General features: G+C 64.1%; 5 protein-coding genes across 5 annotated transcripts; 3 read left to right on the top strand and 2 right to left on the bottom strand.

The window, feature by feature from the left end:
* The first annotated feature begins 6,055 nt into the window (after positions 1-6,055).
* NR2C2AP (nuclear receptor 2C2 associated protein) lies at positions 6,056-8,121 on the top strand. The gene is made up of 5 exons (XM_059832005.1): positions 6,056-6,538; positions 6,711-6,801; positions 6,913-7,018; positions 7,364-7,431; positions 7,745-8,121. Exons 1-5 carry the CDS (start codon positions 6,384-6,386, stop codon positions 7,859-7,861), a joined length of 537 nt encoding a protein of 178 aa, XP_059687988.1. The 5' UTR covers positions 6,056-6,383; the 3' UTR covers positions 7,862-8,121.
* Positions 8,122-8,580: 459 nt separating this feature from the next.
* Positions 8,581-13,895, bottom strand: RFXANK (regulatory factor X associated ankyrin containing protein). Its single transcript, XM_059831997.1, has 10 exons — positions 13,799-13,895; positions 13,144-13,358; positions 12,846-12,923; positions 12,071-12,151; positions 11,642-11,707; positions 11,368-11,468; positions 10,224-10,349; positions 9,642-9,708; positions 9,324-9,404; positions 8,581-8,954 (listed from the first exon to the last, which is right to left on the bottom strand). The coding sequence occupies exons 2-10, from the start codon at positions 13,349-13,351 to the stop codon at positions 8,896-8,898; spliced, it is 867 nt and encodes a 288-aa protein (XP_059687980.1). The 5' UTR covers positions 13,352-13,358; positions 13,799-13,895; the 3' UTR covers positions 8,581-8,895.
* Positions 13,896-14,736: 841 nt separating this feature from the next.
* BORCS8 (BLOC-1 related complex subunit 8) lies at positions 14,737-23,127 on the top strand. Its single transcript, XM_059832012.1, has 5 exons — positions 14,737-14,773; positions 16,557-16,669; positions 21,027-21,091; positions 21,523-21,630; positions 22,558-23,127. Exons 1-5 carry the CDS (start codon positions 14,737-14,739, stop codon positions 22,598-22,600), a joined length of 366 nt encoding a protein of 121 aa, XP_059687995.1. The 3' UTR covers positions 22,601-23,127.
* Positions 23,128-24,652: 1,525 nt separating this feature from the next.
* TMEM221 (transmembrane protein 221) lies at positions 24,653-29,324 on the bottom strand. The gene is made up of 3 exons (XM_059831998.1): positions 29,023-29,324; positions 25,446-25,531; positions 24,653-25,170 (listed from the first exon to the last, which is right to left on the bottom strand). The coding sequence occupies exons 1-3, from the start codon at positions 29,322-29,324 to the stop codon at positions 24,653-24,655; spliced, it is 906 nt and encodes a 301-aa protein (XP_059687981.1).
* An 11,545-nt stretch (positions 29,325-40,869) lies between these two features.
* MEF2B (myocyte enhancer factor 2B) lies at positions 40,870-44,578 on the top strand. The gene is made up of 8 exons (XM_059831982.1): positions 40,870-40,923; positions 41,118-41,321; positions 41,397-41,525; positions 41,616-41,778; positions 42,742-42,887; positions 43,478-43,589; positions 43,687-43,777; positions 44,266-44,578. Exons 1-8 carry the CDS (start codon positions 40,870-40,872, stop codon positions 44,576-44,578), a joined length of 1,212 nt encoding a protein of 403 aa, XP_059687965.1.
* Positions 44,579-66,384: the final 21,806 nt, after the last annotated feature.

The raw sequence follows: 66,384 nt of genomic DNA on the forward strand, positions 1-66,384 counted from the left end.
TCTCCCCCCGCCCGCCTCCCCGTGCCGGCAGCTGCTCCGCGCCCGGGGACCGCAGCCCGCGGCAGGGCGGCGGTGGGGACCAGCTCCTCCACCAGCACCAGTTTGGAGCCCCAGTGTCCCCCTGGCTCGTCCCTCCAGCTGGGAGGTGACTTCATGGGGTCCCCCCACCTCCTGGCCCAGCCTGGAGCCCCAACATCCCGCCGTGCCCATCCCTCCATCCGGCTGGGAGAGCCAGCTCCACCTGGCACGGGGAGAGGTCCCCATGTCCCCATCCTTGCCCGATTCGGGGTCCCTTCCACACCCCCAGCCCCATGTCCAGCCCATCCTTGCGGCATCACCCTGGGAGCACCGACGGCTCTGCCCCGAGCTGCTCCCACGAGACAGCACCCGCCGTCATCGGGTCACCGCTGCGCCCCGTGTCCCCAGCCCCACCGGGGACAGGCCGGGTGGCCCCCGGGGCAGCAGTGGTCGGGGTGACTCCATCCCTCAGTCCCGCTCACTCGGCTCTGGCCCCGTTGGGTTTTGCACCAGCGTCTGCCGGGGCGAGCAGGGACCCGACCGTCTTTTTGAGGCGGAAGGCTGGGTTTCTGGTGAAATCCTGCAGCAGTGTTGCCGTGACGACCCTCCTGCAGTTTCCATCCAGAGATGTTTTCCTTTGTTGTGACAGGGACGCGGGGAGGCGGCCGCCGGCGATTGGGGTGCGCAGCGGCGAGGGCGAGGGGCTCCTGCAGCGAGGGGCTGGGACCCACCGCTGCCCCCAGGGAGACCTGGCAGGGCTCCGGCTCCGGCGTGGGGCTAGGGGGGTCCCCACGGCTCCAGCACAGCCCTGGCTTGGCCCCGGCCACCCAAGGGACAGCAGAGGGGCCGGGAGCCACATGTGACATGAGCTTGATAGGTCTCAGCCGGGTCTCACTCCCATCAAGAGCCACAACAGAGAGGTGATGTGGCCAGCCCGCAGCGTGGGGACAGGCGTGGGGACACCTTAGGGTCCCGAAGGGGATGGAGGGGTTGGCCCTGTGAGAACAGGTGGCAAAGCCCCCTTGTCACCCCGATGACAGAGCCAGTCTGGGGGGCGGCGAGGCCAGGAGCCTCCCGAACTCCGGTGCTGCCCGGTTTGGCAGCCGGGGCCGCAGTGCCGTGACCGGCGTGCTGAGCAGCACCACCGCTGCCATCCCATGGGTGCTGAGCACCAGGGGCAGGGGTGCCAGGGACCCTCCCTGCATGGCAAGGGGCCCCCCAGCTCCCCGCAACTGGAGCACGGCCTCGTGCCCCAGTCCCCACATTGCCTGGGGTGCGCGGGGGGACCCCGTCCCGCGCCCCGCGGAGCCGCTTGTTATTCCGCTCAGGTCCACCGGCGGCTAATGAAGCCCGTTCCAGGAGAGCTGCCACATTCATCGGGAGAGCGGCTTATTAATGAGGCCTCTGCCACCGCAGCTGGGGCCAGCGCTCGGGGCACTGGCACGGGGACAGGCAGCGGGAGGGCGGACGGACGGACGGGCAGACGGAGGGATGGATGGACTGCTCCATGGCTTGGCGAGCTGGTGCCTGTCCTGGCCGAGATGCTGGTCGGAAGCTGGGGCTGGAGCAGGGCAGGATGCTCCGACCTGGGGTCCGCTCGGAGGGGACGGGCTGAGACCCGGTGCCATGGACCCGCTTCCACGCTGCCCCCGACCCCTCGCCCGCGGCTCCTCGCCCCCCGCTGCGGCTTGTCTCTGCTTTCGGCCAGGGCCAAACCCGCCCCGCGGCACAACCGGGCACGGTGGCGAGGGCACGGAGGGGTCCGGGCTGGGGGCTGCGGCGTCCCCCCCAGGGATGTGGGGACCCTGCCCTGGCCAGGCCCAACTTCCCTCCAACCCCGCCGGCAGGATGCATTGATTTTATTTTCTGTTTCCATGGCAACTGCCTCCTTCCCTTCCCCCTTCCGGCAGCCGGACCCGCTCCTTCACCCTCCGGCAGCACCCAGCCCCACCAGCACCCACCCTCCACCGGGGACATGGGGGACACAAGCTGTCACCCAGCACGGCCCCCTCCTCCAGGGACCCTCCTGGGTGGCAATGCCACCAGCTCAGCATCCACGGGCAGCAGGGTCCAGCCCTGCACCCCGGTGCCCACCGCGACACCGGTGGGTGATTTTGGGGGAGCAGCTGGCAGGGCTGGCACAGGACTGGGAGCGGGCGCGGATGACAGCAACCCCGGTCACCCCCTTTCTGACACCGGCAATAATTAGCAGCAGGGCCGGCAGGACACTGCGCTGGTTCATTAGCCGGGGCGGTAATTGCCCCCCTGACACTGCCCACGCGGGGACGCCGAGCAGCATCTCCCGTTAGCAGAGCCAAGCTCATTAACGGCACGTCCTACCCCGGCACCTGCTCACGGCTGATGTGCCGCATCTCCGGCACCCGCCGCACGGCAGCACCGGCGGAGAGGACGTGGGCACCGCAGTGGCCAGGCCACGAGCCCGGTGCCCTCACCCCTTTGGGAGGAAACGCCGGTTTGCAGCTTAAAATAAGGGCTAAAATAAGATAATCATACTTATATCCTTTGACTCAACCCCTTCCAGAGGGACGCACCCGTTGCCGCCCTGCACAGCTCCTTCCCGGCACGGAGATGCCACCGCATTGTTATTTAGCATTAATTACCGGCTGTGCCAAATCCTGCCCTTCCCAGCCCCCCCGGCCCCCCGGGACCCCTGGCCCCTCTGCGCAGGCAGGGGGAATAAAGGCAGAGGCGCATCCCGGAGAACAGGCAGGGCCCTGTGCCGGGCGGAGAGGCCGTGGCGTTGAATAGCGCCTGTGCCGCATTCACCGGTAATCTCCAGTGTTTACACGGAAGTGGAAATCAATCGCCACAAGTAATTAACAGCGAAGGGCACAACACCCGCTTCTTCTTCGGAAGCAGCTCCCGGCGCCAGCCGGGGTTGCTCAGCAAAACTCACATGCTGGCACCCGCCGCACAAAAGGCACCGGCACCCGCTTCCTGCGTCGCCAGCACGAGGTGGTCGCGCCGGCACAGGGCCAGCATCCCGGCGGCTCACGGGTGGGAGCTCGTGCCCGGTGGGAGCGGGGGGTCTGGATCCGTGCCGGCGCCTGGTTTGGCACCAGCCTTGCTATTAGCTCTTGGATAAAATGCAAAGGCCCCCCCGGCGGGCGGCTGAGTGCCGGGCTGGACGGCAGCCGGGAGCCACCACCGCCGCCAAGCTGCTCCCGGCGCAGCCCGGCGCGAAACAGCTGCATTTACCACCCGCCTCGTTCCTCGAGAGCGAAGAGGGTGAGGAAGATGCCGAGGCCGAAGAGCCCCAGGGCTGGAGCACTGTTCGCCAGTTCCCCCCAGGCGGGCAGGGCTGGAGGGGCCGGGGGTCACCGGGGCGAGGGGGGACAGTGCCGGCAGGCGCAGGCTGGAGGTGACGCGGGCAGCGGTGGCACGTGGCAGACCGGTCCCCGAAGTGCGATGAGCCGAGGGGCAATGAAGGCTCCTGCGGTTTTTGACCCAATTTCTCAGGCGAAACTCGGAGGGGGGAGAAGGGGAGGAAGAAGGAGGAAGACGGAGCCCATCGCGCGTGTGCTGGTGTGTGTCACCACATGCGTGTGCGTGCACCGGCACACACGTGTGTGCTCATCGACATGCGTGTGCAGGCATGACCGCCGCCCCAGCCGGGGGGCCGAGCCCCCAGAGCCGTGCTGCGAGGGGGAGGTGACGGCTGTGCAGCACTCGGCTGAGTTTATTTTTGCTTGTGGCGCGGCCGCCGTGCCCCGCGCAGGCAGCCCAGCACCCGGGGAGGTTTGGGAGGGCTGCAGAGCGCCGCTGTGCCATTGCCTTGCGTTGCCTCCCCCAGCAAGGTGGCCACGGTGGCCGGCTGGGGACGTGGGACCACCGTGGGGTGGAGGGTTGGCAACCTCGCCAAGCACCGGGGCACATCCGCAAAGACCCCGGGCGGTGGGCAAGCGCAGCGGCACCATGTGCCTGCGAAGGACAGTTTTAAGCAGATGCTGTGTTATATGGGGGCGGGGGGGCGATTTCTCCCTGCCCGGCTGCTCCAGGCTCCCCGCGGCTCCCTCGCAGGCTGGGGGGGCAGCTCAGCTCTGCCTGGCCCGGGGGGGCCTGTGGGAGAGGTGGCCCTGCGCGCTGGCTGGGAGGCAGCAGGGAGGGCTTGGATTTCCCCGTGCTTCGTGCTGGTGACTTGCATCGGTGCGGGGACACTGGGGTTTGCGGGGATGCTCCAGCGTGCAGGGATGCCAGAACATGCAGGGATGACCAAGTGTGCAGGGATGCTGGAGCATGCAGGGATGCTGGGCTGTGCAGGGATGCGGGAGCGTGCAGGGATGTGGGAGCATGCAGGGATGCAGGATGTGCAGGCATGCGGGGATGTGCAGGGATGCTGGAGCATGCAGGGATGCGGGGATATGCAGGGATGCAGGGCCGTGCAGGGATGCAGGGCCAGGTGGGGATGCTGAAGCATGCAGGGATGGATGCGGGGATGTGCAGGGATGCGGGAGCATGCAGGGATGTGGGGATGTGCAGGGATGCGGGGATGTGCAGGGATGCTGCAGCATGCAGGGATGCGGGGATATGCAGGGATGCAGGGCCATGCAAGGATGCGGGGCCACGTAGGGATGCTGGAGCATGCAGGGATGGATGCGGGGATGTGCAGGGATGCTGGAGCATGCAGGAATGTAGGGATGTGGAGGGATGTTGGGCCATGCAAGGATGCTGGAGCATGCAGGGATGCGGGGATATGCAGGGATGCGGGGATGTGCAGGGATGCTGGATGCGGGGATGTGCAGGGATGCTGCAGCATGCAGGGATGCGGTGATGTGCAGGGACGTGGGGATGTGCAGGGGTGTGGGGCCGTGCAGGGATGCGGGAGCATGCAGGGGTGCTGGAGCATGCAGGGATGCTGGGTTATGCAGGGATGCTGGAGTGTGCAGGGATGTGGGGCCGTGCAGGGGTGCGGGGCCATGTAGGGATGCTGGAGCATGCAGGGATGGATGCGGGGATGTGCAGGGATGCTGGAGCATGCAGGAATGCAGGGATGTGGAGGGATGTTGGGCCATGCAAGGATGCTGGAGCATGCAGGGATGAGGGGATATGCAGGGATGCGGGGATATGCAGGGATGCGGGGATGTGCAGGGATGCTGGATGCGGGGATGTGCAGAGATGCGGGAGCATGCAGGGGTGCTGGAGCATGCAGGGATGCGGGGACGTGCAGGGATGCGGGGACGTGCAGGGATGCTGGATGCAGGGATGTGCAGGGATGCTGGAGCATGCAGGGATGGATGCGGGGCCGTGCAGGGGTGCGGGGCCGTGCAGGGCTCCCGCACACCCCGCACTGGGGCTCTCTCCCCGCAGCCTCTCGCCGCTGCTCTTCCCAGCCGCGCTCCACCACCGCCACCTGCAGAGCCGGCCCGGGAGGGCACCCGGCCGCCCCCCGCCAGGGCCCGGGGGGGCCCCCGCAGCCGGGGGGGGTGAGGCACGGGGGGGACGGCACCCACCAAGGCGCTGCGCCGGGGGTGCTGCCTGGGGTGCCCGGGGCGTTGCGTGTCCCCGCCGAGGCGGGGCTGCGGGGGGGGGCCGGGCGCTCCCGCACCCCCGGGTCCCGGCGGCGGGGAGGGCGGAGCGGTGCGGGGGGGGCGGAGCGGTGCGGGGGGGCGTTCCCCGCCCGGGGAAGCAGTTGCGCCGCTTCCTGCGCCGGGCGGGCGGTGGGTGCGCGGCGGCCGGAGGGGACGGGGATGGGCGCGGGGCGCGGGGGGGGCGGCTGCGGGCGCGGGGCTGGGGGTGCCCGGTGCTGCGGGGGGGTCCCCGGTGCTGTGGGGGGTCCCCATTGCTGCTCGGATGCTTCTAATGCTGCTGGGCGTCCCCGGTGCTCTCCCGGGGTCCCCAATGGTGCTCGGGGGTCCCCAGTGCTGCCGGAGTGCCCCCAGTGCTGCTCAGCGGTCCCCAATGCTGCTCGGGGTGTCCCCAGTGCTGCTCAAGGATCCCCAATACTGCTCGGGGGTCCCCAATGCTGTCAGAGTGCTCCCAGTGCTGCTCAGCGGTCCCCAATGCTGCTCGGGGTGTCCCCAGTGCTGCTCAAGGATCCCCAATACTGCTCGGGGGTCCCCAATGCTGCCGGAGTGCCCCCAGTGCTGTCCAGGGGTCCCCAATGGTGCTCGGGGTGTCCTCGGTGCTGCTCAAGGATTCCCCAGTGCTGCTCAGGGGTCCCCAATGCTGCTCGGGGTGTCCCCAGTGCTGTTCAAGGATCCCCAATACTGCTCGGGGGTCCCCAATGCTGCCGGAGTGCCCCCAGTGCTGCCAGGGTGTCCCCAGTGCTGTCCAGGGGTCCCCAATGCTGCTCGGGGTGTCCCCAGTGCTGCTCAAGGATCCCCAGTGCTGCTCGGGGGTCCCCAATGCTGCTCGGGGTGCCCCCAGTGCTGCCCAGGTGTCCCCAGTACTGCAGGGTGTCCCCATTTTTGCCCCTCGCTGTCCCCATCTCTCCCCAGGCAGTGTGGGCGCAGGCAGCGATGCCCGTGGAGCCCCTGATCTGTGCCGACACGGCCGCGCGGTGAGTCCCAGCCCCCCGAGGGGACAGCGGGCAGTGGGGTGCTGCGGCCACCACCCCCAGGCAGGTCCCTCCTGGGTGCCACGCGCTGTCCCCTGGCCCTGCGGGGGACTGGTGTCCCAACACTAACGCTGTCCCCATCGTGTTCCTGGGACGGTGGCGCGTGTCCCTGCAGGGTGAGCTCCGTGCTCAACCGGGACGTGAAGCAGTTTGGGAAGAAGCACATGTTCGATGCGAGCGAGGAGACATGCTGGAACTCGGACCAGGTGGGGGGACGAGGATGAGGGAAGCCGGAGGGGTGGGACGGGAGCCGTGCACACGGTGAACACCCTGTTTTCCCCGCCGTGACGGAGCCCCGGTGTCATTCCTGCCTTCAGGGCATGTGCCAGTGGGTCGCCCTGGATTTTCCCCGCACAGTCAAGGTCTCGCAGCTCCACATCCAGTTCCAGGGGGGATTCTCCAGCCGGCTGTGCACGCTGGAAGGTGAGGAGCTCGAATGGGGGCATGGGGGTCCCCCTGCCTCAGTTTACCCACACCTGGTTCCCGCAGCTGTTTGTTGCGAGGCCCAGAGGTATTAGTTAGCCATTCCCAAAACCCGAGAGGGGCTGAGGCGGTGGGCTGGAGCAGAGAGGGGTGGACAGTGAGGATCTGGGGTTCTCCGGGACACTTTGGGTGCAGATGGGAACCTGGTCCATTAGATGGACCACTGCTGCCAGCCGTGCAGCAGACCCAAAGCAGGGAGGATTTTTGGGGAGGCCGTGGCAGCCGGCGGAGGCTTCCCCGGCACTTGAGCCTTCGTGCAGCTGCCTCCACCTTCACCCTCCGCAGGCTGCAGAGCAGGCGAAGAACTGGTGAAAATATCTGAGCTGTACCCCGAGGACATCAACGCCATGCAGATATCCTTTGCCGCGTTGCGCGCTGGGTCGAACGGCTTGGCGGGTGGGTTCAGAGCCACCCGCGGCTGTGGAGGGGCAGGGGGGCAATGGCAGAGCCGCGATTTAAACGACAGACCTACAACTTAAACGACAGACCTGTGGGTGCCTGTTGGCACTTTGCTACCGCTAAAGCAACTCGGTGGAGCTGGAGCAAATCCAGACATCGCCGGCCACGGTACACTGGGGTGCGAGCCCCACGTGGGCCCCCTCAGAGCAGGTCTCCCACGTGTCGTGGCATCCCCCTGCCTATTTTTCTCCTTTACGGGCCCCGCACAGATTCCAGCTGGAGGAGACGGTGCTGGATAAGCTGAAGATCACCTTTGAGAACAGCACGGACTTCTTCGGGAGGATCGTGGTGTACCACCTCGGGGTGCTGGGGGAGAGGCTCTAGGGCAGCGGCGAGGGATGGCATGGGGGGCCGCTCCCCCATCGCCTGCGTTCCCCCACAGGGGCTCTGCGGCATCGCAGGAAAGGGGACAGTAAACCCTGCGAGCGGGAGCGGGGACATGCTGCCCCCAATTGCACCCCAAGGTGCTGAGAGGGACCGCTGCCCCACGGGATGGCAGTGACAGAGGGACACTATGCAGAGATCCACGTGCTGGACTTCCGAGCCTTTGGTGGGACACATCCTGTGGAACCGGCCGAATAAATGGCGTCCCTGCTCCTTTCTGGCTGCTCCTTGGGCAAGTGGCACCCCAGGACTGAGCCCTCCGGGCTTTGCCATGGCCATGCCAGTGAGTGGCTTCAGCAGGAGAGAGAAGTGCCACCTCCCTGTGCTGCGGGCTCTGGCTGTCTCTCACCTTTGCTAACCACCCCTGAACTTCTTGGAGCGGCTGTTTGCAGCCTCACAGGGCTCCAGCTCGGGCTCGCAGCGTGCCGGCTGTCGGCCGGGGCCATGCCGTGTTCCCTGGCTGGCAGGGTGATGCTTCCTGCGGGGTTTTGCTCCTGCCTATGGATATAGGAATACCAGGGCACTGGGAGGGTGCAGGCCTTGAAGAGGTCGGTTGGCCCAGTTCCCCTCGCAGTTCCCCAGTAGCTGGTGCTGGGATGGGGGACTTGGCAGCTGTGACAGGCTGAGGCAATGGACAGGGCTCCACACGGCTGCTTTAGAGTTTACTTCCAATAATGCAATACCAGAATGCACACACGCACGAAGCAGCCGAGCCCTGACAGGGCAGAAATGCAGCTGCCCTGAGGAATGAGTGTCCCCGGGTGCAAGGCGCTGTGGCCGTGCCACCATCCAGGAGAGGCATAGATCCACCGAGGGCAGGCAATTCCTGGCTTCCTCTGCGTGCTCCTTGCTCGAGGCATTGCGCCGCTGCCCATTTCGGGATGGCTGGGTGAGGCCGCGTTGGTCCCAGAGGAGAGCCTTGCGTCGGCCAGGAGAAGCGCTGGTGCTGCAGCAGTGCAGCGCGAGCCGCCGCGTCACTCCAGCTCCTTTTTCTGAAATAGCTTGAGGATGTGATTTTCGATAACCTGTTGGACTAACAGAGGGAAGAGAAAATGAAACCCAGGGAAGCCAAGCCTGTGAGAAGCCAGTACCACTGTGGGCAGGAGCTGGTCACCATTTTGCTCCTGTTTTCCAGTGGGAGGCTGGAAAACCCCTTTCTCCAGGGGCCTGTCCCCATCTTCCCTGTCCCAGCCCTATATCCAGCACAGTTCTGGTCTGGACGGGGAACAAGGGGAACAAGACCCGTCTTGACTTCTCTGGCTCGGTTTCTCTGTGTGCAGAGCGGGGAGCTGTGGTGGAAGGTCAAAAAAAACCCTGAGCAAGGCTGGAAGCTGGGAATTGCCTGGAGGCTTTTCGGGGAGGGAAGGCAGGGCTCCCTGCCAGGCACGGAGGGGACACTTGCCTTTCTTGTGTCCCAGGGCCACGGCCAGATCCATCGGGGTGTAGCCAGAATCTGCCTCCGTCGTCAGGTCGGCGCCACGAGCTGCAAGCAGGCAGTGGAGATCAGGGCGCGGCGCTCCCCTGCCGATGCAGCGTCCCCTCTGGGTCAGGCACAGGGCGAGGGGACCCCCAAAAGGTGCCCGTCCTGGCTGGGCAGCCCCCCGTGACACCCCCAGGCTGCTCAGTTTCTCCCCCCAGGCGTGTCACGCTCTGTCCCCAAGGCGGTTACCAACGAGCAGCGATTCGAGGCCAAGGACTAAGCGCAGATCTTCCCCGTTACCTAGTAGGGCCTCGACGCACTTGACGTGATTGCCGCGCACGGCGTAGAGCAGAGGAGTGCCGCCGTTCTGCAGGGAAAGGGAAGGAGCTGTGTCATTGCTGGCCTCACACGGGGCCGTGCTCACGCAGCTCGTGCTTCTCCTGAGCGGTAGGTCCCCGACCCGCTGGGATCCCCTTTCCGCCCTCTCCCAGCTCCGGACTGGGTGTTTTCTCACAGAGCAGCTCTGCGCAGGTTTAGCTCTGTATGCAATACAGTAACTTTTAAATTGTGTAATTTCAAAGACAACCTTAAGTTCCGAGCGCTGTTTCCTTGTGGCTGGTAACATCACCAGTGTGAGCAACTGAGGAAACCATTTAAAATTATTATCCAGATTAATTTCTCGAAACAACCGCATGAGCAGGCAAATGAGCGCTGCGAGCCTGGGAAGCAGCAAGGAGAAAAGCATTACTGCTAACTCAGCCCAGAATGATGTGAACTCGCTGCTGGTTTTTAAAATGAGCTTTGCGGAGCCCTGTGCGGGGCTTGGTGTCGCTCCCAGCGCTGGCATGGTCCCCGCAGCAGCCTGCGCCCGGCAGCACTCACCCAGTCGTAGGTGTTGATGTCCACGTTCCTCTCCAGCAACATGATGACGATATCGGTGTAGCCGCCCATGCTGGCCAGGGACAGGGCGCTCTCCCGCTCCTTCGCCAGCGCGTGGGGGTCAGCGCCCTGGGGACGGCACAGGCGTTAGCCCCAAGGCCGGCTGAGACCTGGGGCACTCAGCACAGCCAGGGGGTTGTGGGGTACCCCAGCGGGGGGCTGATCATGGAGCCAGACCCCGACAGCCTCACGGGGCAGAGACAGCTCACGCGTTCCCAGTGACCTCTCCTTACCAAAGTCCTTAGCGGGCATATTTTAATCATCATCAAACATCTCAGGTGAGGACTTAAAAGCCCTTCTCCAGTGTCGGTAAACTAAGCCTGACGGTTGCTGTTACTCAGTCCTTTTCCCCATCACTAGTAACAGTGTCACCGGCCCTCTCTAGATGTCTGTACAGTATCCACCATCTCTTTCATTACTGATGTACCTAGAAAACCTCCCCGTCCTCCAAGCCCTGCCAGCCATGGAGCTTTCCTGGACTTCATTATAGCCTTTATCAATGTATCACCTCCTTTATTTTGGGTTCTCTTTGTCTCTCTGGTAATGCATTGCAATTTTGCTGCTAATACAGTAACAGAGCCAGAGTTTGGCCAGTGCTTATGTGGCGTGAGTGCTCGCTGGTCATTGGACACATGTGGATGTGGGACTGAGCTTTGGGGAGCAGCTTGATCCAGAGTGCAGGAGGATCCGGTTCCTGCTCACCTCCAGACAGTCCTCGACTGCAAGCCCAGCACTCGAGGACGATGCAGCAATGAGTTCATTAACTGCAACGATACCTCAGTGAGCACATTTGCTGGCAGATTACAGGACCCAAGTGATAAGCCTGATCTCAAATTACCAATAAGGAGATATTTAATTACAAACAGTTATTGCTAGCTGTGAGATAAGGCTCTTCATGCTCCTGACTTAGCTCACAGCCCGATGGGGAGTAGCATCTGACAGCGGCTGAGACATTAGCTCTGCAAATGTTTGGTGCCATGGGAAAGATTGGCTGAGATGGTACCAGGACGGTGCTGGAGAATTTGGCAGCCACCGGGATTGGAGATGGGAAGTCTCCTGTTAACGAGGTGCGTGAGCGTGGCCTTACCCATTCCAGCAGGTGACGGACTGTTTCAATCTCTCCGAAGGCAGCAGCCCAGATCAGCGGCGTGAAACCTCTCTCATCACGTTTATTTACCAAGTTCTCGCCTGCACAAACATGGATGAGACATCGTAAATAGGAAAGGTAAAGCCCCCTCTGCTCCCTGTCCCCCCAGTAAACCCAAGAAAGGCTGTGAAACGAAGCCAAGGGTTTATCAAACGTCGTGCTATGACCTGGCAAGACTGTGATCTGGGGTGAGAACTCAAAGGAAGAGACGTACCTTTCCGAAGGTGCTCTTTCAGCTGGCTGAGCTCTCCTTGGGCAGCAAGCTGGTGGATGGACAATGCTGGGGGACAGAAAGAATTCACCCATCAGGACAAACTTTCCCCAGCTCAGCACCCACCGTCTGTAGGTGGGTCCCTGCAAGTCTGGGGTGGCGGTGACTGGACAGCCCCTGTCTGAGCCCCAGAAAACCCGATGGGTAACTAACACCCTTCTGCCGTACAGCGGTGGGGAGAGCCAGCCCCGGCGAGTGCTGAGAGCAACAGCACTGCAGGGAGCAGCCTGAGAGACAGCCCCGGTGGACACTGAACAGTGTGGCAGCAGGAGATGGAGGGAGGCTTCAGTCCCACTGTCCCTCTGCTCCCTCTACACCCTGTATGCGTCCACAGTCTGGGATGCACAGCCTGCTCTGCCCGGCGGTACTCACTGTCCAGCGTGGCTGGGAGGGCCGAGACCTCATTGCCTCGCTGCCTGTTCGTCAGCGTGTTCGAGTGCTTCAGGGGGAAGCCTGTTCCAGAGAGAGGAGAGAGTCAGGGCACGTCTCCTCCGTGCACGGGGAGTAACTACACTGACTTGAGGCCAAGAGCTTCATGAAAGCTCAGGTCTCATGCGGCTTAGCTGAAGCTGTTCCCTCCTGTCCCCAGCAAAAAAGAAATTATTCCCTTGCAAGTAAAGAGCCTGGAGACTGAGGTTTGACCAGTGTGCAGGGACCAACAGCTGAGCAGGGAGGATAAAACAGCCCGAACAGCTGCCCAAGGAGGGGCACGGTCCATCTGGGGCACTGCGGGAGGCAGGGATCTGGCATTAATGGCATAATTGCACACGATATACTGCAGAGGACAGCCTGGGGGATGCACTCAAGTTCATCCTTATATTTCCTACCCTTGAAGAGCTCCACTTGGAAATCTCAATGTGTTTTCAACAAGCAATTCATTGTCTAATTAGGAAAATATATGGAAAGAGTTTGCTATTTCTTGTTCCACTGCATGGAGCTGCAGCGACCTCTCATTGCTGGCACGAGTCATCAGCAGGGTCTGGGTTTGGACTTGGCCTTGCCACATTATGGGAGGGACTGGCAGCGGTAAAAGACTTTTTTTCTAGCCGCCTTTGTGGGATGAGAGACCCAGATGACCCCTCCCACGCCTGTCTCCCACTGGGGCTGCGCCTGAGCATCTGTGAGCACCAGGCTCTGCAACACTCACTGTCAAGGGCCAAGAGCTCTGTGCTCCTCTGCCGGTCCATCGAGGCAGCCGAGGGCTTCGGGAGAGTGTCTGCTCCACCTGCGAAACCAGGGTGGCCGTTAGGGACCTCGGTGCCACTTATTGGGGAGCAGGCGGGGCTCCGCACATGGCACAAGACCCAACCGACATGGCAAGCACCCCATGTGCACCCCGACCCCAGGGCGGAGGGCACGCTGATCCCAGTTTATGGGGGGACAGACGCTGCAGGACTCCGGGTCCTCATCTCAGCTCCCACCACCCCGTTATCCCCAGCACTCACCATCCCCGTGGTCCAAGTGTGGCATGTTTTGGTTCGGCCGCAGATGCGCCGGGGGAGCACCGCTGTCCCCCGTGTCCCTGGTCCCAGCCAGCTCCTCTGCGGCTGCTGCTCCTTCAGCTCCGTTTTCACCCTCTTTCAGGAGGTCCTGGGTTTCCCTGTCATTCGGGGGGGTCTCCACAAGACAAACAACTGCTTCTTCACCTTCCATGGGGCAGCTGCCACACAACAATGTGTTAGGAAGGGAAAAAAAGCGGGGACATCTCCTGGGAAGAAAAGGGTAGTGGGGGGGAGGCTGCTGAGTCCCCGAGCACCAAGCGCTTGCAGCGACTAAACTCCTTGATGCCGGCAGTGTAGTTTGGGGTCCCGCTTGCCCTCTCCGGCCAGACTCCCCGCACCGCCGGTGGACAAAAGCTCCTGTCAGCGGAGCGTTACAAAGCTGCACGGAGACTGTCTACAAACCGCTCGTCCGAGCATGGCCGCCTTCCCACTCGCAACAGGGCCGAGCCAGTGCGGGTTGGAGGGAAGCCCCTTCTCCCCAGCCACCCCACTGCCGTCTCCGGCCATCCCTGCCCGCCTCGCCGTCCCCGGGCTGGCCAGTGGGGCCCGTCCCGGCTCAGGCCAGGCCGCCGTTCCCCAGCGAGGAGTCTGGGCTCACCCCCGGCATCCTCCGGCACAGGGGCCCCTCGTTCCCGCGTCCTGCCCCAGCACTTCCCCTTCCTCCGGCTTCAGCCAGGCCGGCCTGGCAGGGCCGAGCTGGGGGGCCGCCTGAGGGAAGCGGGGGACACAGTGGGGGCCCCGTCCAGCTCCACCTGCCCGCTGACGGCATGGAGGCCGGGCAAGGCGGAAAGCCTGGCGTTAAAGCGACAGTCCCTTTCGTGGGATGGTGACGGGGTGGCGGTGGCCATGGGGCAGCAGGTCGCCACTGACCTGGGGGGGAAACCCTCCCAGATTTGTCCCTCGTCCCACATGGGCCCCCCCCCATCCCGCTCCCGCTGGAGGAGAGCAGCTCCGGCCACCCAGGCCCTGGGGGTGGGAGCGCTTCGGCTCCACAGGCCCACGGCGCCATGGCGGGGCTGTGAGGGGACAAGTGTCCACTGGGGAGGGGTCCACGGGGGGGGACCCCAGGGCCTCCCGGCCTGGCAAGGTGCCCAGTGACATCCCCACTCCCCTTACAGCACCGGGGGGCCCGGGGGGGGGGCGGTGGGCGCCCGAGGCCTTCACCCGCCCGAGGCCTCCACACACAGACCGCGGGGAGGGGGGGGGCAGCGATGAGGAAAGGGGCGATCGTGGTGTTTTAACGCACCCCGCAGGTGCTGGGCTGGCTCGGGGCAGCGGGCATACAGTGGTCCGGCCCGGGAAAGGCCGCCCCGGGGCACCTCCGACGCCCGCCCGCGGCGTGGGCCCGGCCCCGGGGTTGGGGGAGAGCCCGAGGGGAGCACTCGGCCGGAGGGGGGGGGCTGTGTGGGGGGTGAGGCGGAACGGTGGCGCTGGGGGGATGTTTCCAGCCGGGGCTGTTTGCGGGGCGCCGCGGCGGTTTCCGGCCGGGGCGGTTTTGGCGGGCGCCAGCGGAAGCGGAAGCGGCGGCGGGGCGGGATGGAGGAGCCCGAGATGCAGCTGAAGGTGAAGAAAGGTGGGAGCGGGCCGGGGGCGGCGGGGAGCGGGGGCTCGGCAGGGCTCGGCAGCCGCGGGGTTGGTTGCGGCAGGGCTTTGCGGCTGTGAGTTGGCCGGTGGCGGCAGGACCCGGTGGTTCGTGACAGGGCTCGGGGACGACGGGGCTCTGCAGCGACGGCAGAAGTCGCGACAGGCCCCAGCGGGTCGTGAGGCGGAAAGGCGCGACGGGTGGATGGTGACAGGGTGTCGCAGGGGGTGGCAGGGCCCTGCTGTCACAGCAGGGCCCAAAAGGCACCGCGGGGTTAGTCACGATGGAGAGCTGGAGGTCGTGACAGGGCGGGGGGGACGTGCCCCCACAGGGCCCCGCAGTTCGGGGCGGGCAGAGCTGGCGGGACCCCTGCGAGCCCCCCCGGCCCCTGGGAGCCTGGTCCTGCCGGGGGGAGCTGCCTTGTGTCCCCCTCTCCCGCTTCATCCCCTCTTTACCTGCCCTGCTGCGGGGGTCTGCTGAATAACTCGTGTCAGCAGGGGAGACAGACAGACAGACAGCAGCCGTGTCTGTCCCGGCTGGGTATAATTATAAAGTTTTGCATTTATTCCCACTTGCATTCAGAAGGCTCGGCGTGTCTGCTGGCGTAACGGAACTTGCGGTATCCGAGCAGTTGTCACTGAAACAAAAGCTCTGAAGGGAGGAGGAGAGAATCATTTTCCTCAAAATAGAAAATTATGCAGAACTGAAAGGTGTTCTGCTTCAGCCTGGTGAAAACCCTCCCTGATTCACCCCCACGCACCCCTGCTACGAACAATGAAGCAATCTCTGATTCTTGTGTCTCTTAACTATTAGGAGTTGTCAGCATTTTCCTTGCAAACCCGCAGGGAGAGAGAGATCAGAGCTGTGATGTAGCTGTGCAAACCACCAGCTGAGAAGGTGTTTCTGCGTGGAGGGTGGCCCGGGCAGAGGTTGGGCCAGGATAAGTGGGGTGGAGAAGGGGGAAGCGGCTCAGCAGGCAGCTCGGAACAGCACTGAAGCTTCCTGAGCCCTGGTCTGCGGCCACTGCATCTCCTCCATGGACATTTTTAGGATGTCACCTGGGGAGGCGTCTGGAGGGGAGCAACAGAAGGACCCCGCCGCGGGGGGTGGCTGGGACGCAGGAGAGCTCAAGGCCCTGAGCAGAGCTGAACCTGAACGGCCGGTAACGAGACAGGGAGCCTCCAGACCAGGAGGTGCTGGCATTCCCAGTCAGATGGTGCGGCTGCAGGCACAGGAACGGGAGCCAGGCCGCTGCTGGGCTCTGCTCATCTCCTGTCCTCCTCCAAATTGGTCAGAAAGGGCCCAGTGACGGTCATAACCCAAGTGGTCCCTGAAACCAGAACAACCAGAGCTCGTAGGGGACCGCGGAGGCAGTGGCATCCCAGGCTGGTTTGTCTGCAGCTGGAGCACAGCTCATCGCTGGCTGCAGATGCTGTTGTGGGGAGAGTGGAAGCAGAAGTGCCTATTTAGCGGGATTTTGCTTTCACATCCTTGTTAACAGACTGGTTATCCACAATACGTGGGGTTTTGCTCTCTCCTCCGGCGCGTTGTCACTTTGGAAATCTCGGACCTTTTGCCAGAAAGGCTCCTGCGGGTGCTGAAGCTGGCGTGGGAGGGTGCAGCGAGTGCTCTCTGAACCTCCCCAGCCCACACATCTATGCAGGTGTCGGAGACCATGTTAGGGACAGGACCAGCGCTCCAGGGCACCCTTTCCAACCCTGCCTTCCCCCCCATTGCTCCCCGCTTTCCATGACTGTTGTTTTTCTTGTTGCAGTTACGGACAAATTCACGGAGAGCATGTATGTCCTGGCCAACGAGCCCTCCGTGGCACTGTACCGGTTGCAGGAGCATGTGCGGAGATCCCTTCCAGAGCTCGCACAGCACAAGGTGAGTGGCGCTTTGCTTTGGGCTCCAGAGCTGCAACACAGTCGGGCACAAGCTGTTTTCCTGACTTGGCACATCGTCCCTGTTTCACCTCCCTGGGGGGGAGCGGGAAGGAGGGAGGAAATCAGCCATCAGGATGTGAGGTGGGACCCCGGCTTGGTCTGAACTGGAGGGGGTGAGGGGACCTGCAAATTTACCTGCAGACCTGAGGAAAAAAAATACTTGAGAGTCCAACCGTGAACCTGTGCTTGCACAGCTGGACTTGTGCATGGAGACAAAGAAAAATGAGTAGTCTGTCTTGTATGGGGAGAAGGGAGATGTTAAATCTTATTACCCCCGCCTATGCTGTGAGGTTTTTATTTCCTACATAAAACAAGGGGGAGGGTGAGAGGAGGGAAGGGGGAGCGTGGAGAAACAAGTGCAAAGAGCCCACATGAGGCAAAGCAGGATAATGAATCGCATCTCACAGCTGTGTTCCTGCTTTCCTCCAGAGCACGGAGCACAGACACTTTAATGCCAGCCTTGTTGTCCTTCTCCCTCTTCTGCCAGTCATGATTCATTAGGAGTGATGTCTCATGAATAGATTACTGCTTCATGTCTATGCTAATGCACTGTCAGGCCCCATTTTTCACCTTTGCTTTACAGCCCTGGTTTCCAAATTAACCTGGATTGTGACACTTTATTATTCAATTATTTATTAACGTTTTGTATACGTGTCTGTGTGCAATGGTAGGTATATAGAGATGTATATGTATGTATAGCACATGCTGATGCAATTGCATCACTGGCATGTGGGAGACAGGTTTGTAATATTATTCCTGAGCTGTCACTTGCTTTCATTTAATCAAGATAGTCCCAATTTCAGGGAATGTGTCCCGAACAAAAGGAAATTGAGCAAATTGTATGACAAGTCATGCAGAGGGAAGAGATCAGTTTCCATCACTGAACGGTACGTAACGGGGATGAGGGCAAGGGGCAGCGCAAAAGCGCTAATGGAAGTGACAGCCGAGTGAAGGCGCTGGACGCAGGGTGTGTTGTTAGGCAGCAGGGTTTATGCCGGGCAAGATCTCTGAAAACCTTCGGTTCTCTCATTTTCCCTGCTCGGCATGCTCATTGCAGTTATCCACAGTGTTCTGCGACCTCTCTGGCTCAGCTAAGTTAACTTCCTAGCTGCAGCCATCCCAGAGAATTCTCTTTTGTAGCCAAAATTGCTGCTGTTTTCCACTTTCTTCCTGTGAGAAAGAAGGTCATGCCGTCCTGCGGACACCAGCAGCAAATACAAGGACCCTGTGTTGACCCTGTGTTCCCCCCGTGTGACTGCAGCCATCACAAGCACCAGATACCTTTGATCTTTGATGCCTTCACGTTCAGCCTTGCAGCTTCCCTCCTGCCCTGGTTGCTAGCCCCAGCTGGGGCAGCAGTGGCCTTTGTACATGCGGAAGAGCTCGCCGTGCTCTCTGCAGTAATGGTGCACGTCAGGACAAAGACAAAGCTGAACCGACTGCGCGATGCCCACTGCCCCAGTGCCACCCCAGTGCCTGTTTGCCTCTCTAGTGTCAGAAAACATTTCCTGAGGCTTGCTTGGAGGTACTGCTGTTTACATCCATTTCTTTTTGCCCGCTGCGTGGGCACTTCCAGCTTCTTAACCGCTTTCCTCATTCCTGGCTGTGTGTTTAATGGTGCGCTGATGTGGCAAGAGCTGGGAGAAAATGGAAAATAAATTATTTGTGGCAGCTGGAACAACAGCAGACCCAGAGCTGCTGCTAGAGACTTTTCCTCCAGCCTCGTCAGCTCCTGAGTTCAGTTATTCCAAGGCTGCAGCATCGCGTTTGGAAGCATGCTCGCCTCCCTGCTGGTAACCAGTCCCTGGTAGTAACTGGGAGGGTTAAACATAACTCGACTAGGCTAGTGTCCTGACTGTGCTGCCAGGCTGCTGGTAATGGGCTTGTGGCCAGGTTCTCTCCGTTGTCCTTGATCCCACTCTCCTTTTATCCCAGTTTCAGGCATTGCTGTTTGCAGCGAACAGACTGGGCCTGTCCAGCCCTTGAGCCCAGGCAGCCAAACCCCAGGAGAGAGGGATGTGCTCAGGGCCCTGACAGGGCCATTGTCACAGCAGGGCGTTCAGTTAGATGGGGATGGATATTTTGGGTTGCTCTGCCAGAGCCCATCGGCTTTGTGGCTAGAGACTGGAACAGGAGGGTGTCAGCAGGGCTGTGCACCGTGAAAACACTGTCAGGTTTTATCTAAATCAGAGCAAAGGCATTAAAGTGAGGTGGTTTTAATTCTTCAGAACAGAAAAGGAGAAAAAGGAACATTCTGTGTGGATCCATTCTCAGGTAATTTAGTCCCAAGATGTAGCTAACGTATAAAGGAAATGGGATTTATTGGTGGTTTCTGGCTTTCCTTCAGCTGTGCAGCAACTCTGTCTCTGGCTGGCTGAGTTCTTCTGAGACGCAGCCTTTGAAATTCCCAGGAGGATTAAACCTAGGAAAAATTGGGAGGGAGGGGGCTGGGAGAAAAGTTTCTGCAAAGAGAAGGTCACCTCCATGCCTTTACAACAAGCAACTTTCTGTGATTTGATAAAACAATAATCTTAATACCTTCCTCACCATCTCAAACTCTCCAAGCAGATTTACCACCTCCCTGATAAGACACAGCGTGATGCAAGGGGCCACGCGTTGTAGCTGTGCTGCTAAGCCCCGCTCCACACAGAGCGGCCTTTCTGGATTTCCCCTGGTCTTTTGAGAACTTACATCTGCTCGTTAATTTACTTCCAAGCAACAGTAATGTATCATTAGTGCTATTGTATATTAATAGCTGGCTTTAGTTCTTAAACTGCATCCAAGGGCACGTCCTGGGAATTTAAGAAAGGACATCAAGAAAAGATTAAGAAGTGAGGAGCTCTAGGGAAAGGCTCTTGTTCCTAATTAAGGACATGAAAAACCCAGGAAGTGGGTGAGAATGCTGGGAACAGACATCACTGGCTCTGATACTGGGAAATTATTAAAATCTACTGGTGCTTAGAAACGGCAGGACCACAGGCAAGTGGCTGTGACACGTACGACTGAGCCAGTGCGATGTCGGGGTCTAAATGGTTGTTAAAGATCATCTGGCACCTCTTGGAGAGAGCAGGGTGAGGAGCTGCAGGAAAGTTTCTGGGCCTTTTGCAGCTGCCTCTGCACGCGAAGCGTGTTCCCAGCAACAGACACAGTCGTGTAGAATGTGATTGGACTCTGGGACAAGCACGGCCTCTGTGGGGTTGCGAGTCCTGGCTCGAAGGACCCTCTCTTGCAGAGAACTGCCTACAGCGTTGCATGTAGAGGCTTGTTTCTTTTGTAGTTTAAAGCTATGTGGTCAAGCGTCCTGATGTAGGACAGGCTTTGAACAGCAGAAGTGATTTTGGACGAAGTCCAAGCTCCTACCCGACCTCCTTCACTCACAGAAAGAGGCCCTTGGATTTCCTCTGGCTTGTAACTAGACCCAGCAGAATAGACTGGAGAATTAGCTCCCATGAGAACATATTTTAAAGAGTGCCCAAACTACTTAAGGACTTTTGAAATAGTTATCTATTGAGCTACACCTCTGAATTCAGCTGCGCTTCCATTGTGACTTGTGTATTTGTTTGGTTTTCCCTTTTCTTGGAGCTACAGCTTACAATTACATCCCATGCCAGGACTGGCTGCGTGCAGTGCTGCTTGAGTTTGTGTGGAGTTTACAGGGTTCCTTCCACGCCCGTGAAAGGAAGGGCACAGTGCTGACTGCTGCTTGGGATCAGATGCCAGAGTTTCAGAGCAGACTGGAGGACAGGGATGCTTGCGGCTGTGAAAATGTTTGAATGGCAGGTCTAATGAAATGAGAACTTTCAGTGCTGCAAAATAGACTTTTACCTGGTTTTGCATGAAGGACTAAGGGCTGGACTCTGCAGGAGCTGTGTTAGTTCAGATCCTGGCTGCGGCCTGGGCCAGACACACTAGGAGATCTGAGTACTCCGAAACATCCAGCTGGTCCGTTGCGCTCAGCGCAATTGCTGGTTGCTCGCAGCCTGACTGACTGGCTCTCTGCTGGCTCGTGGGCTAAAACATTTAAAAACAAGGGGAAATTTGCCAGAGTATCCAAAGTGTTGACCTGAACTAGTAGTCCTTCCAGAAATACACACAAGAAATGTTTCTTTTAAATGCTAGTGCATCGTGCCCAGAGCATGTCACAGCTGTCAAGCGGGAGACAGAATCCAAACACAATTTCCAGTGAAAAGCAGCCAGAGCCCCTGTCTGGGCAGGGCTGGCAGAGTGTATCGCTGCGGGCTGCGCCACTGCGTCTGTCCAGAGCGCGCCTAATGATGCCGCCTTCTCTTCTCTTTCAGTCCGACATGCAGAGCTGGGAGGAGCAAAGCCAAGGAGCCATCTACACAGTGGAGTATGCCTGCAGGTACAAGAGACCCCTCCAAGCAGGAGGGTTGGGTTCGCAGGTTGGAGGTGTTGTGGTAGAAACAAAGTAGAAGCCGTCTGTACTTCCCTGACGCCTCTCTGGTGTAAGCCAGGGAAAAAGCATAGTTGGGGTGGGGGTGTGAGGGTGTGAGGCAGTGCTCTCTGAACCGTTACCATGAATCTCGGGGCCTTTGCTTCGTTGAGTGTGCCAGCTCTTCCCCAGTTCTGTGCGTGGTGCAGATCTGCCAATCTCCTGCAGTAAATTCACCCACCAGCTAGCTAGTGTGTGAAGATGCAATGTGCCCTATAAAGTTGAGGTTTCTCATTTACAGTCCTCTCTGTCAGGGGCTGTGTGCTCTAAAACCATGATGCTTTTGGAAATACTAACCAGTCCTCCATCTCCCTCTACCTCTCTCTTTTTTCTTCTTTCAGTGCCATAAAGAACATGACTGACAGCAGCGTGTACTTCAAGAGCATTGACAGTCTGCTCAAACATGCCATAGCCATGAAGGATCAGCTGAATGCTGCTCAGGGCCGCAGGTAGCAAGGGGATGTGACGCTGCCTGTTTATCTGAGTGACCGTTCTGGCTGGCAGAGGCTTTGGTGATGTAATGCAGCCCAGTGCAAATATGCCAAGCAGTTCTCTCTGTAATATGATTCTAGACTATTATTTGAAAGAGCATGCTGCTTGCCTTCCAGTGATCTTCTGGCTTTGTTAACTGGGAAGCAAATAATCTTGTTTACAAAAGGGTAACTGGAAAATAATTTATCTCCTTATTTAAAATGGGATGTTTGGTTGTGTAATACATTAAATCTTTGTTGTGTCAAAGGCATTTGGAGTGAGGTGATGCTACCGAGATGGAGTAGGTGAGAGGCTGTGTTTGGTGCTGTTCTCCATCATGAGTGTAGCTCTTTTTGAGCAGAGTCACATAGAGATAAGTGGTAGCAGAACGATGATGCATTTTTGTGTGTTTGCAGTTGAACTACAGCTACTAAAATATCTTCCAGCAGATTGCGTAGGTCTACTATATTTGTCTCTCCTGAGAACGGTGTTGGTATTGGAGTCTGACTGGGTAGGAGTGAGAAAATGCCCAAATGCCCATCCCTGATAAAACCACCACAGCGAACGGAAAGCCTCTGTCTCTGCAGAATGACTCTGCCGTAGACGCTTCTGGTTCAGGTTCTGTGTTTTCCCAGTTGCCCGTGTGGCAGGGTCACACTCTCTGAAGCCCAGAGCATTTTTAGTGGTTTTCGCGGTGGTGTGGCTGCAAAGATTGCCATCTCGACACCCATGGGGGCTGGCGTATGCTGCTCTGTAGTCTGCGCAGCATGCTCAAAGGTGTGTTTGTCTAAGCTGCTCTGCTGCAAGCAGTAAGGTTTTATTTGAGGGAGCCCCTTGTTCTTCACGTTCTTATGGCTGCTGGTGTCCGTCCTGCCTGCTGGACGTGACTGTCTTTCTTTTTACAGTGCTGTTGCCCCACAAGCCAAGAATCCTCCAGCCAGTTCCTGATTTCGGACAAGACCGGCCGTCCTCTGCCGCCTTCTCCAGCCCAGCTCTACGTTCTCCAGCCACGGGGAGGAGTGAGAAACCACCTGCTCCATGTGTGAAGCTGCCCAGAGGCCTCTGCCTGCCTCTCTGTTCCCAGTAACAAGGTGCTGCACCTGAGCAGGCCAATCCTGCCACTGGGGTCAGGACTGCCTCTTGGGGGGGCGCTTTGGGGAGCAGTTGTGTCTCTTTCCACAGCATTCTGCAAAAGGGAAATGGGGGTGGTTCTGCATTTGTCCTTTCCAGTTCTTTTCAATGGCAGACTGCTATGAGGCGTTTTTATCTCTACCCCTTGGCCACAGAAATATCTCAGAAAAAAACTAGGTCTTGCTTTCAGTATTTGGTAGATGGCTGTGTAAAGACGTAATGTAGGCACACTTCAGCTTTGTTCAGGAGGCATTCTGCAAGGGGAGTTTTTCATGTGTATGCCAGGGAGTTGCTGAATTTGGTTTTAGTGAGAACAATAATAAAAAGAAAAAACAAGAAAGTTCTGTCTAAAACCTTCCCCTGTTGCTCGCCTCGGGCTGGGGGGTCTTGGAGCCTGCTGGCTCTGCGTGTTTCAAAGGGCATGGGGCAAAACAAAGACGTGCAGAGTTGGAGCCTTTCAAGTGAAAAAAGAAACTGTCCTGTTCTTCAAAAAAACAACAAAAAAGGACTTTCTTCATCCCCTGTCAAGCAGTGGGAGGCAGAGCTGTATGCACAGCTTTGGAGGTCACTTTAAAAAGGATGCAACTTCAATGTTACTCTCTCCTGGAACCAACAGTTCTGTTCTGCTGAAGAATTTACCAAGGATGCAGGGATCAAAGCAGAGCTAAACTCAGTTTCCAAAGAAATTGTATTGTGCTCAGGGTAACAGGTGTCTTTCAGGATAACAGCACGAGAGGTGAAAGGGAATCTGTTTGAATCGGTGGCCTTCCTTCACTCCCCAAAATGCTCTACTGGTTGCTGAATGATAAGGAATTAGGGAAGAACCAAGCGTGCTGCTGCTCTGGGCCTGGGCAGGGCTGGCAGAGCACGGGGCTGCAAGTAACCAGCAAGGCATTCATCAGCGCAGGGACGGGGCGAGCTAAAGCTGCTCTTGTTTTACGGAAACAGCCGCTGCCTTTAGTACTTGCGCTTTCTGCCCTGCACGCAGCAGAGGACCAGCAGTGCCAATGCAAACCCCTTCCCGGACCTCAGCCTCGACAATCAGCACTCTTCTGGTGGCACCCGGGTAATCCCCAGAGAGGTGCCTCCACCACTGAGCAAAGCCAGGGCACTGCCCCAGCACAGCCCCTTTCCCTGCTAAGACGCTGCTCAGAGGGTGGATGTGCCGGTGATCAAGCAGCAGGCTCTCTGCCACCCCAACCCCACCCTCTGCACCTTGCAGGCTGCTCGGCCTCCATCTCACTCGTTGCTCTTCCATCACCTCCCTCGGTTTCTCACACCCGCCTGGCTGCACGCTGTGGGGAAGCCCTGCTGGGTCGGTTTTATGAACCGTCTCGGTGCAGTGCTGTCTCCTGGGGATGGTGGAGGAGGGAAGGAGGCAGGAGAAGGGCAGGGAGGTACACAGAGCCACAGAAATCGGCTGGGATCTGCTGGAGAAGGAGGGGTAGGTCTGTTTGTGGACAAGGTCCACTCACTTCTTCTCACCCACGTGTTCCAGTTCCTTTGCTGCAGTTGGGACAGCCGTGGGGGTCCTGCGTGGGTGACTGCCAGCCGCTGCCCTGCCAACGTGGTCCTTGTTTGTGGTGTGGCAAGTGCCGGCAGCATCGCAGGTGGCAGGAGGGGCTGGGGGCTCAGGGCAGGCGGCCGAGGGCTTTTGGCTTTGAGTGGCGGTGACGTCTTCTCAGTGAAAGAAGCAACGAGGATCAGGCAGTGGCTGCACAGACCCCCGGGTGGGAGGGTGGAAAAGCAGCCTTCCCCCTGCTCTGGTGAGACATGACCTATATTAAGCTCTAAACAGAGATGCAAATCTTGGCCCTGGTGCCTGCAGCTCCCCTGGGACGAGACGGGGCGAAAAGGTCCTTCTTCCACTCACACCAGAGTCGAGTCCTTGCCTGAGGCTCCAGGTTTGCGTGACAGCACGTTCCTCATCTCCTGGGTGACGCCGTTCCAGGGCTTGCCCTGCGCCTGCAGCAGGCCGGACTCTGCCGACAGCGTCCTGTGCGTTCGGGGCAGGTTGTAGCTCTCCTTCTCGGAGCGAAGCCCAGGGCTGCCTGAGGAGGTGAGGTTGCTGCTGGCCGGAGAGCCCAGCTGGGATTTGCGCTCCAGGAAAGGAGGGAAGGAAAATTCCCGGTGGATCTCAGGCCGGGACCGGGGCACAGCCGCATTCTTGTTGTTCAGATCGCTGGTGGAGGATTCGCTGTGCTGGGCAGAGTCGTTCTCGTACAGGGTGTGGGAGACCTCGGAGCGGCTGCGGCGCGAAACCTGGGAAGCCCGTACCAGGGCGTGCGTCACCGTGATCAGCAGGACGATGATGCCGGAGGAGAGAATGCAGGCGCTGGCAATGCCAGCCTCCAGTTCAAACAGCAGCAGCATGTAGATGGCGAGAGCTGGAAGGAAAGGAGAGTGCAGAACATCTTGAGGAACCAGAAGAACTAAAGCGATGCAGCTGACCTGCAAACTTCAGGCCCTGTGAGGGCTGGTCACCAAGACCAGAAAGTTTGCGCTATGGGAATGAGCTGGCAAAGCCATTTGCAAAACAAACCCGATGCCGAAGTAGAAACTCGGCAGCTCGCAAGCACTCAGCAACCAGTGCGGGCTGTATGGGCTGGGCTGAAAATGCACGGTCCCTGCTGAGCTGTGCCGGTGGGAAATGAGCACTTGCCTGTTAGGTAGACTGAGACCCCGCAGCAGAACAAGCCGATGGCAGTGTGGCGAACCGTCCGGCTGTCCAGAAGGAACCAGTCTGCCCTGCAAAACAGGTGAGAAAAATACAGGTCTGTGTAGTCTCCTGGCCCTGGTCTCAGCACAGAAAAAACGCTGATGCTCTGGCCCCTCCTGAGAAACCGAAATGCCGGTTTTGCATAGAGAAGAGGTTCAGAGCCGGGTCACAAGCCCAAGGACCTCTGCTGAATTGGGGTTTCCCCCAGGCTGCTGGGTTGCACGGCTCTGGGCTGCGTTCTTCCCACTCTGGAACAGAAGATTTTGAGATCACTTGAAATTTCCAACTTTTCCCGCCTGGCTCCTGTGCTTCAGAAACCAGATGGGCACAGGGGCTCAGGAGGGGCAAATGGTTGGAAGCTTTTTGCAGGTGGTTTGTCCCTAGTCAGCAAACCCTGAAGAGCAAGCAAGGAACAAAACCAAGGCTGTCAAGCCCGTCTCCCCCTTAAGGAAAGAATGACAAGTGCAGTGCTGGTGCATTGAATTAAGCAAGGCCAGGTTCTCTCTTCACCCTTGGGATTGGATTTCTGTGCTCAGCTCAGATTGCAAGCCTTTTGTCTGGAAGGGGCTTGGTGCTTGAGTTGTGCTTAAAACACATGAAAAGCCCAGCTCCTCTCCAGCAGGGTCTTTGTTTCCCACCCAGCACCGACCCTTGCGCCTGCTGCCTGCGCTTTCCCCCGGCACGCTCTCCGCCGAGCCGCCGACAGCTCTGCTTGGGCGTCTCTGGAGCCAGATTGACCTGGCAAACCTCAGTCCTCGCTGGGCGTTGGAGGCTGCTCTCACCAGAGGATGCCTCCGCTAATTGGGAGAGCGGGATGTGGTCGTTAGGGCACGCAGCCTGGCGTGGCCGGGGTGGAGGTTGGTGGCCGGGTGCCAGGCGACTCGGGGGCTTGGAAATGCGAATGCTCGCAGAGACGCTGGCAGGACCGTGATGCTGGGAAGCTACAAACAGTCCCTTGAAACAACTGGGGGTGCACAGGGCATCACTGGTCCCACTGGCCACCTTCAAAAGTCCCCAGGAGCTGGTTGGAAGCATGCCCTGGCTTCGAAGGGGCAGCAGCACAACCATCCTCTTGGCAGGACCAGCACTCCTGTTGCTCCTCTGCAACGCCAGCTCCGTCCACCCCACGGGGCGAATTCAGCAGCCAAGGATGCTGTGCCCTGGCCCCCTCCCCTCCGCCCGGGCTCGTAGCCCCTTGGCCGTTGCCGCCCGCGTCGGGAGCCTGCAGCCGGGAGCCGTTAATCGACGCTGGACCCACTCCTCGCAGCCGGCGGGGAAGAGCAGCGGCTTTGTTTTATTAATTACCTGAGTCGGGGGGGGATTAGCGGGGAGGAGAAGGACTTTGTTTGGAGCTGGCTCGGACTATTGAGCGCAGCGCTGAGATGCGGAGCGGTAATTCAGTGTGACAGGCCCAACGTGGGAAAGGGCCCTGGGACGTGAGCGGGTCCCCTAATGAAACTGGCGCCCAGTGGGGCCAGGCCAGCTCGGCCACGAGGAGACGGCAGCTCACAGTGTCCCACGTCGCGGGGGAGAGGGGCTGTGTCCTGCCAGCACCTCCTGCCCCGGGGCAGCCTGCAGACCAGCATCCCTGTGTCCCAAGAACCTGCCCTTTTCCTCCCAAGGATGAGTGTAACCTTCAGGTGGCATCTGGGGAAACTGAGGCACGGCCACACTAAGTGATCTGCTTGAGAACCCGGGCAGAGGGACACCAACCCAGGGCTCCCAACGTCTTGTATCGCCTGCAGCGAAGCCAAAAGCAGCCTCTCGCTTTGCCGGGGCTCTGGAGCAGAGCACAGAAAAAGTATTTAAAATCCAATTGTTTGGGAACAGCTTCCCTGCTCGGCGAGACGCGCCAGCGGGCCCGCAGCCGTGCGGCGGTGGTTGCTCTGTCCTGTAAGCCCTTGAACGAGTCACAGCTGTTGGAGCACGGGCTGTCCCGCGGCCGGCACGCTCCGTCTCTTTACCTGTGACTTTGCATCTGGCTGCCTGATTAGTGCTGCTCCAGTTTCACACCTGGGATTTTCAGAGTTGAACCCCTCAACTTTGAGCATTTTACAGCCCAAATCAACACCAGATCTCAGACAAATTTACAGCTGAAAGGGAATTTTCTGCTGTAACGGTTTTCCAGCAGAAACTTGGCTCCTGCAGAAAGCAGAGTTTGCTACGGCAACTTTGTGTTTTGCAGAAATATTTTGCTCTCCTTTGTTAACGAGCGCCGTAAGGGTCAGCTTCGCTTGGAAGATGCTGAGAGGAGAGGCTGCTGCTTGCTGGAGTGCCTCCAGCTGTCATGTCCATGCAGAGCAGGAGGCATTGACGGGCTTGTCTAATTACGGACAAAACTAACTCTTGAAACATTATCATTTCCTTTAAATGAGTTTTGACTTACTGGAGTCGAAGCGGTCCCAAAATGGTCCCACGGGGACCATTGCGTGAGCTGCGTGGAGGGACCTCCACGTACAGACCAGTTCCCACCAAGATGCTTTTAAATCTGATTATTCACAAGTTGTTTTTCTCTTTGAACCCAGGAGCGGAGCTGGGGCTGGCCGGGCCAGCGCGGGCAGAGGAGCCACCAACCCAGCCCAGGTCTCCGCCGAGGAAGGAGAGGGGAATTGCTTCAGAAACGGTTTTGCAAGTGTAAATGTGCCGGTAATGATTAAGTCAACACATGTCCAGGGTTAATGATCCCAGGCCTGCCGTGCTGTGCCAGCGGCCTGTGCCGTCACCCCGGCAGCGACCCGAAGAGCCAGCTCTCCTGCCGCAAAGAGATGAATCTCGGGTGCTCCTGGGCATCGCGGCCAGGTCCAGCACATCTTCCCTGCCTTGGCCCTGGAGCTGAGCCGGGCTGGCAGGCTGGCGTGTCCCCGCGCGCTCCGACAAGCCCGGAGCAGGACCCTAACGCACCGACTGGGTTTACACAGGGATGTTATCGGGGAAATTGAGTAGCGAGTATTGGTGCAGCCAGGTGGGCTGGCTGCTATAAACTTGCTCCCGGTCGATACAGTCGCTAAGCACGACTACACCCCAAATTAAGGGGCACATTTACAGTGGGATTCATCAGCCAGAGATAACCCTGCGTCCTGGGCAGGCACTGCAGAGATGAATTTTGTGATATCCAAGTGCTCAGCGAGTACCAGCAGCGCCGTTTGCACCCCGCACCCCCCTTTCGCAGGGGCAGTGACTGGGGGGGGCCCAGCAAAGGCCAGATCTTGGGGCGCAGGAGGGGTTGGCAAAGCTGCGCGTGAGCCCACGCCAAGGGGACTTGCACCCTGTGACAGGTCCCGGGGCAGCAGTGCTACCCTGCACCCCTGAGCCCTCCTTGCACCCCTCATTCCCCCAATCCCTTCTGCACCCCCCCAGCACCCTCCCTCCTCTGCAGACCTCCTTCCTCCCCAGCCCCCCCCAGCCTCCCGGTGCCCAAGACCCCTCTGAGCCTCCCCTGCGCCCCGCAGCACCCCCGGTGCCCCCCTGCCCCTCCCGCACCCCCAAGCCCCGCTGCCCCCCGCGCCCCCGCGGCTCTCACCGGTCGGGCCCGGGCTGCCCCCGGCACAGCTCGGTGCTGAAGTAGCCGTGGAGGAGGCAGAGCAGGAGGCAGCTCACGTTGAGGACCAGGCAGAGCGCGGCCAGCACGGCCGACACCGGCAGCAGCACAGCGGCCGCCCGCTCCGGTAGAGCCCCTCGACCGGCCCCGGCCCCGGCCCCGGCCCCGGCCCGCCCCGACGGCAGCTGGAAGATGAGGCTGGAGGCGAGCAGGGCCATGGCGGCGGCCAGCGTGCCGAAGAGCAGCAGCACCGTCAGGGCCCGCTGCGGGTAGGCGGCGGGCATGGCGGGGCCGGTACCGGCACCGGCAACCGGGGAGGCGCCGGCAACCGGGGCGGCGGCGGACGGACACCGGGCCGGCAGACCCGCGCCGCGCCGCCCAAGTTGCGGGGGCTCCGCCCCCGGTGAGCCCGGACGGGGGACGGGGAACCGGCCCCGGGAGCAGCAACCGGCCCCGGGCCGGGAGCGCCGCTCGGGGCGGCGGAGCTGCGGCCCCGCCGGGCGTGCGCCTCCCTCCCTGCGCCGTGCCCGGGCGGGGCGGGCCGGTCCTGCCCCCCGGCACGGCCCCTCGCCGCGGGGGGCTGCAGCCGAGCGGCTCCCCCGGGCCGGGACCCCCCCGGGACCCCCCGCCGGGGCCGCGCAGGGCGGCTCCGCCCAGCACCCTCCCCCCGACGGGGCCCCGGAGCCTCTCGGGGGCGGCTGGAGGGAGCGGGACCGGGAGCGGGAGCGGGAGCGGGAGCGGGAGCGGGAGCGGGAGCGGGAGCGGGGGGGCTCGGGGGGCCCCTCTGCGCTGGGGCGGATGGGGGGACGGAGGGACGGGCGGGCGCCGGCGCCGCTCCGCGCGGTGCCCCCCGCCACCCCCCGCCGCTCCCCCCGGCTCTCCCCGTTTCCAGGGCCAGCCCCGGCTTTCCTGCCCCTGGGAAAATCCTGGGATCAGCCCCGCCAAGGCAACGGCGGCCTCGGCGCGGAGCGAGCGGGGCTGAGGGCGGGGAGAAGGGGACACCGCGGTGGCCTAATCCTGCGTCCCCCCGGGAAGCGGCGCGTTTGGCCTCCACCTGCCCCGGGAGCATCCTCAGCGGGGCCGGAGTGAGCAGCCGGAACGTTCTCAGTCCCGCAAGGCTGAGAACGGACCCGCGAGGTGCTGCCCTGCCGTCAGCCGCCGGCCCTTGGGGCCCGCATCGGTTTCCCGTGTCTTATAAATATCCTGGGAAGCAGAAGCGCCTTTTCCCCCGGGATCCACCCCGCCAGCAGGTCCCCCCTGGGAATCGGGGAGGATTCGAGGAGGATTAATTCGGGAAAATTCACTCTACAGGTCACCTGTTACCTTGGGAAAGACTCTGGGCCTTGGGAGCAGTGGGGAAACTGAGGCAGAGTTCCCTCAGCCCCCAGAGCAGCGGTTTCCCCTGCGCATGAGACAAGGGGCCATCGGGGTCGGGCCTTTCCATGCACGTCCCGGGCACCCCGCCAGCGCCAGGCCAGGGGACCGGGTGCGACGCTGACTCCTCCAGCCTGGTGTCATCAGCGCCTGGCCCGGGCCCAAGCCCGGCTGTGGGATCTGGATGGGGTGACCTTTCCGTCTGGCGGAGGAGCGCTGCCCGTCGCGGTGCTGCCGGCCTTCCCGTCCCGCGTGGGTGGTTCCCGCTGGCACCCTCCGCTCCGGCCGGAGCCACGCGGGACAGGGGCTATTTTGAAAGCTGGTGTGTTGGCCTTGGCAGGCGGCACGGGTTTGGCTCCCGCCTTGTTTCCAGCCCCGCTGGCATTTTTGGCTGGGGGGGATGTCAGCCCCCGGGGCCTGTGTCGCTGGCACTTGGCCCAAAGTCCCCAAGCCAGCTCCCAGTGACGGTGTCTCTGTCCCTTCCCCATGGCCGGGAGAGTGATGGGGCTCAGCCGTGTCCTACGGGCTGCATTGCTCGGGGTGCAGAGCACGGCGGGGCTCAGCCCGGGGCACCCAGCAGCTCGGGCTCCCCAAAACCCCGGGATTTTGGGGCAGGAGGGGCCCTCAAGAGGGAGCTCAAAGCTTTCAAGCTGCCGACCGGCAGCTTTCAGGGAGCAGCCAGGCAGAGCCCGGCCTGGGCACCCCCTGACCTGGGGGGGGGTCCAGGCACCCCCTGCACCCAAAGAGGGGGTTCGGCTGCCACGGCTGGAAGGGGCTCTGAGCCAGGCCAAGCCCAGGGGCAGCCCGAGGCGAAGGCGGGGGGACGGGGCAGGGAGGTCCCATGCCCCGGGCAGGCGAAGGGCCACCCCGCGTGTCCCCAAACCCTGGTCTGGGGCAGGACGGGGCATCGGGATGCGTCGTCTCGGACTCCGCAGCTGCCGGGACGCTGCTCTGCGATGCGCTCTCTCTTCTGCTCTCCCTCCCACCTCCTCTTCAGGATCAATTAAGATTATGAGCAGGGCTAATTAACAGTCTGCTAATTGCACTCTGAAGCCGTCTATAAATCATGAGCTTTAAAAGCAGCTCTAAGATGTCACATCCTTTCTGCCAGCGCAGCCTGCACCAAAAGCCTTGTCCAGAGAGTCCCCGTCTCTCCAGCCCCTCTTCCCAAACCCCCCTGGGCCGGACCGGAACCCCGGCATGGCGGGGGTGGAAGGACGTGTCCCCGCCGTGGGGCTGGCGTGGGAGCTGATTTCCAGCGAGCCCTTGATAACCCACTTCCCACCTGCTGCCCGGGCGGCTCCGCTCACGCAAGGGGAGCTTGGGAATTGCATCAGTTCCCCCTCGCTGCTGTAAACACGGGTGCTCCCCATGGGAACCCCACGCTGAGCGGCTTCCGGACAGACCTTCACCTCCCCGCTGCGGCTGGAGGGAGCGGGACCCCCGGCACGGCCACCTGCCCCACGGCACACAGCACCTACACCGGGGATGCCCGGCGGATTGTGGGCTTGGGGGAGCCGGGGCAGAGTGCGGTGGTGACAGTCAACCCTGCGGCTGCACCATGGCTTTGACCCCACCGAGGCAGAGGTCACACAAGGACAGGAGACGAGCAGGGGCGTGAATTTGGCAGTGCCTTCTCCGGGGCTGATTTTGGGGCCAGGTTTGGACCTGGACACAGAGCCAGGGCACATCAGCATCCCCCGAGCTCGGGTTCTGCTCTCCCTGGGGAAAAGCACCTTCTCAGCCTGGCTGCCCTGCGCCCTCCAGCCGAAACGCTGACTCCCAGCTCCGCTGCGCTATTGCCCTCCGTCAGACCCAGGCTGTCCGTGGGTCCGTCACCGTGTGACGGAGCAGCGTCTGCCTGCCTTCGCTCTGCAAAGTCCACTCCGGCTCATCTTCCCGGCCTTCGAGCTGCAGGATCCACAACGACCTGCACCCTCCGCTCCAGTGCAGAGTGGGCTTCTGCCACATTCCCCAGGCTGGGAGTGGGGACAGTGCCAGGAAACCACAGCGCTGGATCGTCCCAGGTGTCACCGGGGCCTGTCCCCTGCCTCCGTGCCGGGTGGGGGGACCCAGCGGTGTTGGGGTTTGCAGCAGGCAGGCCTTGGGTTGCTTTTTGTTGAAGCAGGTCGCCGGCAGCGCGCAAAGGTTTCGCTCAGCATCCCCAGCACTTCCTCGCAGCCTCCCTCGGGTTATGTCACTGGGGTTCGGTGGCCCCCGCGCAGGGCTCCAGGGCGGCTGGCTGCGGGGTGGCCTCGCTCGCAGCACGGGGACGGGCGAGGGGCAGGAGCCCGGGGCAGCCCCCCCAGGGCAGGTCACCTCATTTCTAGAAAGAAAAGATAAAAATGAGAGGGAGCGTGTCGGAGGTTTCCTTTCGGAGCTGCAAACAAGTGGCGGGGGTCCGAGCTGATGAGGGTTTTTTTCGCTGTGGTTTTGCTGAGCCCTCGGGGACCGTGGGGACCGGGGGACCGGCACCCCCCGACCCTGTGGCCGAGGGGGCTGGCGGTGCTGGGGGCTCCCCTGAAACCAAGGCGGGGGGTCCCGGTGATCTGGTGTGGGTCAAACCCAGAGCCTGGCCCTAAACCTGCGCCCGGAACCCCTCCACTCAGCCCGAGCCTGAACCCCCCCGGAGAGGGCACAGCATCCCCCGGGACCCCCCAAACTTCACCCCCAGCCCCCCGAATTCCCACTAACTCCCCCACATTCTCCCTGGACAAATCCCCCATTCCAGCCCCCCCCGGGCCCCCAGCCTCACCCCCATCCCAGCCCCCAAGACCCCCAACCTCGCCCCCCCCATCTCCCCAGTCCTCCCCCACCCCGCCCCTCCACCTCCACCCCGCCCCTCTTCCCGGCAGAGGCGGGGCTATGCAAACCAGCCCTGCGGCGGCCGCCAATGGCGAGCGAGCCCGGCAGCGCTATGCAAATCCCTGGGCCGGGAGGGCGGGGCTATGCAAATGTTGGCGGCGCGGCTCGGGCAGGCGGCGGGCAGCGCGCTGCTCCGGGGACACGCACCGGCACCGGACCGGCACCGGGACCGGGACCGGACGGCGGCGGGGCCGGGCCGGCTCCGCTGCAGCGCCGGGCACCCGCGGCCGAGCCGGCGGGGAGTTGCCGAGGAGGAAGAGCCGGTGTCCAGGTGTGTGTCCCGGCGTGGGGAGGGGGGTCCCGGCAGCACCGGGGCACGGCCCCGCTCCGCTGGGGCCGGTACCGGGCACGGGGGGGCGGGCAGTGGCGGTCCGCGCTCCCCCAGGCCCGTCCGTCTGCCCCGACGGGGCTCTCCTCCGCGGCCGGCGGCCCCACGCATCCAGGCGGCCGCCCCGTCGGGGCGCACGGGCTGGGGGAGCGGCGCCGGCCCGGGGAGGTGCCGGTGCGGCCGGTCCGGCGCCCCGCGGGCTGCCCTGGGCACGGCAGAGCCCCGTCCCCCGCCCCGCCGTCTAGGGATGGCGGGCTATAAAAAGCCTGCGGTTTGCGCCGCGCTCGGGGCGGTTATTTTTACTCGTCTCTGGGCAGGGAGGAACGCCCGGGTTTAACCCAAAAGTGCAGCCTGGATGGCAGCCGCCCTGCCCCGGCCCCGCCGGCCGCCTCCCCGCCACCCCCGGGCCCGCCGAGGCCTCCGGGCGCTGGGGCTGAGCCCGCTGCGCAGAGGGGAAACTGAGGCACGGCACCGCGGGGCCGATGGCTCAACGTGGAGTAAGTTGTAACGCCGCCGGTGACGCAGCGCCGGGACACCCCGATGCAGGGCCAGGGCCTGATGTCACCGTAGCCTCGCTGGGGTGTCGCACAGCTCCGGCAGTTCATAGCATGCGCTGAATTGCGGCCCAGTTCCTTACCGCTCCCGGGTGGGGATGTCACCCGTCCATGGCTCTTGCCGGCGCGTGGCATCTCCAGCACGTCCCAGCGCACATGAGTCTCCCTCCATCACCCGTCCCTGCAGGGAGAGCGAGGTGGATCCTCTGCCGGATCCTCCTGCCCGCTGCAGCCGATTGCCAGCGCGTCCCCGTCCCCGGGGCTTTACTCTTGTAATGAGAGAAAGTTTCCCAGCGCTGCTGGCTCTGGAGACGGGGTTTCGCAGGTAATGAATTAACGTGGCAGCTGGCGGGTGAGCTGGAAGGCAGGGACCTGCGCTGGGGAGATGATGGGCTCTGCCCCCTCGGTCCACGCACATCCCTTGGGGCATCGGGTACCGGTTGGGAAGGGAGCGTGGGCGACCCGGCCGGGGAGCCGGTCCTGGCCCTTTTCCATGTCGCTGGCTGCCAGCTGGACACGTCACATGCGGGTGACGTGTGGGGGAGACCTGTGTAACTTGGCAGGGGGGGCGGATTTGGGATGTAGATGCAGGCCCCAGGCTTGGTTTAGGATGTCAAACGTTCCCGCTTGTCTCCGAGCCCGGGCCACTGATGAGACCCCGGTGCTGAGAGCCGGCTGGCACAGCAGCAGGGAAGGAAAGTCGGTTTGGGAAATTTTGCGTGGTGCGAGGGGACGGGGATTCCTGCTGACACCCGGGAGAAGCATCCCGGCAGTGAGAGTCTGGCCTGCCACGCTGCCCTGGGGGTGCCCAGAAGGAGTGGGGGGAATTAGTGTCTTTAAGACCCTTGGGTTTCCCTCTGCTTCACAAGAATTACAGGAGGATTGTCAGGAGCAAACCAGGTTTCTAAGCTATGCAGCCCTAATGCCACGGGGATGGGCTCAGGCCAGCCGTCAGCAACTTCTGGCTGCCCCCAGCAAACCCTCAAGCAGCAACGAGCATCATTTCCCATATTAATGCCCAGCTGCAGCTTGGGGCAGCCCAGCCCTGTGAGAAGAGCATGTTTCTTCCCTTGGCTGCGGCCAGCGGCTTTGCCATCACGGAGCAAAAAAGGTGGTCTGGGCCCCGGAGGGGTCCACGTGTCTGTCTGTCTTTCCAAGGGAAAGAGCTGCCTTGTTTTTCGGGGACATTGCAATCCTTCCTCCTTCCACGCAGTCATTTTGGAACTGAAAAGCCTCCGCCCATCACCGCGCTTCGCCCGACGGCACTGGGCTGCGCGGCGGTGGTGCTGGGTGCTGGCGGGACTTTCGGTCTGTGTCACCCCGAGCGGGGCTGGAGCCGGCGCGGGGCCGGGGCTGGATGGCGGCCGCGTCCCCCTGAGCCCAGCCAAAGCCTGGCTTTGGATCCGGAGAGGCGTAGGGCAATGCCATGGCCGGGCCCCGTGCTGCGGTGGGGGTAGACAGATGAATTATAATTGCCCCCAGGGACTTTGGTGGGTGCTGGGGTGATGCTTGTGAGATGGGGGAAGGTGGTTAGTGGAGGCAAACCCCTTGTCCCCAGCACCCTGACGTGCCCTCGGTGCCCCGGCAGTCCCCCAGACCCCGTCCCCTCCGGACTCTCCTTTCCCCTGCTTCCCAGCAGGCTCCTTCTGCCTTCCCCGCTCCCCTTCCCGCGCTGCCAGCCCCACTCTGGTTTATACTGGTTAGTTGTTTAAACAACCTATAAAAAGCAGAAGGGCCTGTCAACCCCCCGGCTGAAACCCTGGTAAACTTTGACTTTTCCCTGCGCCGGGCTCGGGATGCTGCTCGCACCGTGAAGCCCCAGCGCTGCCGTTCCCTGGGGACCGGTGAGAGCCGGGGCCACGTCTCCAGCTGGGAGCAAGGCAGCACCGGCCAGGGATGGATGCAGCCCACGATGGTCCCAGCACCACGTGTCCATCCGTGACGGGTGGTCCTTAAAGCCCCGTCTCAGGCCCGTTGCCCTCCCAGCCCCGACGAGGCAGCATCTGGCCCGGGCCCCCCCCCGGGGATTTCACTGCTCCTGGCTCAGATTTTCCCCTCCCAGCCAAGCTGGCTTCTTCTCCCTGTAAAAGATGGGATGGAAACTCTTTCTCCCACTTTAATCAACATTTTTCTCCAACAAAACACTTTTTGGAAGCTGGCAAATGCTGACAGCGGGTACTTGGTGGCCGCTCTCTTCCCCCCCCCGCCCCATTTCTACCCAGCCACCCCCAGCTTTCAGATTTGCAACAAAATCCCCGTAATTTGGTGAAAATGGCCTTTTTCCCCAGTTTTTACATCAATGACGCTTTGTCCCATGGGGATGGAAGAGGTGGGAGGGTGAAACACTGGGGAGCTCAGAGACCCTGACCTGGGGTTATTAGGGCAGCGCTCGGACCCCGGAGCGGCAGAAGCCGCTCCGGGGTCCGAGCGCTCCCCTAATAACCCCCCCGCTTTAAGTTTAGGATAAACTCGGTGGATTTAAAATTTCTGGGATCATTCAGGGGTGGAGAAGGATGTAAAGGTGTCAAAGGCAGCGCTGGGACCCCCCAGTACCACGCCGAGCATCCCGCACCACGCTGGGGCTGCGGCACATGGAAAAACACGTCGCTCTCAAGGGGTTTGCTTCATCTCAGCGTGTTAATTAGGAGCTGGGATAGGAAGTTTACCCGCTCCGGCGCGATGCAAATGACCCTTAAAGATGTACAGGATCCGGGGAGTTAATTATAAACCTCGTCGCAGCCCAGGAGTCGGGGTGACACCTCGCTGCAGGTGCTGGCGAAGGGACAGGGGGGACGAGGGGCTGTGCCTGGACGTGGAAGCGAGCCCGGTGCGTGCGAGCGAGCAGAGAGCCCGGGCTAAAGATAAGCGCGCGTGGGAGGGAGCGGAGGCCGGCGGGATGCCAGGCGGCACGGGAGCCTCTGCCCGGCGCAGGCAAGGGAAAGCGACTCCTCTCCGAAAGGTTTTGAGGGCTCGAGAGCTTTGCTTGCGCTGGGTTTTGTTGGCCTCGTTCGTAAGGACGATGCTGAAGGGTGCTTCATCCCTGCCGCCGGGCCACGTCGTGAGGCCCCGTCACGGCAACGCTAATGAGGAGCCGTTTGTGCGAGGTGGGACCTGGTGGAGACTAATGCAATGAGAGGCTGCAGGGTTTCTCCAGGGCCAGCACCCCAACCCCGCTCCCTCCTGCTCGGGGGTCCCCAGCCACGAGCCCTCGCTCCTTACAGGAGCCAGGCTGCTGCCACGATGCTGTCCCTGGCCGTGGGGACAAGGCTGGAGGATGCCACCTTGCTGGACCGCGGGATGGAGGTGGCAGTGCTGGGCAGAGCTGCTCCATTGTGCCTGTCACCGCTGTCTGCGATAATCGCCTGCAGCCGTAATACTGCTTATCGACTCATCGCCCGGCACGGCAATTAAAATCCGGAGTGAAATTCCCCCCTCCCCTCCCAGCCCTTAATACCTGCCCGGCGGGAACCGAGCGCCCGTGCCCTGCCGCACTGCGGTGGCCGAGGCACCGGGACCCATGGAGGCAGTGAACCGAAACGCTTTGTACCCCGCTCCCTGCAAGCATCCCTCCCCTGCCCCACAGCCGGGCCAAACCCTGCGCCCATCCTGCAAGACCCCGGCACATGGCGCGGTGCTGGTGGCAGCGGTGGCCGGGCCGGGGCTGCGCATGTCCCCGCGGGTCCCACGTGGCCTCGGTGGCCAAGCGGCCAAGGCGATGCCCCAGGAGGAGCGGAGCCGTAATGAGCTGCACGGGGAGGCGGCTGATGAAACCGCCCCGCGTGTTGCACGAGGCCTCAGCCGGTTTCCCTGGCGGGGGGACGAGCCGCCCCGCGCCCAGCCCAGCCCGCGGTGAGCATGCCGTGAGTCGGGCCATGGCGGGTCCCCAACTCTCCCGGCCCGACGGCGCTGCAGCTGCCGCTTCCTCTTGCCTCCCATTCCCATTTGCTATTTTGGGCTGGGGCCCCCGCAACATCGTCCTGTGGGTGCCAGTACCCCCCAGGATCCCCGCAGCATCGCCCTGGGGGTGCCAGTACATGCCCAGGACCACTGCAGCATCACCCCATGGGTGCTGGTACCCCCATGGGCCCCTGCAGCATCACCCCGTGGGTGCCAGTACCCACCTGGGCCCCCGCAGCATCACCCGTGGGTGCCAGTACCCCCCTGGGGCACCCGCAACATCACCCCATGGGTGCTGGTACCCCCATGGGCCCCTGCAGCATCACCCCGTGGGTGCCAGTACCCACCTGGGCCCCCGCAGCATCACCCGTGGGTGCCAGTACCCCCCTGGGGCACCCGCAACATCACCCCATGGGTGCTGGTACCCCCATGGGCCCCTGCAGCATTGCCCTGTGGGTGCCGGTACTCCCCTGTAACCCCCGCAGCATTGCCCTTTGGGTGCCAGTACACGCTCAGGACCCCTGCAGCATCTCCCCATGGGTGCCAGTACCCCCCTGGGGCACCCACAACATCACCCCATGGGTGCTGGTACCCCCCTGGAACCCCTGCAGCATTGCCCTGTGGGTGCCAGTACCCCCCTGGGACCCCCGAAACATTGCCCCATGGGTGCTAGTACCCCCAGGTCCCACTCCTGGAGCACCCTGCCTGGACGGATGGGCAGATGCGGCTCCTCCGGGGTTCAGGGCCGTGCTGGTAGCCTGGGGGTGGCTGCTGTCCCCTGTCCCCTGCCATGGAGCAGCACAGAGCAGGGGACACAGCCAGGCATTGGGGCAGGCTGGGGCCAGGCAGGGGCTTGCAGGATCAGTCCCAGCGTAGGGACCATCTCCCTCTGTGCTTCCCACCCAGCTAGAAACCAGGGTGCTGGAGCAAGGCATCGGGGTGCTACGGCAGCTGAGGAGATGCGGGTGGTGGCCCCAGCTAAGGGGGCCCTTGGCAGCATTTTGTGTCCTTGCTGCAGACGGGAGGACACGTCCTTCTGTCCCCAGCACCCCAAAGCCTTTAAAAATCCCCCCGGGGTGAGGCTGCGCAGGGATGCGGGGGCTCGCAGCCAGGCGAGCATCCCCTGACCCAGACGGGCCAAACCCAGCTGCGAGCCGGGGCCCCCCAGGGAACAGCTCCCATTTCTGCACCCCAAATTAAAGATTGTGTGATGGGGGTGGGCAGGCGAGAGCTGACCCCTCCGGGCTGCCCCGGCTGCATACCTGGGAGCATCCTGGCCCAATGCCGTGCCGCAGGTGTCAGCGCCGGGAGGGCAGGAGCGGCCGCGGTCCCGCACGGGCGGCAGAAATCGTTGGGAAAACCTCTGCCTTTTCACCAGGGAATCGTTGGCTTTTTCCGGGGGGGGCCGGGGTGGTCTCGGCACCCCCAGTACCTTGGTGTCGTGCGTGGGCCCCGGGACACAGGGTGGCAGCGGGGCCGTGGGAACGGCAGCGCAATTTCCTTCCATAAATTAAAATTAGTTTTGATCAGCTAAATATAGCAGCTGAGCAAGATGGTAAATGGCAACGTGCTTGAGAGGGGGGAAGCGGGACAAGCTGGGGCATCGGGGGAGCGCAGGGCTGGCTGGTCCCCAACCTGCACCCTGGGGTGCATCCCTGCAATGGGGGGGCCACTGGCCAGGCTCGGGGGGCTCCCGGGGCGCCTGCCGTCCCCAGGGAGCCGCAGCACAGAGCTCCCAGCCCCGCCGGCTTCCCAGCTCGGATCTTGCCCTGTGGCCGTGGCTTGGGGATGGCGGGGACCGAGCTGGGCCAGGTCTGCACCCAAATTGGGGTGGAGAGGCTGGGTGCGAGGGTCCCGTTGGGAGCATCTGGATGCCACACATGGCTCTGCACTGGGCTGCAGTGGCTCCAGGCCACCCCAGAGGGGTTTTGGGGTGACCGGTGCTGGGGGATAAGAAGAGGAGCAAGAATTGGGTCCCTGTGGCGGCAAGGGGATGTCATGGGGGGTGTCACAGCCCTGTGCTGGGCTGCGATGAGTGCTGGCACCCTGCAACCGGGATGGGATGCAGGGTCCCCCCACCCCTCGGCCTTCCCACCACCAGCTCACGTGGCCCAAAGAAGTGGGTGGTTTCGCTTTGCTGTCTCCTCGTACAGCCACTTCCTGACCTGCGAATGGCGGAGGTCAAATTTAGTCTGTTGGCGTTAGAAGAAAAAAAAAAAAATTAAAAAAAAAAATAACCTTGAACCTAAAAACAGCCCTTTTGTTTTACGGACCCTCCCCGCAGCCAGCCCAGCCTCCCTTATAACCGCCCTCCCCGTCCGAGGGACCCACCGGTGAACAGCATCAGCGCGTGGGGCAGGGTTGGAGCAGCCTCCGCGGCTTCGGGCGAGCGCTTGGGGATGCAAAGGCTGATCCCGTGCTCCCGGCAAGCGACCTGGCATCGCGGCACGGCGGCTTTCCGGCCGGCACGCGCAGGTGCTTGGGTCCCCGGGGCCGGGATGGGGTGGGGGTGACAGAGCCAGGGCGGTGGAACCGGCTGGGCAGAGCTAAGGGGATTTTTCCCCCCTGCCCCAGCAGAATTTCCCAATTTTTTTTTCATTTTTCAGTTTGCGACCATCTTTGATGAAAAAAAAAATGCTGAAACTTCCTCTGAAAACTTATTTTTTTCAGCAAAACTTATTTTTGGCAGCCGGAGGGGTGAGGAGGCGCATGCGGTGCCGGGGCGGATGCTCGCTCGGGCCGGCCCCGGGCTGCAGGGGCTCAGGGGCTTCTTGCTCTCTTCCAGCCCCACCTCGAGTGTAGGAGGCAAAAATGGGCCGGAAAAAAATACAGATCAGCCGAATATTGGATCAGCGGAACCGACAGGTAGGAACCGCTCGGGGACGAGGGGGACGGGGAGCCACGAGGCCACAAAGGGAGGCAAAGCCGCTCTGCTCCCACTTTCCCCGTGGGTGTCAGATCCTCCAGAGCCGGAGGGGGTCTGGGGACCCGGGAGGAGGGTTTGGGGTGGTACCCAGGGGTCCCGGGTGCAGCATCCCATCCCCTTCCCTGCTCTGCAGGTGACCTTCACCAAGCGGAAATTCGGGCTGATGAAGAAGGCGTACGAGCTGAGCGTCCTGTGCGACTGCGAGATCGCCCTCATCATCTTCAACAGCACCAACCGCCTCTTCCAGTACGCCAGCACCGACATGGACAAGGTGCTGCTCAAGTACACGGAGTACAGCGAGCCCCACGAGAGCCGCACCAACTCCGACATCCTGGAGGTAGCGGCGGGGGGCGGCCGGGGCGGGGGTGCCGGGCTGGGTGCAGGTCCCCGCTCACGGCCCCGCTCCCCGCAGACGCTGAAGCGCAAGGGGCTGGGGTTGGAGAGCCACGAGCTGGAGCTGGACGAGGGGCCGGATCCTGGGGAGAAGGCGCGAAGGCTGAGCGAGGGCATGGACCTGTCGGTGGCACGGCCCAGGTTTTATGTGAGTTGCTGCCGTCCCGCGGCATGGGGAGCGAGGGTCCCCAAGGGTCCCTGTCCCCTCCCCGTCCCTCACCTCTGCTTCGCCCCGCAGAGCCCGGCGCTGCTGCCCGAGGCAGCCTACGGCAGCTCCCCGCCGGCCGCCGATGGATCCCTGGGCAGTGCCAGCAGCTCCCCACAGGGCCAGGGCCGCCCGCCCGCCTTCAAGCCTGCAGCACCGAAGCCGCCGGGACGATCGCCGGGGCCGCTGCCCCCAGGTAGGCTTGGACCCATCGCCCAGAGATGCTGCGGGGAGCCGGCTGCAGGGGAGAAGGTCCCCATGATGGGCACCCCATCCCCGCCAGCCCCGCGGGGATTTTCCCCAGCCGGGCACCGCATGCAAAGCTCCTCTCACAGCATCTCCCGGGGACTTACCGGGAGCGGGGCCGGGGCGGGTGCGTGGGTAGCACCGCCGCAGCTGTGGAAACACCGTCCCCTGCCTCCCTCCAGCTGCTTCCTGCACCCTGCCGGCACCCAGCACCTGGCTGGCACCGGTACCCTGGGCACCCTACGCCCACAGCTCCTTCCCATGTGGCACATGGAGCTGGACACGAGGGGCTCATCCTGCCCAGTGGGATGGCACCAGCCCGGGGTGGTGACGGGGACACGGGTGCCTGCGGGGCCACGCAGCAGAAAAGCGGCTGGGAAAAATGATACTGGGGCTTGACCAGCAGACACCCCCCGGGTGGGTGGGACGTGGCACAAGGGCAGCTGGGTGGCATGCCCGGTGCAGGACGCGGGCGTGCAGCATCCCCATCTCCTTGGAAGGGGACGGCATGGTGGCCCCAGGCACGCTGGACGTCCCCGCAGGAGGTCCCGGCCGCTCCGTGGGGAGCTGGGGTGAGGGTGCTCGCCGCGGCAGGGTCAGGCCGGGGGGGGGTTTGCAGCCTGCTGGCCCCAGGGCCGGATCCGGCCACTGCCTTCGCACACCATTTCCGCTCGCAACGTGCGGCCGCAGTGGGCCGGGGGCGGCCGCCGCAGCCCAGGTGCGCCGACGGCCTCACGCAGGAAGTGGGTTTGCCGGAGCGCGGCACCATGCACGCATGCACAGCCGCCCGTGGCGACGAGGGCACCAGGGCCACCGGCCGCAGCCATGGGGATCCCCCCGAGGACTGGAACCCCTGGGACCCCACATCCCTTGGGGCCACCCTGTGCATCCTCCTGTCCCTCTGTCTGTCCAGGTCTCGGCTACCCCCTCTTCCCCGCCGGCAGCCTGAATCGAGCCCTGGCCACCAAGACGCCCCCGCCGCTGTACCTGGGGGCGGAGGGCCGGCGTGGCGAAGCCCACAGCAGCTTGGCGAGTGGCCGGAGCGGCGGCAGCGCCGCGGTGAGTGCCGTGGGGGTGACACAGGCTCTGCAGTATCTGCTGCCTGGGCTGGCACATGGGGACAGCACTACCGGGGGGGGGGGACACACACCTAGCCCCAGCGTGGCCCCATCACTGGGACGTGTCCCCTGCATGTGAGACAAAGCCCCCCAAATCTGTAGCCCCCTGGGGTGGGGTCCCCGGGGTGCCTCTGATGCCCGGGGAGGGGGTCGGGACCCCCTGGCCACGGGGCTCCCCTGGGGGTCGGTGCCAGCCGGATGCTCGGTGGCCTTGGGCACCCCCTCCCCATCAGTGACACTGCGGGAGGGGGCAGCAGGGCAGGAGGTGAGGGGTCCCCCCCCAGCTCGCTGCAGCCAGGCATTTCCCAGCAAGTCACCGTGTCTGGTGTCCCCGGGACCACGCGGACGTCCCCTCCCAAAATTCAGCGAGGAGCTTCTCCAATGCGTTCCCACCTCCTCTTCCTCAGCCTGACACCAGGGCTTTACTGGGGAGCACAGGAAGGGGCTGGGGGGGGGGAGATGCTGCAGCATGGGCCCTCCATGGGGTCGGCAGCACGAAGCCTGACGGGGGGGCACCCCACTTTCCCACAGCGGCCGCTGTACCCCACTCTGCAGACCCTGAGCCCCGTGCTCGCCCCGGGCAGCGCCAACGTCCCGAGCCACAGCCTCACCGGCTTCCCCTTCCTCGCTCCGGCCCAAGCAGGTGAGTCCTGGCCCCTCGGCCCTGGGACAGTGCGGACACCCCCCCGGCTGCAGACCCCCCCCCAGCTCCTGCTCACTCTTGGCCTCCTGCTCGGCAGAGTTCGGGGCCGGTGAGCCCCCGCCACCCCCCGGCTTCCTGCAGCCCAGCCCCACGGCGTGGCAGCACCCACGGGACATGGCAGCGCTGGGGTAAGAACGGGGGATGGCAGCGGGGTGGGGGGACGGGGGAGAGCATGGGTTGGGGATGAGCCTGTTTGTGAGGAGTTGCTGCACCCATGGGTGCCACCTCCCAGCCCTGGGTCCAGCCAGCACCCAAGGCGCAGCCCCCCCCATGCACCATGCTGGGGTCTGTCCAGCTTTACCCCAAAACTGGGGCGCAGGGGGCCCCCCCCACCCGCCACTGTCGGCAGAGCCTATTTTGAACCGGATTTCCCCGGGGGTCCCGGGCCCCATGTCCCCCCCCATAACGCACCAAGCTCCCAGCAGCCGTGTCAGGCACACGGGTGGGCAGCCACTCAGCACCTGGCTGGGTGGCAGCTGGTATGTGAGGTGAGTTTGGGAGGTCTTAGCCCCACTGGGGAGGAGCGGGGGGGTGAGCTCAGCCTCTCCCCACCCCGCACACCTCAACAGGGGATGCAGGGAGACCCAGCCTCACTCCTCCTCCTCTCTTACCCCAGGGTCAGCAGCCGGATTGCCTCCACCGAAGAGCCGGCCCCGGCCCCCGGAGCCTCCCCGCAGCACCAAGCCATCAGCATCAAGTCGGAGCGGGTCTCCCCAGGGCTGGGATGCCCCTCGGGCACCCCCCAGCCCCCCCTGGCCAGCCTGGCCTCCCTGAGCGAAGCCTCCCGAGGCCCCGGAGACCTCCAGCCACGGGATGACTATGCCAAGGGGTACCCCTACCCCCTGGGGCCCCCCCGGCCGCTGGCGGAGGAGCAGCGGGCCCCCGTCCCTACGCGGCGGGCGCAGGCCATGGACGCTTGGCAGAGATAGCGAGGCTGACGGGGTGCCGGGGGGGGCCGAGCCTGGGGGAGCAGCTCCCCACTTCGCCCCCATCCTCAGACCCCCAGGAAGCCCCCCATGCCCTTTGCAATGCTGACGGGGGCGGGTTGGGGGGGTCGGCGATGCCGCAGGGCTTCCCGTGGGGTCCCGGACCCCCACTCTGGGGCTGCAACTCCCGGCAAACCCCCTCCCCACCCCGGTGCCCCCCACACGCCACCGGCTCCCCCTCCCTGCAGCTCTGCCCCCCAGCCCCCTGCGAGGCCAGGACCCCACGGACCAGGAGCGCTACCCCGGTCCCCTGTCCGGTGCCGGACACTGTACACGTCCGTCCGTCTGTCCCTGCGCCAGTGTGTCCCCAGCGAGCGGGAATGCCTGAGAAGTGCCACGGGGTGGCAGCAGGACTGAGAGCACCAGCAGCGGGTCCAGCCCTGCACACCCCTGGGCCCAATCCTGCACCCGGCCAGGGGGGCTGCCGGGGGTCCCGCAGTGGGAGGGGTGGAGGGAGGCAGCCGGGGGCGGTGGGTGCTGCTCCCCCCGCCCAGGGGCTCTTTTCTATTTATTATCTTCTCACCAATAAAGAGCTGGGGGTGTCGAGGTGTCTGGCGTGAGCTTCTTGGGGTCAGGCAGCATGACTTGGGGTGGCTAACGAGGTGGCAGGTCATTAACGTCCCCAAGGGGAGACGTGGCCCATGCCCTGACCCCCTTCGGCTCAGCGTTGCTGTCCCCCATGTCCCCCAGGCTCTCCAGGGTCACTGACCAGCAAGGCGGGTGACAGCCGGGTCCCCCCCAGCTCCGGCCAGGTCCCTGGTGCTCAGCCGTGCCGCTCCCACCCCTCGGCTCCCTGGGAGACCCCAAAAAGCTGCTTGTAAGGCCCTGGTGCCACAGCCTGGCACTGGGAGCGGGCGGGAGGAGGAAAAACCCCTTCTGTGCCCGTAAGATCGGCATCGGTGGGGGCAAGTGGGGGGGTTCAGTGGGGGGGTGGGACTGGCCCAGCTGAGCTCTGGCTCTTATAGCTCAGGGCTGGGCTGGGGCTAGGGGTTCTGCTGCTCCCCGGGGTGGGGGAGCATCCCCTGGGGCCTGCGGTGTGCCGGCCATGGCCACGGCCACGCTGCTGAGCGGTGAGCGAGGCGGGGGGGACCAGGGTTTGGCAGTGCCCATCGTCCTCTGGTTTTAGTTGGGGGTGTGGATTCCTCCCCCCAGCACTGCCTGTGGGCACCCACAGGTTGGGATCGGGTGGGGATGGGGGTCCCTCCGCACCGGCCGCTCGCCAGCACCGAGGCCCCTTCCCGCGGCGGGGGGATTACTGGTGGCCGAGCCCCAAGATTAAACCCTGGGCGGGAGATTAATCCTGGGAAGAGTTTGCCCCGTTTAATAGAGCCCGGCGAGCGACATAAATACCAGCCGGGATTAGGGGCTGTCCGGAGCCCCGGCAGCCCAGGGCTGGATGCGGCCTCGGCCCAGGTCCCCCCGGCTGGCGGGTCCCCTCCCGGGCCACCCTTGGGGCTGGGAAGGGGCTTCTGCGCGCAAGGAGGAGGCGAGACACCCGGGGAAAGTGTGGGGGCTGGGGTAAGAGACACTGATTGAATAGGAATGACTGCATGATTTATGGTTTGCATTATTGCACGGCTCATTTGAATATATGCTAATAAGGCTTTTCTCCTGGTTTTGTTTGTAAGATTTAGATTTGCTATGGCAACCCGCTGGCATGGAAGGAGCGCCAGGAAATGTCAGGGCGAGGTGAGCCCCGGGGAGGGGCTGGGGCTGCCGGGGAGACTCGCCGCATCCCACCCCGGGGAGACGGGAGCGGCCGGTGGGCCCGGAGGGCAGCGGTGGGAGACCGGGAGCCGACCGGAGCCGAGCATCCCCCCGGCTGCCTGCAGGTCCAGTAACGCCCCGTTGGGCCAGGTCCTAAACTGGGGTGGGGGGGTGCCCTGGGGTGCCCCCAGCCCCACTTTGGTCTTGCAGGGAGGCCCCTCGGCCTCGTGCCCCTGCCAACTGCCGAGCGTCCCCCCAGCGTGGTGGAGATGGTGCGATGCCCCATTGCACTGCACCCAAAGGTGGCACCCAGGGATCCCCAAAGGTGGCACCCAGGGATCCCCAAAGGTGGCACCCAGGGATCCCCAGCTTTGCTGGGGGTGGGGGGGCAGTGCTCGGGATGACACTGGGAAGAGACGGAGCATCTGCGTTCGCTCTGTGTCCCCCACCCATCCATCCTACGGGGTCCTGGTCCACCGTGGAGGGGTCTGGGCCACCTCCCCACCTCCGTGGCTCCACGTCCCCTTCCCAGCTGGCCGGCGAGCTGCCCCAGTAAAGCCCAGTTACCTGCAGGCCCAGCATGGCGGGGGGCTGCGCTGCTCCGGGAGGGCGCTGGGCTCCGGCGCTCGGGGCTGCGGAGCCGGTGGGGCTTTGTCTCCCAGTCGGTGCCGGTACCTCTCCCTCTGCACCGGGGGTGACGTGCTGTCGGGGCTCTGCACCCCGGTTTGGGGGGTGCCGCCCCTGCAGTCAGGGTGCTCCCTTGCTGGGGAAAAGGCGGACGGGTTGGTTGGGGGGGACCGTCCCCTCCCCAGAGCCGGGGGGGAGCAGCCCCGTGTCGGCGGATCCCAGCCCGGGGGGGTGTGGGCTGACGGTCCGTGTCCCTCGGGGTCGTGGTGCTACCGAGGGGACATCCCGGGTGGGGATGGGGTCCCCCCGCTGCCCCCACCCAGGCGGTTCTGCCCCGCCGGGAGACCACCGGGCCTGGCCCGGGCTGCGGCAGCCGGGGGACGCGCGGCCCCTCCGAGCCCCACGGCCACGCGTGACCGCGGAGCAGCCCCGGGAGGGCGGGCAGGGCCGGGGCGGCTCCGGGCTGTCGCGGTGGCCCCGGGGCTCAGCCGGGGCCGGGCGCTGCGTGTCCCTGCAGCGACCCGCCGGGCCGGGCCGGGCCGGGCCGCCCGCTCCCCCCGGGGGCCGGTCTCCGCTGCCGGGTTACCCGGAGCCGTTTCACGCCTTATAACGGGGAGAGAACGAGCCCCGGGCCGGGGGCGAGCGAGCGCGGCCCCGGCCCCGGGGGGACGGGGGTGCCCGGCCCCTCCTCGCCTCCCCGCCGCAGCAAACCGGGGCCGAGCCGGGCACCGGGGGCTGCCGCCCCCCTCCTCCCCCCGGTGCATCCTCCCCCAAACACCCACTTTGTTGTTTTGCAAAAGCCCTGAAATATTCATGGCGCTGCGCCGAGCGCCTCTTAATGAATTTTTGATCAAAACGTTATCAGGGAGCCAAAATACGCCGCCCCCCCCCAAACACCCCGCCGTCGGGGGGGGACACCGACCCCGCCGGTACCGGGGGGCTGGAGGAGCCGGGCCCGGCCCGAGGGCGCTTTGCGGGGGAGGCCCCGGCGGCGGGGCCGGGCAGCTCGGGGGTCGCACCGCCACCGGGGGCGGGGGTCGCAGCCCCGTCGCCGGGGATGGTTATTCCGGGGCCGGCGGTAGCATTTGGGGTGTCCGACGTGCAGGCCCGGCCTCCTGCTGCCCCCCGCCCCGGGCCGGGTGGGGCCGGGAGGGACCGGCCGGACCCCCGCCAAGCCCCGGTTGGACGGGACGGGCGGCGGGCGGCGGGGGGCAGCGTATCCCGGCCCCCCCCAGCCCCGCCGGGAGAAATATTCGTTGAGGGGGGAAATGCAGAAGCGGAGCGCATTAGGGGAGAGCACGGAGCCGGCGGCCTCCCCGGCAGCGCCGGGCCGGGGGCTGCCCGTACGCGGGGCGGGGGGGGCACCGGGGCGGCCCCCGGCACCGGCCCGCTCCCGGCTGCGCGGCGGGGGACGCGCACCCTGATCGCTCCGGTGGCTGGAGCCAGCCTCGGCCCACGGCGGCTCCATGTCGGCGGGGGTTTGCCCCCCCCGCCGGGGCCGGTTTTGGGGCGCAAACCCCGCCGGGCGCTGCGCGAAGCCGCCCTTTGCGGCCACCGATTTTTAAGGCGCTCCGAAAATCCCGGTGCGCCGGGGGAGGCGGCGGGGGGCGGGGGGGGGGCTCCGTTCCCGGCCACTTCGCAGCCCGGAGGTGTTAACCCGGGGCAGGGCGGGGGGATTTGGGGTTTTATTTAAAAATAGCCGATTTCTGCTTCATTTCCCCGGAAGGGTCCGCACGGGCCGGGGAGCGGGGTGACCCTGCGCCCGCCGCCTCTGCCCCAGCCCCGGGACGGGGGGGGGAAAGGCAGGAGGGCCCCCCCCCCCCCAGGAGGGCCCCCCCCCCCCCTTTCCCCTCCGGATCTGGCCCCTCTCCCTCCGCGCCCCGTGGGGTGCCCCGAGCCCTGACGGTCCCGCGGCCCCCGGGGCCGGGCGGAGGCGCGGGGGGGGGGGGGGGGGATCAGGATCCGGCCCTGCCTCCCGCTGCCCGTGCGGGGCCGCATCCGCGGGGTCACCGGGATGATGATGATGATGATTTTAAATAATAAAATTCCCGTTATTTTTAGGTTCTGCTGCCAGAGCCGCCCCCGCGCCCCCCCGCCCGGTGCATTCCCCCCAGCGCAGGGCTAACCTATCCCGCTCCCGACGTGAGGACGTCATGCCTTACGTAGTAAAATATGGAGAAAGCAGGGGAAAAAAAAAAAAAAGCGCATTTTTCCCTCCTCTCCTCCCATCTCCATTTCCAAAAGGGACAAAATGGATGTTGCCCCCCCCCCCCCGCCCCGAGGGCCCGGCGGCGGCGGGCCGGGGCTGCCCGGGCCCGGTGGGGGGGGTCCCGGCGGTAAAGCCCCGGGCAGACGTTGTCTGGTTAACCCCACGCAAAGGCGACGTGATCGCGGGGGGCTCCGCTTCCCGCAGCCCGGCTGCTCCTGGCAGTCCTCTCCGGGAGCCGCCACCCGGCCCCGCCGCGCTCCGCATCGCCTGGATGTCTCCGGGCTCCGCGTCCTGCCCGTTGCCGGTGCCGCGTCCCCCCAGCCCCCGCCCCGGAGGCTGCCGGTGTCCCGGCGGCTCTCGGCTCACGCTCTCGCTAAGTCATTAATGGATGCAGATGTGCGGAGGGAGGTAAATAATCCCCCCCCCCCCCCCAACTCCCCTTTTTCGGCGCTGTGCTCCCCGCTCCCTGCCCCGCACCGAACTCCCCCGCCGGGGCGGCGGGCGGCTGCCGGTGCTGCCCGCCGGAGGGACAGGGCTGTGCGGGCACCGGCGGCCGCCCCGCGCCCCCTCCCGCTTCTCCCAACTTGGAGGAAGTCTGCGAGGGGGGGACCCCGCTCCCCCCCAACCCGGGCCTTTTTTGGGGGGCTGGCCTTGGCGGGGGGGGGTGTTTTTTGCCTCCCCCCCCGCGCCCCGGGTTAGGGGCTGCGGGTCCCGGCAGCCCGGTGTGAGTGTCGGGGGGGGGCCGAGGCGGGCGGGGGGGGGCGAGGCGTGGAAAGCTGCCCTCCCTCCGGCTCCCGCAGCGCCGGGAACAATGGCCACGGGCTCCGTGGGGACAATGCCCGGCGGAGCCGAGCTGCTTGGGTTGCAGGACACGTCCACCACCGCCTCGGCCACCCCGGGCCCCGGCCCCCCGCTCCCCCGGGGCAGGCACCCCCGCTCCCCCGGGCCCGGCACCCCCCGCTCCCCCGGGGCTGTGGGAAAACGCGTGGCCGGGGATGGAGGGGGGGGCAGCAAACTTGGGGAAAAGTGTGTGTGTGTGTCCCCCACCCCCGGGGCCGGCTCCGTCCCCTCCCGGCTTTGGGGACCCCCCCCCCCCCCGCCGAGGCCGGCGGTTCCCTCTTGCCCATCCCGACTCCTGCCGCCAACTCCACCGGGTGCTCCCGGCCGGGGCTCAACAGGTCGGGACCGGACAGTCCCCGGGTGCGCGCTCCTCCGCCCCCCCCCCCCCCCCTTCACTCCCCCAACACCCCCCCTTTCCCCCGGCCCCCCCCATTATTCCTGTTATCCCAAGGCAGCCTCCGTGCCCAAACGCCGGCATGTGCGAGGCAAACAGAGCGCGATTGTTCCGAGCCTGGGAACGCGCGGAGGGGGCGCGGAGGGGGCGCGGGGGGGCGCGGGGGCCGCCGCCCGCCGCCCCCCGCCCGGCCCCCGCTCAGACGCGATTGTGATGGAAATGGGCCTTTCCCGCATGCTGTTGAACTTGATGTTGACTCCTTTTCTTTGGGGTTTCACATCTCCTCGGCCACTTGTTTTGTGGGAAAATTTTCTCCCCGGCTCCGGTGTGAAATTAATTAATCAGGGCCCCTAGATGGCAACGGGACACAAAAGGGGACAGCCCGGGGAAACTCCGGCAAACTCACAAAAGCCACCCCCGGGGTTCGTCGCCCCGGGCCGGTCGGAGCGACTGCCCTGCCCGGTGCCCGAGGTAAGGGGCTGCCGGAGCCAAGCGGCGGTGTCTGCGGCTGGTTTTTGGGGAGGGGAGGGGGGGGGGGGGGGGGGAAGGGGGAGCAGGGAGCCGGGGGTTTGGGGGTGCTGTGGCGGGGCGTCCCCTCGCGCCCCCTCCCAGCGCTGCGTTGGTGCGAGGCTGCATCCCAGCCGCAAAAAAAAACCAGGGAGGGGGGGAAATACATAAATTCCCCACGCAAAGGGCCGAGGCTGAATTCGGCATTTCTGGAGAAAGGGAAAAAAACATTAATTGTCTTGGTTTATTATTATTATTTTCCCCCTAAAAAAAGTAGCCGGGGCTGGGGCTGTGCTGAAGCGCCCGGCGCTGCCCGGGCGGACACGCGGGGATTTCCACGCCGTTGTTTCCCGAGCGGGGAAATCTCTGCCGGGCGCGGGGGGAAACCGTTTGCCCCCAGTTTGGACCGGGGAGAGGGCTGTTCGGTTTCCAGTCCCCCTCCTCGCTCCTGCTTTCGGGGTGGGGGCCGCGTCTGCGTGTCCTCCGACGGGCTTCGCGGCGGCGGGGGGATAACTCCGACGGCAGATTTTCTTTTGAAGCACTTTCCAGGGCAGGATATGATTGTTTTTTAGCGAACTCAATCTTTGCAAAGCGTTCGGGGCTTTGGGGGAATATTTCTGCCGGGGAACAGGCCAAAAATAGGAGCGTCAAATCCCCTCCCGCTCTTTGTTGCTACAACACCTTTGGGTGACAGCGGCTGCGGAAAGAAAATCACGAAAATCTGTTATATCTCGAGTTTTCGCCCGCATCGATATTTCCAGCGGGCAGGAACCCGGGTGGATTTGGCCGGGGGTTTGGGGACCTCTTTTCCTGGGGGTCGGTCCCCCCCTCTCCGGTGCTGGTTGAATTGAGCTGCGAAGCGATGTGGAGGGGAACGAGTCGTTGTATTTTAAATGCAAATAATTCCCAGCGACAACGTTGGGATCAAACGGGAAAAAAAAAAAAAAAATTATTAAAACAGAATGGGGCGGGAAAAGGAAAATAAAAAAAAAGGGGGGGGGGGAATCTCGGTGGGAAGAAAAGGGGAAAAACAAAACCCAACCCAGCTGAAAAATCCGCTTTCGAGGAGCGCCGGGCCGGGCGGGCAGCGGCTCCGCTGCCCGGTGCGGTGCTCGGGTGCCCGGGGAGGCTCCGGTGCCCGCGGCGCGGGGGAGCCGGGCCGCCCCCCGCCCGGTAAGGAGGGACAGACAGACAGACAGACACCGGCTGTGGGGCTGCCCCTCCGCGAGGGTCTCCTGTGTTTCCCCAGCAGCAGAGGCCGTGTCCCGGCTCGGCCCCCGTGGGCAGGGCCGGCGCGCCGGGTGGCTGTCCCCACTCGGCGGGTGGAAGGGACGGGCTTTGGGGCACCCCCCGCCCTGCCCCCCGGCTGGCCCCGGTGCCGCCCCCCCGCCGCCCCCGCCGCCAGCCTGGCCGGGAAAGTTGCTCCAAGTTGGAGCGATGGCGGCTCCTCCTGACGTCTCTTCTCTCTCTTTCCCTCCCAGGTGGGCTCGGCCGAGCGGCGCCGCGGGGGACCGGCACACCGGGAGAGGCGGAGGTAACGGCGGCTCCCCCCCGCCTCTTCTCCAAAGGCAGCCCCGGGAGGCGGCCGGTTCTACCGGAGGGATGCGGGGCAGGTGCGGGACCCCGCAGTTAGCGGCGTTGCCGGTAACGGTGGGAAGTTACCGGGCTGGCGGGGAGCGGCACAGCGCGGCATCCCTCGGTGCGATGGGAGAGGGGGGCCGGCGGCTCGCCGGGCTGCCCGGGCTCCGGTTCTCCGGTGGGCGCCGGGGCCCCCGCGCCGCTCCGAGCCGAGCCCCGCCGCGCTGCCTCCCGCCGCGGCGGCCGGCGGCTCCTGCGGCGAGCGCCGTGCTCGCACCGGAGCCCAACATGGCTGCTGTAGTGAAGGTATTTGATTCACACGAGGGTGTAGGCGAGGGGAGGAAGGGGGGACGAGAGGCGCCGGGGCCGGAGCCAGCGCCCGCAGCCGCCGGGGCGAGGGGTACAGGCGGGCGGCGACCCGGTAAGTGCCGGGGAGGAACGGGGCCGGGCGGGCCCCTCGGAGCCCCCGCCGCGGACACGCGTGGGGCGGCCGCCCTTCCCGTGTCGGAGCTGCCAAGGCTGCCCCGCGGGCCCTCGGGGGCAGGGAGCCGTGGGGAGCGGGGACCGGCAACCGGCGGGGGCGAACCGGGCCGCTGCGGCCCGCCCGGGCCCTGCGCGGCGGCTACCGGGCCCGCGGGCGGCGGAGGAGCGGGGCCGGAGCGGATGCTGCGCCCCGGCCCCGCCGGTGCCCGAAGCGGCCCTTCCCCGAGCCGGGCCGGGGCCCGAGGATGCTCCCGGGGCGGCGGAGAAGCTCCGCCGGTCCCGTTCGTTCCCTCGGCGGAGCTTTGGGGCCGCGGTCGTTGTTGGGGTTTTACCCTTTGGGGAAGAACCGCGGCCGGGCCCGCCCGGGGAACGAGCGGGTCGGTAGCGGAACCCACCGGGGCGGCGGAGCGGGGCCGGGGCCGGCGGTGCCCCGGGCGGTGTGGACGGCAGCGGGGCCGAGCCCGCCGGGGCCGCCGCCCGGGGCCGGGCAGGAGAGGCGTTTCGGAGCCCGGCTGCGGAGGTAACGGCACCGGCTCGGCCCACGCGCGGCGCGGACCCACGGGAGGGAGCGCGGGCGGCAGCTACCGGAGGTGTGCGGGGGGACGATCCGTTAATTCGGCAACCGGCTGCCTCGCTGGCACCATCTTCCCGCTCGGAACGGTTGGCCGTGCCGCGGTGCACCGGAGCGACGGGGACCGCAGGGCTGATAACGATAATAATTAACAGGAGTGATACTAATTCATCAGCGGCGGCTGGGAAAGAGAAGGGCGGAGGAGGCACGACCCCGCCCGGCCCCGGGGCGCGGCGGCGGTTCAGCACCACGGAGAGCGGCGGGGCCGGTGCCCGCTCCCCGGTGCCCGGGGCCGGCGGGAGCATCCTCCGCCCGCGCCCCGCGATGCTGCGGCCGCCGCCTGCGGAGGGGGCTCCTGCCAAGGGCTCCCCCGTCCCGGGGGTCTCCGGTGCGGGGCACAAAGCCCCGCTGCTCCCGCGGAGCCCCCGGTGCTTGCGGGTTGGCATCTCCGCAAGCGCCGCCGTGCACCGCTCCCAGCCCCTCCGAACGCCGACATTCGCCTATGTTACATACGTTATATATGTAGGGGTGTATACACATCAAAGGGCGGCTGTGGACAGCGGGGGCCGGGACGGATCCGCGCCTCCTCCCCGAAACCCGCAGCGCTGTAAGCGGGAGCCGGGCCCCGCCGCCCGCCCCGCCCCGCCCCGCGGCTCCCGGGCCCCGCTGGAAGCGGAGCCCGCCCGGGGCTGCCCAGCGCCGGGGCACCGGCACGGCGCTGTGCCCGGGGCCGGGGCCGTGCCCGGGCCGCCTCTTGGTTTCGTTTTCCGCCGTTTCACCGGAGCGAGGTGCGACGAGGCGGCCCCGGGTGGGCTGCAGGGCCCGCCGGGCCGGGGCAGGGCCGGGGGGCCGGGGGCGGCTGGGGAGAGCCAGGGTGTCCCGCGTGGGTGTCTGCGTGGGTGTGCAGGGGTGCGTGTGCGGGGCCGTGCGTGCATCAGGACGAGGGGGACCGTCAGTGTGCGCGCGCCCCGGGGTGGGTGCCCGCATCGGGGTGGGCGCTCCCGGGTGTGCACCGGGGGCGGGGGTGCACCTGCGCGCGCTCCCGGGTGCTCGGGCACCCCTGGGTGGGGGTGGGCACACGGGGGTCACGGCCGTGCCCGCCGGTGCCCTCCCGGTGTGAGGCGGCTGGGGGTGCCGGGGAAGGGCCGCTGCCCCCCCGCTCCGGCCCTGGCCGGGGCTGCCCCGCCGTTGCCGGCAGAGCGGAGCGGGTCCCCTGCACCGGGGCAGGGCCGGCCGGGACCGGCCCCCGGCGGCCGCACGGGGGGGACGTGGAGCCGGACCTCGGCACCGCGCCCCGGGCTCTGCCCCGCCGCCCCTCCGAGCCGCGGCCCCGCTTTGTCCCGGGCCCGGGGGGTCCCTCCCCGGCCGGGGGGCAGAGCCGGGGCCGGGCCCGTCGAGGGGCGCTGTTACCGCCCGGGACGGGGCGGGGGTCGAGCCCGGTTTTACTCCCGAGCGGCCGCAAATGTTCCCCTTTGCCAGCGGGGCCCGTGAGCGCAGCCTCGACGGGAGGGTCCGGTCGCCCCCGCCGCTTCCCCGCCCCCGGCACGTCGGGCTTAACCCCGGCCTTTGCCGGGGCGGGGGGGGGCGGCTCCGCCACAGCCCTGCCCGAGCGGGGTTACCCCCGGGGCACCGCCGCCTCCCCGACGGGGCGGGCCGGCTGCTGCGGGAGGCTGGGTGCGGGGGGGGCCCGGGGCGAGCAGCCGGGCCGGCCCCCGGGGACAGCGGCGGCCGTGGCGAATGGCGCTGCCCCCCGGGGGGGTGACCCCTGCCCCGGCCCCACGCCCGGGCTGTCCCAGCCCCACCACTCGGGCTTTGTCCCCGCCGGCCGCCCCGTCCCTCCTCCCGCCCTCCCCCGCCCTCCCGCCATCCCTCCGCCGCCGGCTCTGCCTCAACTTTAGAGGCAGGTCCCGGAGGCGCCGGGGAGCGGGAGCGGGAACCGCACCGGCAGCGGGCGGGGGCATCCAGCCTCCGGCCCGGCCCGAGCCCCCTCCCCACCCTGCCAGCCTGGGAAGGATGCGGCGACCCGGAGCCCACGGCGACCGCGGGCAGCACCGGCCCCAGCGGGGCGAGCAGGTACCCCCTCCCCGGGTCCCCTCCCCGGGTCCCCTCCCCGGGACCCCTCCCCGGGACCCCCTCTTCTCCCCCTCCCCGCCCGGGGAGCTTTGCCCCGCTGCGGGCCGGGGGCAGCCGCTCCGCCGAGCTGCCCCCCGAGCAGCCGGAGCCCCCCGCCTTGGGCAGCTCCCCGGGAGCATCCCCCGCCGCGGCCCCGCCGGTACCCGGGGCCGCTGCCCGGAGCCTCCCGGCCGGGGCGCGGGGTCCCTGCGGGCAAGGGCGGGCGAGGACGGGGCCGCCCCGGGGGTGGGCAGGGGGTGTCCCCCCCCCGGGGAGATTCACGGCCCCGACCCCCAGGAAACGCAGGGGCCCTCCCGGGGCTGCAGGGCCCGGCTGCGGTGGCGGGTGCGGGAGGAAGGGGAGAAGAGGAGGGCAGAGCGGGGGCGCGGTGGGAACCCCCGGGGGGGCCCTTGGGGCCGGGCCCGTCCCTTCCCCAGCCGCTCTCATGACTCAGCAGTTCCGTGCCAGTAATTACGGTAATTATAAAGTGGGAGCGGGCTCCGGGGTGGGTCTGGGGGCGAGTTTGGGGCTGGCAAGGAGGCAGGTCCCTGGGCCGCAGGCGGCAGGGATGGCTCCTGGGGGAGCATCCTGCCCTGCGCTGGCTCCCGGGGGGCTGCGTGGGGCTGAGCCCGCCTTAGGGTGCGGGTCCCCTTTTGGGGTGCAGACGTCGGGTCGGGGCGCTCGGGTGGGCATCGGGGAGCGCCGGCGTTGTGTGCTGCATCCCAAGGCGCCAGGGCAGATTCCTGCTCTCCCACCGAAGCCGTTGGGGTTTCTTCATTATTGGAGGGGACGCGGATCGCAGCCGCCCCGGGGGGCTCTGGCACCGGAGCAAAACACCCCCGGGCGCGCGGCGCGGCCGAGGCCCGTTTTGTAAAGACCTGGGTTGGTTTTTCTCTTTGGTTATCTAGCTGTATGAGTGTATGTGATATCATAAAGCTAGAGAACCGAATGTAAAAACCCGCTCGCTATTCTCCGGGAGAAGAGCCCTGCCCTCCCGGCAGGAGCGGGGCTCGGCGGCCGCCGGCCTCCCCGAGACACTGGCCCCGGTGCCTTTGCAAGGGGGAGAGCGGCTGGAAGCCAAACGCGGCTGTGGAGCGGAGATTTCGGTGGGGTTTTGTCTTTAATAATTTTTGTTGAGGCCCAGAGCTAGCGCCTGTGCCTGGGTGATTATTTCAATTCCAACCCGGGGTTCCTCAGGCTACCTACAAACCCAGCACCTTTATTTTATTAATTTTTTATTTTTTTCCGCTGTGGTTTTAATTTCCATGTCGACAATTAAGCTCGCTTGTGCCGGGTGTGCCAGAGATAAATGAAACGGGGCCAGCTCAGAAATAACCCCCAGAGAAACCCTGTTTATAACGAAGTAGAAGGAAAGTTCCTTAAATATATTACCGCATGCAAATTGTAATTTAGCGCGAACCCGTTTCCGAGGCTGGTTTATCTACTGGGGAAGAGAAATAAATCATCATCGCTTGTCGGTTATTCTGCATCTGCAGAGAGCTTGCAGCTTTGTTCTTCGGAGAGGGGGATTTGGGAGCATCCCTCCGAGGGTGCCGATGCTCCTCCGGTCTCAGCCTCCCGCCCCGGCGCCTCCCGGCCCCCCACCCCGTGCTTTCCTGCCCGTGGGTCGGGGTGTTGCGTGCAGCCGGCTCCCTCCTTCCCTCCCGCTTCCTCCGGCTCCTCTCGGTCCCCGCGGGGCCCGGGGAGACTCGCCGGTGTGAGGGATGCGGGGCTGAGCCCGGGCTGCCCAGGGGCTGCGGGGGCCATGGAGGCAGAGGAGCGCTGGCTCCGGCCCCGATGGCTGATGCTGGAAGAGGGGAGAGGCTGTAAGTGGTGACCCCAAAGGTCGAGCGGTCCCCAGTTATTCCTGGGAAGCTCAGGGAAGGGGGGAGCGGTGTATTCAGGCGTCTGTTTCGGGGTGCGGCTTGGTGTGGGCAGCGAGGGAGGCCTCTCCACGGCTGCAGAGTCCGGCGCCGCGCTGTTGGGCGTTGGGCAGCGGTCAGCGGGGAGGCTCCACAGATGGACCCAGGTGCTTAAACCATTGCAGGATCAGGCCCTGACCATGCCGGACCGTCCGCCGCTCTCCCGTGGGAGGCAGGCACGGTGCGAGGGGCGCAGCAGCCCGAGCAGGGCGGTGGCACCGGGGCACGTCCACCTCCCCCTCGCTGCTCGGTTCTTCGGTGCCTCAGTCCCCTGGCTGGGTCGGTGCCGAGAAACGAGAAGGTGAAGAGCATCAGCTCCAAATATTGAAAGCTCAACGTCGTGATCCCTCGCTCCGTCAGCCTCTCCCTGCCCTGCGCATCCTGGCCAGGGTTTCGCTTCGACGTGGGGTTGCGCCTCCTCTTTCGCCTGACGTTGCTGGAGTCTGCAGCAGGGGAGGAATTTGGGGTGCGAGAGGCAGGGGTGCACCTTCCTCCCTCTCGACAGGTCTTGCTTTGTTCAGGCAGGAGAGGGACAGATTCCTTGTCCCGGATCTCTGTGATCCATGGCGCTGATCCTGCACCCCCCGCCTGCACGGGCACCCTGGGCTCGCCCAATTTGGGCCTTTTTCTGGGTAGGGGGGACACGGACCCTATATATACTGTGGGATAAAGCGGGAATGGCCCCCGTACACCCCAAAATATGGTGTGGGATAAAGAGGAGACGGTCCCTCGTACACCCCGTGCCCTGCGGAGCTACTCTGCCTGTGGCTTGGGGACGGGGACGGGAGCGCGGGTGCTTTAGCCGTGGCGGTGCCGAGCTGGGTGAGAGCCTTTGCTGCAGTGCAACCCAGGGCCGCTGCGGCGTCCGGAGGCACCGGCTTGTCTCCTTGGTGGAGACACAGGGACACAGGTCCCCCGGGGGGACGTGCCCCATCCGACGGCCGATGCCACCCTGCGCTCTGCTTGCGGGGCCGGATGGATGGGGCACTGTGCCGGGAGGAAGGAAAACCTTCCCCGGCTCCTCGCTTATTTGCCCTGAGCTCTCCAAGGGCCGGCAGGTTTCTGTTGGAACAGGCTTTTCCATGCCAGACCCGCTTACATCCCTTCGACCGTCTCCGGCTCTCCAAGATCTGGACCAGCCGTGAATCCCGTAGCTTTGTGCGCAGGTTTGGGCAGGGTGTGGGCAGAGGCTGCCTGCACCCACCCGCCCGTGTTTCCGGAGCGTCGGCGGAGGAAGCCGCTGGCTGGCGGGAGAAGCCTTTCAGCAGCAGCGAGGCCGCGTGGGGACAGCCGGGAGGAGGCAAAGCGGCGGCCGTGCCGCGGCAGGAGGGACGCACGGTGCACGGCACGGGCAGCTGATGCTGTGCATCAATCCTGCCCTTGCTGCTTGGGGTCCCAGGCTGAGGCGTACCCCAAAACACAACACTGTGCACCCCAACATCCCATCCGGGAGCAGAGGGGGAACCGGCGCAGGCTCTGCCGCGCTCGGGAAACCTTCTCCTCCCTCCTGACTACTTGTAAACCATTCAGGAAGAATTTCTTAAAATAGGTTCCACTTTAAGGACTTATCTGCTGAATGCCATTAATTTTCTGGGGTTCGTTAAAAGCAAACTTGGTATCATAGCAACTGAATCTATTCCAGGGAAGCAGCCAATTGCGCCGCGCGGTGTGTGCAACCGAAGGGCGAGAGAAAGGAGCCTTTCAGGTTTATTCTCGGGCTTGTGCCTTTGCAAGCGAAGTTTTAATTTTCAATGTTTTATTCCTTGCAGAATATTTTATAATTTCTCCCGGTGAATCTGCAGGGAGAGGAAAATCACCGCCCTGGCAAATATTGGCAAAATCGCCTTCATTTCGTGCTGTCCGCGTGCAGGGAGAGGCGGTGGCAGCGGGATGCGGCGGGTGCTGGGGCTGGATCCGGCACCGGCAATTCGGCCTTGTGCTCGGGACAGCCCGGCTCTTCCCTCCGGGCTTGATGGCACCAGCGCCGATGCCAAGCGCGGGTGTCTCTGGCTGCCCCGGGTGGATCCGGGACCGCCCAGCGGGATTGGGGGCTGCTGGTAAAGAGGACACTAATCCCCGTCTCATTTCCCCGGCCTCGCTAAAGAAATAGTCATTATTTTCCTTTTAATCCCATCTCTCTCCTCTTTTCCATTAGGCCCTAAGCTGCAATCTTGTTCCCGGGGGATGTTACGCTGAGGATAATCCCGGGTGCTGCCGGGGCGCTCAGCCCGGCTACTTTGGGGCAGGGGGCTGGTTTGCAGCCCTGGGCTGCTGTCGGCGGGTCGGGGCTGAGCCCGGCCGGCCCCGGGGGTCTCCGGTCCTGGTCCCCGGCACCGGGAGAGGAGCCGGGCTGAGCATCCCGGTGCCGGCACAGCAGAGCGAGTCGAGGGCAATGGGGTGCTCCCCAAAACCCTGGCCCAGCTGTGGAGACGGGAATAAAGAGCTCGTGGCCAGCTTGGCTGTTGGGATGCTGGGCTGGTGCTGCTGCCCCGTGTCGGCTGTGCCGGCTCGGGTGGGCAGGATCCGGCCCCGGGCTTGGCGGTGGGATGGAAGGAGCCCTTTGTGCTGTGGCTGGTGCAAGGGATGGAGGGAGCTGGGGGGATGCTGGGGTTTGGGGTGCCAAGAGGAGCTGGGAGGCAGCTCCACCTCTCCCACGGCCGCCAAGCTCCGCCGGGAAACATGAAGTGGTGGGGCCGGCACCTCACTGCCGGAGCCCTAAAAATAATGCCACCCAAGATTGCCTCCCACCGCCGGCAGCGCGATGTTCAGGCTTTAATTGGGGACGGGTGGTGGGAGCCATGTTCGCAGCCATCCCGGCCGCCGGCATCGTACGCGTGTGCCCGAAGGTCGCAGCTCCCGACCTCGGCCGTCAAACCCAAATCTCCCTGTCCCTGCGTGAGGGGGTCCCCGCGCTTTCCCCCGGCCCCGGTGCCGCTCCCTCCTCCTGCCGCAAGCTGATGATTTTCCAACTTGATAGCAGGGAGGGAAAAAAAAGTCATTTATGATAAAAAGTATCACTTAAATAGACAGAAAGGGTAAAAGCCCCAGTCAAAAACATATCCCCAAGCAGGAGAAAATGAAAAACACTGATGTGTTTAACTTTAGGCCATTTAAAAATAACCATCGAACAGGCAACAGTAAATAACAATTCCTTCCCATCAGGTGTGTGTCACTGCGGTGGCGAAGCTCCCGTTTATTTACCCAAAGCTGGCGGAGGATGGCCCGGCCGGCTCTTTAGCTGCTAATTTTTATAGATGTCAGGCTGAAGCCTCCGACCTGGATAAATCAGGTGCCGGCGGTGGAGGGAGCAGTGCGAGAGCACTCAGCCCTCCTTCGGTGCCGGAGGGGAGCAGCGCTCCCCGTCAGGGGTGCGCATGGGACCCCCACCCACAGGACCCAGCCTGGGGGGGGGAGATGAGACCCCACGTGCGGGGCTGGGCGCCCAGGGCGTCGGGGTCCGTTCCCAGCCCGCCAGCCCCACGCGATGCGCTGGAGCCTTTCCTTCTCTCTCTCTTTTTTCTTTTTTATGGAGAAATTATTATTTACAGTTTAATATCTTCATGTTTCTATGGAAACTCCATGGCTGCGCTGGGTGGAGAAGTCAAAACCAGCCGGGGAAATGGCAATATTTGAAAGCGAGAGGAGCGGGGCGGGTGCTCGCCGGTGTCGGGGTGCAGGGACCGGGGTAGGGGCAGGCGTGGGGTGCGGGGGACCCGCCCCACGTCGGTGACGCTCGGGGTGCCGAGGACCTGGCCTTGGTGGCTGCGCTTTGTCGCTCCTGCCAAAGCCAAAGCCTTCGCCTCGGCTCCTCGGCAAGCGGTTTTTTGGGATGCTCCAACCAAGCAGCGTTCGCTGAAGCCTTTCCCCTTCCCCACACCAGGAATCCTCCCGGTGCAGGGAAAGCCTCTTGGGGATTGGCGGTGCTTCGGCGGGTGAGGGCTGGCCGAACCTCCTCGCTGGGGGCACGCGTGGGCATCATCCACCCGGGGAAAGCGCTACGGCCCCGAATGTAGGTCACGCACATACGTGCATCATCACATACATATGTTGACTTCAAAGAGCTGGGGCTTATCCTTGCCGATAACAAACCCGCGTGTGGCTGTTAAATAGATTTGCATTTATAAACGGTGAACGCGGGGCACATGCGTTACGTACCGGGGGGCCGGGGGGACCCCCCTGCCTGGCGCCGGCACTGGCGCTCATGCGGAAAGAGCACGGCGGCGGTGGAGACCTTCTCCCCCTAATAGCCGGTGACAGGGACTTGCTAGTGGCGATGTCCCTGCATCGGGCGCGGAGCAAGGACGGAAGGTGTGCGACGTCCCCGCTTTTGTCAGAAAGTATCTATCAGAGCAGCGGGGAAAGGTCAGCGGGAAAAGCACGTGGGGAGGCACGAGCGGGCCCCGAGGATGCTGTCCCTGTGTCCGTCTGTCCTGCTGCTAATACCAGGCAGTGATGTCCTCCCCACCACGATAGCAGGAGATTAGTGTAAAAAATCCCAGCTGCCTCAAAAAATAATAACTGTGGCTTTCGCCGCCTTTGCCTTCTGGTTTTTGAGCCTTTGGGGATGGTGTTTTCATGCCTTTCTCCGCCGTCGCCAGAAATGTATTTATTTATTTTTAATGAAAAGCACAATCCCGGTGCTGTTCTGGGGTTGGGCCCTGGCAAACAAGGGAAGATGGTGGGGCTGGCGGGGGGGGCTGCGCCTGTGCCGCTGCCCCCAGCTTCGAGGACCGTCCCCCCCCTCCACGGCGGCTGTGCGGCGAGCAGGACCCCTGGCTCTGCCGTCCCTGACGCTCCCTGGGAGGCTGAGCCCAGACTTTCTCTGCCCTAATTCCCTGGGAAACCAGGCGAGAGCTGATCCTTGTGCGGCTGTTTATTGTTTCCTATAAATCTTGGATTTCTGTGGAGTTTGGAGAGGATTTTTGGGCAACCCCCGGGCTCGATGCTAGGGGAGACCAAGGAGCGATGCACCCAAACTGCCCCATCCCTGGGGAATCCCATCACTTCGTGTGTCAGGCGGGGATTTAACACAGAGTATTTGCTCCCGGAGCATCAAACGCTGGTTGTGAAATGTGGGCACGGCCGGGACTGCAGAGATGCTCGGGCTGGTGCCGGGGTGTTTGGGGTCCCCGTTGGTCCCCATGGCTGGGTTGTGGATGGGGGTACGGCCACCGGCCACGTGTCCCCTCTGCTCACTGAGCCTCTGGGTTTGCAAATCAGAACGGGTGCTGGTACCTTTTGGCTCATTTCTTGTATCAAAATCGAAGCATCCGGATAAAAGGGAGAGATGGGAGGGGTCTGGGGGGGGCATTAACACTGGCTCGGCTGCCCGGGGCATGGAAAACCCCCTTGGCTCCACATTTCTCCCCCTCCCTTGCCAGCCACCCCTTTCAGACCGAGCTTTGGGAACGAAACCCCGCGCCAGCTGCAATGCATCAACCTATAGACGGGCACACCCGCACGCTCCCACGCACGCCCGGGCTTGCACACGCGTGTGCACGCGCAGCCGAGCCAGAGTCGGGGCCGGCTGCTCCGGGAGACGGGGCGCGAGTGGCATTTCAATGCAATCCAGGCGGGAACAATGAGGTGTGTTTTTAAGGGACTGTGAAAGGGGGGTTTTTGCTGAAGGACTGAAAAGGCGGCGGGGGGAGGAGGGAGCCGGGCAGCCCCTCCATTAGCTCAGTGCAGCAGCGAGAACAGCTGTGAAAAGAGCCCAGGCCTTTTTCCCACGCCCAGAGGAGCGGAGCGAGGGAAGGAGCCCTCCCAGCGAGGTCAGATCCCATCACTAATATATACACAGGCTGTGCCCTCATTCACGTCACCCCGGCGCAGGTTTGTTTAAGGCACACACACACTGACACTAATTTCTCCTCGCCCTCGCTCCCCCAGCCGGCCCCATTATGGTCCCCGCTGCATTAAACCCTCCCCGTGCCCCGGCGACGGCTGGCGGCACCGAGGGGTTGGTGGGGTTTTTTATATTCCCCCCCCCAACACCTGACCGACAAGGTCAAGACGAGCTGCCCGCGCCGCGGCGGCGGCGATCGGCTGTCCGGCAGCTGCTGCGCCGGGGCCGGCTCGCAGGAATGCGCCGCGGCGGCCGGGTCCCGCAGATGGGACCTGGCGGGGGTTTGACACCCGGGACTCAGCTGGTGGAGGCGGATGGGGGCTGCTGAGCTTGGGGGGGGGGATGAAATGACCCCCCCCAATGCCGGCTCTATGCATTCATGGGAGCGTGGCTGATTGATGCCGGCAGAGGTCTGGCCTCGTGGCTGCTCGTCGGGAGGATGAAGTTGTGGGTTTTTGCTGGAGCCAAATGAAAGGGTTGGTTCAAACCGCCCCCCCCAGCCTGTGGTTCCCAGACCCTGACCGGGGAGTGATCCCGCTGGCTCCGGTGCTGCCGGTGGGGTCTCGCTGGTCCCGGTGTGATGCCCCGGCAGCCACCGGCGCAGGGCACGGGCGATGGCAGGAGCAAGCCCTCCTGCCTGTCCCGCTGCCGGCCGGACTCTGCCGTCCCGCGGGGCGGTGAGCCTGGGTCCGGGCAGCTCTGCCCCTGCCCTCACTGCCACTGTCCCCGTCCCGTGCACCCCGGCACCGGGGGGGCTCTGGGGGACGTTGCATGGGGCTGCTGAGGGGGGGTGCAGGATGTGTGCGTGTGGGGCTGCTCTGCAGCCCTCACAGGGGACGTGCAGGGGTGAAGGCGACGCTCCCCTCCTGGTCTTCCCAAGCCAGGATCTGGCCGCAGCGGTTCCCTGTCCCCCCTCGCGCCACGGTGCCTCCGGCCTGGCCAGGCATCTGCTGAGAGACGGGCAGCAAATAAATCAGGTCTTGTTTATTCTCGTGCCTGGGCTTGGTGTGTGAGTTCATTTTAAAACGTTCTGCCTTAAATTACAGCCTAATAAATCAATACCCACTTAGCGATGCAAGTGAGCGGGAGCAGTTTGCGCAAAGAATTAAAGTTGCCTTTGCGGCTCTTGGGCTTCGTAAAGGGCGAGGGAGCGAGTCCCCGGCAGGACCCTGTCCTGGGACACGTGTGTGCATGGCCGGGACACGCGTGTGAATGGCTGTGCATGGCTGGAACATGTGTCATGGCTGTGCATGCCCCAGACATGCATGTGCATGGCTGTGCATGGCCAGAACGCACGTGTGCATGGCTGTGCGTGGCAGGGACACATGTGGGCATGGCTGTGCATGGCCAGAACGCACGTGTGCATGGCTGTGCATGGCAGGGACACACGTTAGGGCAAGCGTGTGCCGTCAGCCACCCCGTGCAGGGGCTTGGGGCAGCCTCAGAGCTAATCCCAGCCCCCCCAGCTCCTCTGACATGGGGTGTCTCCGGATTCCCCCCCAAAAAACAGGGACAATGCGGTTCCCCCCATCCAGCTCCCACCCGCCTCTGCCTCGCCGCCCCCTCCCCACTCGGGGCACTTCGTTATGCCCCCGCTAACGGCTTTCCCTGAGCGTCCTCCTCCCCTTCGCCCCTCCGCTCACACCTTTCACTTGTCTAATCCCCTTGTATTTGCCTGGGCCGCCTTCCAGGGCCACCCACCTCTTTATAGGGCCACTGCTAAGTAAACGCTGTCTTTGCTCTGCTAAACGGGGACTCCTCCTCGGCACAGTCGGGGTTAGCGGGACCAGACCTTTCATGTGCCGCTCGCCTTTCTCGGGGGCTGCCCTTCGCCTCCTGCCACGGCCCCCTCCATCCTCATCCTCCTCCTTCCCAGGGATTCAGGGCACACTGAGCTCTCAGTGCCCAGCACCGGGGCGGTCGCAGCCCTCCGTGCCATCGCTGCCTGCTCCCACCAAAGTTGCCCTTGGCAATGCCCAAGGACCCTCGTCCCCATCCCCCCCGGCTTGTGTCGAGGCCGGTTTTATCCCTCCCCCCCCCCCATCTCCCTTGCCAAGCCCTGACACTTGATGGCAGCCCATTCAAAATGCATGGGCTCCCCTTTCCAAGCGCCCCGGTCCTTTTGAACTAAAAGGATTTTCTCAGAGGCTAAGTTCAAATGTATGGCCGTTATTTATTTATCACCCCGCTATGTATTATTCATTTATTTAAAAATGTATGGCAGCTGGGAGCCCCATGTTTAATCACCCCGCGGATGGCGAGGGCCAGGTGGAGCCGGCCCCTTGCTCCGCTGGTAACCTGGTGCGGTGGCTGCCGCCGGCCCGCCGGCCTCACGCCTGATTTACCACGAACCCAGCCAAAACTAACCCCAGCCCCACACCAGCCAGAGCAGGGCGGCTGTGCCGGGTGGGCGCGGGGCTGGAGCTGGCGTTCCGGGGGGATGCCAAGGACCTGCTGTGCCCCGATGCTGCGTGTCGCTGGGTGTGGGTGCATGGGGTTGTCATCCTCCGCCTCCCTGGCATGGCTTTTTGGGGTTGGGGATGGGGACGTGCCCTGCTCGCCGCCTGGCTGGTCCCTCCAGTGGCCCCGGCCACTGTCCCCACTTGCTGTCTGTCCCCAATACAAGGACGAAGTGGCCGACGTGCTGCTGATGTGCAGGGAGGCTGGAAGGGGCTGGCATTGGGCTGTCAAAAAGAAAAAAAAAGGCAGGAAAAAGGAGAAAAGTGGCTGTGCTTTGCTTTCCCCAGCATCACGGGGAGGAGGGGACGCATCCAGCCCTCCCAGCATCTCCTTGTCCCTGCAGGGGTGAAGGACCGAGTCCCCTCATGGGAAGAGCACGAAGGGTTAAGGATGCTTTCCTTCCCCGCTAAACTCCCCACGTCCCCCCAGGAGCCCCCACCATCCTCTTCCTCGCTGGGACACTCGCTAATTGAGACAGCTTCAGCCCCTGCCTC

This window comes from Gavia stellata, chromosome 32 (genome assembly GCF_030936135.1).
Source record: "Gavia stellata isolate bGavSte3 chromosome 32, bGavSte3.hap2, whole genome shotgun sequence".
Taxonomy (NCBI): Eukaryota; Metazoa; Chordata; class Aves; order Gaviiformes; family Gaviidae; genus Gavia; species Gavia stellata.

Bases quoted from the DNA above. Each gene is read 5' to 3' on its own strand.
- NR2C2AP (XM_059832005.1), top strand. From the start codon at position 6,384: ATGCTGCTCGGGGTGCCCCCAGTGCTGCCCAGGTGTCCCCAGTACTGC. The intron at 6,539-6,710 runs GTGAGTCCCAGC...GTGTCCCTGCAG, and splicing joins TGTGCCGACACGGCCGCGCG to GGTGAGCTCCGTGCTCAACC. The intron at 6,802-6,912 runs GTGGGGGGACGA...TCCTGCCTTCAG, and splicing joins CATGCTGGAACTCGGACCAG to GGCATGTGCCAGTGGGTCGC.
- RFXANK (XM_059831997.1), bottom strand. From the start codon at position 13,351: ATGGAAGGTGAAGAAGCAGTTGTTTGTCTTGTGGAGACCCCCCCGAAT. The intron at 11,469-11,641 runs GTACGTCTCTTC...ATGTTTGTGCAG, and splicing joins GAAAGAGCACCTTCGGAAAG to GCGAGAACTTGGTAAATAAA. The intron at 10,350-11,367 runs GTAAGGCCACGC...TGCCGTCCCCAG, and splicing joins TCCGTCACCTGCTGGAATGG to GGCGCTGACCCCCACGCGCT.
- BORCS8 (XM_059832012.1), top strand. From the start codon at position 14,737: ATGGAGGAGCCCGAGATGCAGCTGAAGGTGAAGAAAG. The intron at 14,774-16,556 runs GTGGGAGCGGGC...TTCTTGTTGCAG, and splicing joins GCAGCTGAAGGTGAAGAAAG to TTACGGACAAATTCACGGAG. The intron at 16,670-21,026 runs GTGAGTGGCGCT...CTTCTCTTTCAG, and splicing joins CAGAGCTCGCACAGCACAAG to TCCGACATGCAGAGCTGGGA.
- TMEM221 (XM_059831998.1), bottom strand. From the start codon at position 29,324: ATGCCCGCCGCCTACCCGCAGCGGGCCCTGACGGTGCTGCTGCTCTTC. The intron at 25,532-29,022 runs GTGAGAGCCGCG...CCTGTTTTGCAG, and splicing joins GGGCAGCCCGGGCCCGACCG to GGCAGACTGGTTCCTTCTGG. The intron at 25,171-25,445 runs GCAAGTGCTCAT...CTTTCCTTCCAG, and splicing joins GGTCTCAGTCTACCTAACAG to CTCTCGCCATCTACATGCTG.
- MEF2B (XM_059831982.1), top strand. From the start codon at position 40,870: ATGGGCCGGAAAAAAATACAGATCAGCCGAATATTGGATCAGCGGAAC. The intron at 41,322-41,396 runs GTAGCGGCGGGG...CGCTCCCCGCAG, and splicing joins CCAACTCCGACATCCTGGAG to ACGCTGAAGCGCAAGGGGCT. The intron at 43,590-43,686 runs GTGAGTCCTGGC...CCTGCTCGGCAG, and splicing joins CCTCGCTCCGGCCCAAGCAG to AGTTCGGGGCCGGTGAGCCC.